Source organism: Chroicocephalus ridibundus, chromosome 2 (genome assembly GCF_963924245.1).
Source record: "Chroicocephalus ridibundus chromosome 2, bChrRid1.1, whole genome shotgun sequence".
Classification (NCBI taxonomy): domain Eukaryota; kingdom Metazoa; phylum Chordata; class Aves; order Charadriiformes; family Laridae; genus Chroicocephalus; species Chroicocephalus ridibundus.
Genome location: NC_086285.1, coordinates 97,720,928 through 97,793,016, shown reverse-complemented (window position 1 = coordinate 97,793,016; position 72,089 = coordinate 97,720,928).

Genomic DNA, 72,089 nt, shown 5'->3' with positions numbered 1-72,089 from the left:
AGTTTCAGAGACCTAGAGTTGTTTTTGAACTTTGCTCTCCCCAAGCTGGATCTGTTAGCACCGGGGTCCTCTGAGTGTAATAAAGGTTCAGAAAATGGGCAGTCATTCTTCCAGCTTTCAAGAGCTTAATCAGATCAAATAAATTTCAGTTAATGCCTGCTTACAGACAATCTTTCATAAGAAGCAGATTTGACCACATCCTTTCCAAAGCTGCAAGAGTGATGTGACAGTCCACCTACACATCTTTTGTATTACAGCCTAATTGGCTAGAACACATACTGAGAGAGTGTGTGACTGGGATAAATTCCTTTCTCAGCCTGATGGAGTTTTAACTTTTGTTACCCTCTTACCGCCGTTTTCCCAGCCTGAATCAGGCTGCCTTCCCTTAAAGAGGGCTAGTATACGACTGAGAACGTTAAGAGTCTGATCAAAAGAAAGAGAGCGCAAGAGAAGCGTTACTGTAGTGATTGGGGTATTCAGCTGGGAGAAAAATCCTAAGGTCTGTGCTTTGAACTGTGCTTGTGTTTTCTTCAGTGACTTTACAGGAGGAGGAAGCAGAACTCATGATCACCAGCAAGACTTAACGGGCTAACTATTGCATTCTCGTCTGCACTATGGCCCAGAGTGCCCTGAAAGTTTCCCCCATTTAGCCATGCTTAGCAGGTGGGTAAGGTATGTCTTGAGGAGGCAGAAAATAATATTTGAATCCCGTCAGGCTCAGTTAAGCATTGACCTCAGGTCTCCTATTTGCTAGCTTACTGTTTTAAGAAGGAGGTTATTAAAGGTAGCCCTCTGTGACACCTTTTTCTCTTGTTTCTCCAAAGAATACTCTAAGCCTTGCTTAGTGGTTTGTTTTTTTTTTCTCTACATGTAGCTAGATCTCATTTGCGGGAGAGGATTTGGGACTCTAGATTGAGGAGAGAGGTGCTTACTCACAGCTCTTAATCCTGTTGCCTTTTTTTTATTCTAATTAATACATTAAATGATATTAACTAATTACTTCAATTAATTACATTTAATTTTATTTTATTTCCATTTCCCAAGGGAGTCATTGTTTTACTCATTGCTATGTGTAAACTAGTTCTTTTTAGCTCTTTGCACCAACTGTAGGATTTAGGGAAGAGGGCTGGTAAATTTGCAAAGCATTTGGGTATAAGAAGGCAATTGATTGTTGATGTTGTGGTGGGTTAGTGTTGTCTGGCAGACAAATGGCCGCTCAGCTGCTCACTCACTGCTCTTCCTCAGCAGGTTGGAGGAGAAAATAGGACGAAAAAGCTAATGGGCTGAGATGAAGACAGGGACACTGCTTATCAGTTACAGTCACAGGCAAAACAGACTCAGCTTGGGGAAAATTACTTTAATTTATTCCAATTAAAGCATATTTGGGTAGTGAAAAACAAAACCTAAACATTAAAACAACACCTTCCCCCTGCCCTTTTTACAGGCTTAACTTCAATCATTCATTTCTGGCTCCTCTCCCCTCCACCTGGAGCAGTGCAGGGGTGATGAGGCATACAGGGGTTGTGCTCAATGCAAAACACTTTGTCTTTGCTGCACCCTCCTCCTCATGCTATTCCCCTGCTCCAGCACTGGTCTTTCCATGGTCCGCAGTCCTTCAGCAAAAATCTGCTTCAGCAGACTCCACTGGTGTCAGTTCCTTCAGGAAATATCCAACTGCTCCAACATGGGGTCCTCTGTGAGCTGCAGTGTGGACATCTGCTCTGGCAGGGTGTCCTCCACAGGCGACCGTGGTATCTGCTGCAGCATCATGGGGCGTCTCCTCCCCCTCCTTCTCTGATGTTGGTGTTCCCCCTGTTGTTTCTCACTTCTATTTTTTTCCTGTCCTGCCTGTCTGGTGTTTTCTGCCTTTCATTAAATATATTTTCCCAGCACCACACATATGTCTTACAGGCTCAGCTTTGGCCAGCAGTGAGCCCATAGCAGAGTTGAGCACAGGGCAGCTGCTAACCTCTTTCCATACAGGCCAACACCTGCAGCCCTCCCTACTAAAATGTTGCTCTCTAAACACAATACAGGTGTTCAGACTATGTTGCTGTAGAAGTCCTCGTCAGGGCCTTTAGGGCACCGCTAGGCATTAATTACCTTGACCAGCCTCACCTGGGAACTCCACCCAAGAGCTCTACTTAAGCTCAGGCCTGGGCTTCTGCTCCTGTCTTGAGCTATGTTTTAGGTGTACCTGGCTGCAGGCTGGTGCCTGCTTCATCTTTTGCTTCTGGCTGGACCCATAGATTGACTTTGCACCCGGTTTGGTCTCTCACCGTGTTTGGGATTGCCAATGGAACCCATTGTCAGTATCTGACTCTGCATGCTGTGTTCAGAGGCTGTTGTGACTACAGCCCTAGTAAGTCAGGACGATGGCTGTGCTGGTGTCACCCTTGGATTAAAGAGCAGTCAGTCTTTGCTGCTCCCTGACGCTTCTATTTTGGTAGGTTTTTGCTTCCTTCCTTCTATCAGTGTAGTTAGCAATACTGATGTGTGGGGATTAGCATTGTCTGCCTGGTTTGATTGGAAATCAAATGAGAAAGGGTGGTGGGAATGTGTTTTTATGTGGCTGTTGTCACAGGCTTACTAATTCTTTCATGAGACAGGGTAGGAATAGTGAATGCGTGACTGTGTAGAGGAGAAGCTCTGGAGCGGTAGTAGAGTGGGCACCCCATTTTGCAGGACTGTGATCTTAGATTGTTGTAAATCCATTGTCAAGCTGTCTCCTGCTCTCATTCCCACTTTGGGATCCAGGCACTAGAAGTTAGAGATTGCAACTTTTAGTCTATGCACACCCAAACCCTTTATTAGATCCAGCCCTCAGATTATTGATATGTATAGCTTTTCTGTCTTAGGTTCCAAAATGTTTTTCTCCTTGTCAATATCTTATGTCCTCAGCCAGCACTCTGATTGAGAATCTAATTATGGCCAGCTGAGGATAAATTTGGTCAGAGATGTTACTGTGCCTCCAAGTCTTCAAAGGCATGCCTTGCTGCTTGAGCACTGTAGATGCTGTGGTTTTCCTCAGGACCCCAGGAATCCCTCTGTGGTACAATGTTGTGTGTCTTTGTTAGGTCATGCAGCACTCTACAGACTCACAATTACTGTCTTGGTCTCATTTCTAGTCATCAGCAACTTGGTTTTGTAGAGATTTTCCAAGTTTCAGGAGAAGGTTCTCTGATTTATTTCCCTTGTTTGTGCAGCCTCACATTTATTCAGTTTAAGTTCTCTCTGGGGCTTTTCTTTCCTTTGCCACATCAGAAGATTCACATTAAAAAGAGTCCCTGCAGTTTGCTTTGGAAGACTCATAAAGGGTACATTGATTGAAACCTCCCTAGTACCCGGTTAATTCAGCTCCTACAGCAATTCCTCAGGCATATCTCATAAAAATCTGCCTACTCTAAAGAAAATGTAGACTGGCTTATGTATTGCCTTTGCTATACCCAACGTGGCAAAATCTTTGGCTTGTGCTTCTCCTGTCTCTAGATAAGTTGCTGCTTCATATTCAGGCCATGAGAGCATGCAAATGACTGAAGAACCTTTGTCTGCTCCAAAAGTGCTTTTGAAAATTTTACTGATAATTTCCAGTTGTAAATCCACCACTCTGTTCAACCCAGCTTGTTTTTATCTGACCTTGCTTAGTCATCGTTTGACTGCCAAGCCAAATTCAGTTTTATTTTACTTTTCATAGCCAGGGGGAATATTTCTGCTGCAAGCATTCATTATTTTCAGGTTAGTATGTCCCTCAATCTATTAAACATTTTATCTTTTACTTCCATCCCATAGAAAAAAAAAAAGAAAAGAGCCTATATCACAATTCATATCTGCAGACTTTTTTCCCAGCCTGTCTAGATAGGACTTTTGGTTCCTGGTATCAGAACCAAGTAGCACTTTGATCTTTCTTTGTTTCTTGGGCATTTTTTGCATTACAACAACCTTTGTTTTAAGAAACATGTTGTTGCTTGGATATATTTTTTTTTTCCTCTTTGTGAATACTTTCCGTTTGCTGTAAAAGGAGATGAGGGTGAACAGCTTAAACGTGCATATCTAACTTCTAATTGGTCACATGTTTAACTTCTGCTCAGTGTGGGCACCTAAAAAAGATGGGGACAGATAGATCCAACCCAAAAGTATTTGAAGTGTAACTGGGAAGCAGAACAAAGCGGAATACTATGAGAAAAGAGACGTACCACCCTATTGTCTGTTCATTTGCCAACCTAGGGAAAGTGGGTTTTCAAAGTTAAACATGTACATTTGAGCTGCTCTCTCACCTCTTTTGATAGCAAATGGAAATAAAAGGCAGTTTCCAGGGTGAAATTTATCTCAGTCAAAGGTATGTGCCTATTCCCACCCTCCTCCTTAGCAGTCATGAAGTTTTAACAGGTACGGGTAACATCCTGCTTATGTGGTTGCTCTGGAAGCCAATGGAGTTTCCTGTCTGGCTGCCGGTGAAATTTAGCTGTCGTCAATGGTGCCTGCTACAGGGAGTTGTTTCTCTCATAGGTACAAGGTAACGTTGCTGAAAAAAATAACCCTATTGGAAATAAATAAACAAAAAATAAACCGCTAATTTTCAGTCAGGTCAGCTTCTGTCTGCAAACCCTGAAAACTGCAGTGCTGGCACTGGACTGCTGGGGACACGTGCATCAATGTGGGGTAGGACAGGGTTTCTTCTTCTGGTCTTGGATCAGTTTTACAGTTTAGAATTTATGTAGGTTCAGTGAGGGTATTGATTGTTCAATTAGGCCTTTAAAGGTGCTTCATTCAATATGGATTGATTTAAAAGCCAAAATATTCATGGTATTTTAGAAGGAGCCATATTTTGAGTGTCTTTTTCTAGCAGCTTGATACCTCTGACACTCAAATATGCTGCATAATTTCTGGAAATCCTTTCTTGCTACGTGCAGTAGCATGGGGGACTTCGCCCTCAACAACCTTATTTGCCACCACTACTTGTGTTGAGGAAAAATTTTTAGGTGCGGAGAGCACTATCTCCAGTTCTGTCAGTTGCTGTTTCAGAAACAGTGGTTTGGTTAATTGTTTTTATTTGCCTTGTTCCATTGATCACTTCAGAAGCCATTTAAAAAAATAATGGTAGGAGATTGACTTTCATTTCCTAGTCTCTAAGCCCCTGGCTTTTTTCAGTTTACTAAAGGATAAAAATTATGTTGTGTATTGGGAACTAATGTTGGCTGGTTTCCGTAGCTGTTTTGACAGCGTAGGTCTCTGCAATCATTGTCAAAGTCATTACAACAAATAGCCATTTTAAACTTAAACCTTTAAAGTTCTAGGGCTTCTGGGCCAGTTAAGTATTCCAGGAACTTCACTACATCACAGTGAGATCGGCAGAATTTAGCAAGTTAGTTTTGAAAAAAACAATCTCTAAATATGTCTTATGGGACCTGAATATTTGAAAGGGTGTTTGAAACCTCGTGTTTTTATTATGCAATTGCTTTGGAATGCCAGGACCCAATGAAGTGCTCTCTTCTGCTGTTGGTGAGTATCAACCAGTAGCAATAAATCCTGCTTGAAGCACGAGGTTGATTCCTGCTCTTATACATAAACTGTTGTTTTGTGATGGCAAAAAGGGCTTTGTGCAGTAGGAATCTACATAAAATTGCACCATGCATGACTGGCATTTCTAAATATTTGCTCCTGCTTTGTAACACGTAGGCTGTGATCTCTCAGATGTATTGTATGGCCTGTCCTTTCACTTTTACTTAAAAAAAAAAAAAGGATTCTGAGATCAAATAAAGACATGAGGAAACATAATTTTCTCTGTTGCTGGAGCAGGGGGTCACTGGGGATTTTTGTGGCATCACAATTGCAAAATCCCGCTTAAGTACGCGTGTAACCAGTGGCAACTACAATTCCAGTGAGTTGCAGGATTTTCAAATTCTCACACTAAACGAGCTTGGCTGCTTACAGCTGTGAAGAACACCTCTCACTAATGCCAGCTTATACTGTTGAAAACACGGTCTCTTTAGACCTTTGTGCCACTTTCCAGATTTCCTGAGCCTTTGCTCTGCCTCTCAAAAGGTAGTGGCTATCAGAGGCATTTTATCTAGGCAGTGCTTGCTGGTGGAAGTAAAAGTGCTTGCAGTGGAAGTAAAAGGAAAATCTGGGAGTATGAAGTTCTGTTTTCACATTTCTATGTTTATCTGTTTTTAAATGGCGCTTTCCATTTCAAAGTGCTGTTGCATCGCTGTAGAAGTACATAGTTAACATTCAGTTGTTAAAGAATATCATCTGTGTGTTGGTTGGGGTTTTTTTAAGAAAAGTTCTTATTGAAGCCTGTGGAGAAAGAAAATGGGGGGAGAAATATGAGGAAAACCAGTCAGACATTTCCCATTGATTCTTATAAGTATGAAGCGTTTGCTATTAGTGTGAGAGTTTCACAACATTATGCCTAATTTGCTTTAGATTTTTCAAATGTTTTTGTCTTGCATGGATATAGCTGTAATAGTTGTGGTGTCTTGCTGTATGGTCTTTGAAGTAGCAATTATAAATTAACCTAGGTGCCTGTAAGCAAAACTGTTGTGTGTGCTCTTCATTGTGTTGTAAAACTACTTCTGTGTGTGGTATAGCAGCTGGAAAGGCAGTGTTATAAATTTTTAACGTGCCCTGCAGGTGATGGTGCAGGGGGAGAGCAGAAGTATAATCACTCTTTCAAGGTGTTCCTCTTAAAACGCACCCAATTTAGAGTCTAGTCTTTCTGTTGATCCTTTGACTGGGATTTCAAGCTCTCACTGCTAGTCAGGTTGAGTTCCCAGTCTTGGGGCAGCTTTCCTTTTAGAGTAGAACAGGAGAGACACTAGACAGAGCACTGGCTAGATGCCTGGGAGACTTCACAGAGAGTTGTGGTGTGACTTTAGACAGCTCACTTTATTTCTTTTCTGCAAGTCTATCAAAACCTCTAAGCAGTTTCTCCGAGATTCTGATTTTTTTTTTTAATATTAAGCATGTACAAGCTTTAAATTCACATTTTTCCTCTCCTCTGTAGCTGCGAAGTGACATGTAATTCTCATGTCATTGCCAGAGTACTAGGGAGGGTGGTTTAAAAATACCTAAAAACCATTGTAAGAGCTAGCAGTGCTATTTAATCTACCTTGTTACTTCAGTTCTTTAGCTGAAGAACGGGGATGGTACAGACAGAAGATAAGAACATTTTCTAGGTAGAGAAAATGTGGTAGATGTTGGTAGCAGGTTGGAGGTCTGCTTAATCCCATTAAAGCATTGTGGCAGAATTAGAAATAGTTTGATTTCAAGATTCTCTGTTTGCATCAGATACTCTGCTCTCTTTCTCTGAAATCAAAGTTGTTTACTTTCGGATTTTTTCTTTTTTTTACTTTCAGTTGGGTTGGAGTTGGCAGAGGAAGGACAGTCCACTGTTAAGCAGATCTACTAACACGTACTCTGTGTAACTGGTGAAGGTGCTGTGAAGGGATATTCCAGTATTTCAAAGGTATTATATACAGTACTGATGTAGCACATTCCTTACATCTGTTACTGGTTTTTACATATTTTAAAACTCTTTAAAGATATTGTGAACAAAGAGAAATCGTCTTCACAGCAAAGTGCAAGTTAAGGAAACTTATTTTTTTTTCTTACAGTTCTTCCCTTTGAGACTAAAGCATGCTTGGACTTTTGCTCTAGTGAATAAGGGTAAATAATCTAGTCAAAAGAGTTAAAGAGCAGTTTCCCCAACTGTTGAAGCTTCTGCTAAAAAGCACCAGTTATTGGTTGAATGTTTTGAGCTGAGCATTCTTATTTCTCCTCCTTCCCCTAGACTCTGAAGCACTTTAACTAAAAATATTTTGAAACAAACAGCCTTATGAAACTAACTTGCAGAAGGATAAAATAAGTAGAACTTGCTTTGAGCAACTGGCCACTGTCCTCATATTGGAGGCCTTGAAGCGGAGTTGGAAAAAACAGTTACGGAAATCTTTGAGATGCTGCGAAGTAGCAGCGCTTGCAGGAAGAAGCCTTCTGTTCAAGCTCTTTGTTTCTGGGTGGTGTCACCACCACCTGATCTTTCTTCCAAAGTAATGCGATTCAATGGTGGTTCTCAGAAGTTTTACGGTTTTCTTTCAGACACGTAGGGTGGTATTCATATCTTCTGACTTTAGGTAGCTGAAAATAACATGTCTGCATCTGAGTGACTAGCCTGTATTTTCTGTCATTGGAGAGAAACTGGCACCTCCCAAGAATTATTCCTCTGATTTGCTTTAGAAACCAGTTTGAGGATGAAATTACTTCTTCACGTGCCTTTTTGTCTCCTTTGACTGCAAAGGGTGGCTTGGAAAGAGCTCACACTTACATGTCTTGTAGCTGCCTTGGTTAGGTGGAATGAATCCCTCTTTCTGCTCAGGAGGAGCTGAATTACTTCCCAAATGCAGAGTTACTTTTTTTTTTTTTTTTCCTCTCTGATGGAGATCACCATTTCATCACAGTAAGGATGGGTTAAGAAAAGGCTTAAAGGAGTCAAGTGCTGTGCTTGTAAGACTTTCACAGACAAGAACAGAGATAATTTCTGATTTGGAACAGCCTGGCTTCTAGATCATAAATTGGACTGACTTATGTCACAGTGCTGTCTCTGAGTAACATCATTCTTCATTGCTTAATAAACATTAAAAGCCTGTTTCTAACCTTCGCAAAACAGAGGAATGAGAAATATGTTGCATTGGAATTCATCTGCTTTGGCAGCAGAGATCAAACCCAACTTGTTCCATCAATAAGACCCACGTATCAAAGCAGGGCATCTTAACAGCTAGGGGATAAAGTTGACTTCAGCTTGCCAGTACAAAGCAGTCCTTAAAGCACAGCGTTACTTCTCTTGGGCTGTGCTGAAATTAGCCCCACTACTAATGTTCAATCAGAGTTTTGCTTTCAAGAAAAAAGTAAGAGAGTGCTAGTCCATTGGATTATTCACTTGTCTTTGTGACTTTGGAGGGGCTTTGGGGCTACTTTCTAAACAGAAATTCCTTTCCGTGTTTTCCGTATATGGTGGTTACTTAAGAAATAAGTTCTGTTTCACACTGAAAATGCGCATCTGAGATGGCTAATAGTTCAGCAGTTAGCACCCAGAACAAGCTGTGTGCCTGAGTAGAGATGCCTGAGATCCTCTGAAGCATAAGGTGGTGCAATGAAGGTACAGAGTTGTTGCTTAAGCAAGTGAATGTCAGTTATGAACAATGCGAAAAGCTTAGGGATTATTACTAACATGTTTTTTGAGATGAATTTAACTACATGCCTGAATTTATTTGGTTGTTTTTGGTTTTGTGGTTTGTTTTGTTTTTTTTTTTAATATGAGGAATACTTCAACTTTATTGACAAATGACATTAGCACTAATAAAAGGAGCTGAACTGATTTGCTTGGAGATTGAAGTCTTTGACCAGCCAAATAGCAATCACGTAGTTGGAGCTCTGTTTCTAGATGGCAGCAAATCATCAGAACGGCTTGTGGGCTGCACAGGGAATCAGCACTGTATGTGTAGTGTTTGTGACTAAAAGGGGACCAATGTGGGTTTTGCTTCTGCTATTGCTTTCTTAACTAATTTCTCCATCCTTTTGTCTCTTTTGTTCCAAAACATTGTTCTGATCAAGGTGTGAAAGGCTTTACCTTCAGTTTCATTTTTTTTCTCTTTTCCATTGTGTGTGAATCCTTTCACACACAAAAGCAATAGTGATTGTATTGGAGCTGGATGTCTGCTCTCAGTCTTTACTCTGGATTTATTATTGCATTTTCATCAGCTTTTGCCTTGCTTTCCACTTCACTGGTTTTGATGATCGTTAGAGAAATCTATTAGTTTAAGGAGGTGGCTTTCTTAATGACTTATACTCCATCTGTTACTTTATTTTCAGTTTATTGTAGCTTTTATTTATAATTCAGTAAGTTCTGCAGATATCTGCTGCTTTAATTATAGTGGAATGTGTGTTGCCTTTACAATAAGGTCATCAAACTGGGGGTTATTTGGTACCCTAAACCATCTTGATTTGTGTCATGCAACGGTATGCGAGTAAGACTACAGGATGGTAACAGTCCCTTTCCAACTTCAAAATCTCTGAATCTGTCTGTTGTGTTCCACTTACCTTATAATGCTGTTGCTCGTGGATACTGTATTTTTGTTTATGGCACACTAATGTGTTAGTTTGAAACACTCCAATATGAAGTATTGTGAACTTAAAATTTTGCAGGTCCTGTTGAACCACCTGTCTCTTAGGATGTGTTAATTGTGCATAAAATACTAGATAGCCTACATGTGACTAGAAAGATATCTGATTAATGCTTTCTCAAATGTATTAAATGTGCCATAGTTTCTCTTGTACCACATACATGAAGTTGTAGGCTTTCATTTACTTTTTCCCTGGCTGTATTGCTATGACATACAGTAGAAATCATTTTTGCCAGGAACATTTCCTGTGAGATTTAGTTTTGAAGTAGCTGTCCATTTCCCTGATTTGTTTGAGGTTGAATACCAGAATCACAATGTGCATTCAAGAAGTGTCCATCCTGCCTCCTTTCAGTTGTGTAATGTTCCCAGTGACAGAGAGGGCACTGCCTATGCTAACATTAATTATTTAGCTGTTTACTCTGCTGACTTATGAAGGTATTATGCTTAGTGCATCATTTACAAAAACTTTTGGGCTCTAAGATAGAAGCTGTTGAGATGTGCAAGATATTTATGCAGTTTGGTTTGTTTTATTTTCCGGTGTCACTGACCTCTAGTCTTCTCGAATCATTCTAGTGAAGAAATGTGAACTTGTCTTTCTCAGTTCTCTGCTAGGTTCCTTTGAATGCATTAGTGCACAGCAGTTCAGCTCTTGAAGGGATAATTGCCTCAAGCAGCATATCCCACCTAAATTGAATTTGATCAATTTTTTCTGAATTGGGTTGCTATTTATTTTTTTCCCACAGGCACAAATCAAACCACTTCCGTTCCTCTCTGCCTGGGATACAATGAATGTTCGGAGATGTGAAAATCAACCAACCAACCAGACAGAAAGGCCCACCTCTTGCAACAGACAAGAACTGGATGCTCTTTCTGTCTGGAAATCAGTAAAAAAAAAATAAAAATGAGAACTTATGACCTTTAGAAGAAGGGGCAGGCAGCTCAGGAGGACTACAAGGATGTCATGAGGTCATGCAGGGAGAAAATTTGAAGGGCTCAGTACTGGGGCTGGTTCTGTTTAATATCTTTTTCAACGACCTGGATGAGGAGATTGAGTGCACCCTCAGTAAGTTTGCACATGACACCAAGCGTTGGTTTGCTTGAAGGTAGGAAGGCTCTACAGAGCGATGTGGACAGGCTGGATCGATGGGCTGAGGCCGATGGTATGAAGACCTGGGTCCTGCACTTGGGTCACAACAACCCCATGCAGCACTACAGGTTTGGAGAAGAGTGGATGGAGAGCTGCCTGGCAGAAAAGGACCTGAGAGTGTTGGTTGACAGTCTGGTGAATATGAGCCAGCAGTGTGCCCAGGTGGCCAAGAAAGCCAATAGCATCCTGGCTTGTACCAGAAACAGTGTGGCCATCAGGGCTAGGGAAGTCATTGTCCCCCTGTACTCAGCCCTGGTGAGGCCTCACCTCAAATACTGTGTCTGGTTTTGGGCCCCTTACTACAGGAAAGACATTGAGGTGCTGGACCGTGTCCAGAGAAGGGCAACAAAGCTGGTGAGGGGTCTGGAGCACGAGTCTTATGAGCAGTGTCTGAGGGAGCTGGGGTTGTTTAGAAAAGGAAGTACAGGGGAGACCTTATCGCTCTCTACAACTACCTGAAAGGAGGTTGTAGAGCAAGGTGGGGGTCAGTCTCTTCTCCCAAGTAACAAAAGATAGGACAAAAGGAAATGGCCTTAAGTTGTGCAAGGGCAGGTTTAGATCAGATATTAGGAAAAATTTCTCCACTGAAAGAGTTGTCAAGCATTGCAACAGACTGCCCGGGGAAGTGTTTGAGTCACCATCCCTGGAGGTATTTATAAGATGGGTAAGTGTGGTGCTTAGGGACATGGTTTAGTGGTGGACTTGGTAGGGTTAGGTTGATGGTTGGACTTGGTGATCTTAAAGGTCTTTTCCAACCTAAACAATTCTGTGATTCATTGCTAGCATTTTCTGTGGCCGATGAATCGTACGATCACACATGTGTTTGGTAAGCCAAGCCTGGACCACAGGTTGCACACAGATTTGTGTCTTAGGCTATGCATGCTGAGGCTGGTACCTTTCATAGGCTGTGCCCTTGTGCTAGAAAGGTGACAGCAGCAATCTTCTGGCTTTTATGCAAGTTCACTGTCATTTGCAGGCAAGTTGCCAGTGTAGGTCCTTCAGTTGCAGCAATTGCCAATAACGGCACCCTTGTTAGAATATGTGGTGAATAGGTTTATTCTAGTCAGTAATCTGCATGATTAGGGTGGAAATGAGAATAATAAATACACTGAAGTGTTTGGAAATAGCTTTCTTCCTGAAAATTTTTCAGAGGGTGAAAACTAGAATTAATTCTAGAGGAGGAGAACTGACCCCATTACTATTGTCCTTAAAGCCACCATTCTTTTCAGTTACTAAGAAACATTTGCCAAAATTTAATTGAGGAGATCACTGAAACCTGACTCACTTTATAACAATATTGATACTGGGTTTTGTTCATTATTTCTCTTAATTTATGTGTTAAAATCAGAACAAAGTCTGACACTTCTGTAATAGACAGTGGTGAAGTCCAAGACGCAAAATGTGTGTGAAAGATTTGTATTAGTATTTACCATCTCTTTTTTCCATTTTATGTTTCCTTATTTCACTTGTCTAAAAAACTCAGAATGGCATGTTGATTTAGAGGTACAAGGGACACACAATGAATCCCTTTTCTGTTACGTTAAAATTGTAGGAAGCCCTACTTATGCAGCTTAGTATTTTTAAGTGCTAAGTATCTTTACTACATTTTTTTTATCAGATCAAATACGATATCAGAATTAGCCTTTGAGTGACTCAAAATCTTGAAAGCTTGTTCACTGTACAGCAATTCAAATTAAATGTAATCTCCTCTTGATGTTTGTAATCTGTTTTGTTTTGGGGTTTTTTTTTTATTGTTTGGATCCCCACTAAACTGAGTACTATGTATCATTTACTACTTGCACAGGTACTGAAAACCTCTTCCCTTAAATGTTTCTCATGTAAAAAGTTTCCCTGCAGTAAGAAATTTATTAAACAGGATTCAAAATAAAACATAATTTAAAATCAGTATCCACTTTAGCTCCATTAAAGCTCAGTCTGAATGTTTATTTTAGTGCTTTTAGGTACCTACAGTGCAGGAAAATGATGTCTTAAACAATGTCAACTTGTCTCCTCCCATGGTAAAATAAAGGCTAGTGCATGCTGTTGCTATACAGGTGAACTAAGAACTGAACTAAGAGCTGAAAACTAGAAGATCCATTTTCAAACCCTATGTCCAAAAATCAGAACTCTACTGGGAGAGTGAGTAAGGTTTGTGTGTTGCCTGTTCTGGTTGAGCAAAATGTTTCCCTCACTGCAACATGTTTCTTTCATTGCCTGAAAAGACTTTCCCAATTTCACCTCCACCCCTCCCCAAAAGTATTTTCAAAGCCTACTTTGATTCTAGGTGTGTAACATTATAAGAAGCAGCAGCTGCAGACACAAGTAAGAGTTGTTTCTGTGCAGGTTCTTTAAGGTTGTTGACCGGAGGAAGCAATGGAGTGTGGGTTAGGCTTTCTGCCATCCCTGCTGAGTCTCCCAAGCTCCTTCCTTTAGGGATTTTGCTCTGCAGCCGTTTCACTGAAAAGAGACAGAAATAGAGTTTTGTTAAAGCTGATGTAGTGCCCTTTGCTTGGGATTTCATGTAGGAGTCATAGACTATTTGGTGTGACAAGAGTTTGCAAACATGTTTTAGTGGCTTTCTACCAGACATTGTTAACCCCTTGGTTACCAGTGTTAGTTATGGTCCAATATTCATTCTGTTAATAGCAGCATCAGCTCTGTGTTTCGAAGAGTTGATACTTCTTTCCTTGATAGATTTTTCTAGCTTTTTTCCATTTACATTTTTATTAAACAAAGATTGTGTATGTGTATCTTGCTATGTATACACACGCACACACATGCAAACATGCAAGTACCTATATATATATATGTGCACACATGCACTCCAAAATCCAGCACTGTTTAGTCACAGAAATTCATGTCTTGGTTAACAGATGCCTTATCTTTGGAGGAAATAATAATGTATAGTAGTATGTAAAGGCGTTTCATAGCTAGCAGCGATACTCGGTTGCTTTCAGAGTAAACCGTAACAGCTCTTTGACAGTGAATGACTACAGTTAAGGACAGGAAAAGAAAAAAGCAGCAAAAGACACTTGAAACTATTGAAGGGTGTGTGTGAAGAGGTTGCTAGTTGGTAATTATACTGCTGTCTGGACAGGTCAGCTAGTTGCACTCTCAAGTTTGGGGAAACGGCAGCAAACTCTTCTGTCCGCAATTTTTGAGGTTACAAAAAGCACTTCAAAAGTAATTTTTTCCTCCGAGTTGTTTATTAATTTTTTCATGTACTTTCAGTTTTGCTTAATGGATGTGTGGAAGTGCAGTGTTCCTAAACTTAGGTGTTTGCTATTTGTTTTGCTATTCTTCTAGAAGAACAGGAAAGGTGGTTTGGGGCTCACATATATGGGAATGAGCATAAGCGCTAAAGTAGAGGGCATTATATGGCAATACAAATCTGTTACAAGTCCTACTACAGGCTCTTCTAGAGTCTCAGTAGACATGCACAATCTTCTAATGTTTTTCTCTTTCTGATCTTTCTAGCTTAAAGTACAAGTCCTAATAAATGGTATTTTGAACAGAATTGGCCCTTAAACTTGGGGGGTGAAGGGTATTACATGGTTGGACTACCCCTGTTCTAAAACTAGAAATCCTTGTGTGGGCACAGTGGCTTCTAAAATGCCTTTTGCCAATGGATGACCAATTTCTAATGGTTTCTTGGTAAAATTTTTTGTTCCAAACCTTGAAAAGGATTTGCTGGAGGAGAGAGGTCAGTAATTCAGTGGCTGACAACCTTAACTCTAAAAGTGTCAGTGAAAGAGCTGACCAGACCCTTGTCTCTGGAACCACCAAGGGCTCAGCTGGAGGAAGAAAATGCTTGTTATAAGCAGCCCTGGGAAAAGAGGGAGAAGCCTGAGGAGTTCTTGGGGTGAGGGTAGGGGAATGAGGAAGGGCGCTTGGTATCCTAGCCCGCTTGGGACCGGGACAAGGGTTTGCTTTATGAAGACTAAAAGGGTAATTGAAAAGAAAGGCATGATGGAAGGAAGCCCTTCTGCTTGGCAGAGGGAGCGTGGAGGTGTTACAGTTCTGTAAATAAGCTGTTCAGTTGGACTTTCTTATTACTTGTAAGACCTAAATCTTAGTTGACATGATTTTAGACACTGCTGCCCTGGAGTGCTGTGGATCAGGAGGTACAGAATGGGCAAGACATTCAGCAAGCTCTTCATTTACTCTAGTAAATAATCTTCATGATCCATGCACCAGAAGTAATAAATGTTCTCCCTCTCCTGCAGTTCCCTCCCTTGTGACTTAAGGTGCCTTATATTCCACTTGTCACGTCACTGCTGCCAACAGTTATTGTGCAAGGTGGCACTATGGGAGAAGCTAAGAAACTGGCAGATTTTGACCGTGCTTGGGAAGATGTTGCCATAGTCTGGGACTTGATACTGAGCTTACACAACTGTTGTCTTTTGTCCATTTTTAGAAGGAGCAATAGAGGCATCAGAAATGTGCTCAGTTTGTGTAGTGAGGGACCAGACTGGAATGTCAGGTTAAGACACTCAGCATGCTGGCTCTATATCCAGCTGCCAAAGAACAAGAAGATATTAGTGGTACTAAGTTATTGCTGCTCAAATCAAAACAAAATGTTCCCTTCTTGTAAGTTTAAGCTCTGCTTCTTCAGTCTCTGAGCTTTGGTGGTATAACACGTAGCCTATCCTCTAACATGCTTTTGCTTCCCTCAGATTTCCCATAAGGGAAGCACAGCCTTTTTTTATTTTTTTTTCTTTGTATTAAAAAATAAGAGGTGTATGTTTTCATGTCTGCTGTTAAATCACGACGTTCATACTTGTGCAAGCAAAACATAGATAGGAGGGATGCATGTAATGCATGTAACCTTAACAGTTGGCATTGCTAAGTTTTCTGTGTAGGGTGATGCCCTATTTGGGACTCTGACCCTTAAGAAAAATGTGGAGAATCCAGAGCATAACCAGCAAGGGAGACACCTGAGAGATTTTGCTCTCAGGAGCAAACTTAGTCAGGAGAAGACTGGAACATGAAAGAGAAAAAGAACAGTCTGTTCTCTATGGCTATGGTGGGCAGGGCAAGAAATAATGGGACCACGTTCTATCATGAGAGATTTCTCTAGGCCTAGGTGAGAAAACTAGCCAGAAAGATAGCTCAGTGCTGCATTAGGTTGCCTAGGAAAGTGGTGAGTGCCTCATTGGAGGCTGATAAGAACAGGTGAGACAAATCTGTCATGAATGGTTTGTGCCTAGCTGTTCTTCCCTGAGGCAGGGGGATAGGCTTGGGCAAGCTCCCAGACCTTTTTTTTTTTTGTGATTCTCTGAATATTCAACAAGTCCTGTGTTGTTCTAATGTCTACTGGGACCAAAGCAGCTGACAAGCTGCCAGACCAGTAAAAGCAAAGTAGGTTAGAGGATTGATGCATTCATAGCCCGTGGGAGAGAAGGGAGCAGGGAGCTCTGATATTGCTGCTGCACAACACTGTCTGCACATCCTTTGTTTGTGTGATTCATGGACCCATGCTGGTATTACATCTGGGGCAGTCACTTGGCAGCCCTCAACACAGAGAGGGAGAAGGATAGGAAGGGCAATGAGAAGCAGCAAATAAGATATTGTTTATCCTCTGCCGCTTCCTCTGTACCCACAGGCAAATAGACACCACAAGTAATCAAATGTATGTAAAACTAATTGTTACAATATTTACCGACTTTGTGTAGCATGTCCCCAGTTGGTATGGCTCCCTCTCAGGAACAGATTGAAAGATTAAAAAAAACCCACCAAACAACACACTAGTTCTATTGCTTTTGCTAGTGAAAGCCTCTGTAATTTATATTATTCAGACGATTTTCTGTTAAGTTCCTCCATAAACTGGAATTTGGCAGACTTTGCAAAATTTTATAATGCATGTGCTTTTCCCACTGCTCTGTTGCTTGATATTGAGCCCATCTGAAAAAAACATCTCTGGAAAGTTCTAATCATTTGACGGGAGAAGAGGAGGAGTCACACAGAAATGGAAGAAAAGGTAATGATGGAGCAGAGATGCTGCTTATTTAAAGCTTCTTCATGTGCAGAAATGGATGTCAGAGTTGTTTAATGGATGAAGGTATGCTAGTGTTGAAGAAAGTCTGAGTGCACTAACAGACCTCCCATAACTCTCTTTACAAATCTGTGGTACCTGGTAAGGGGGAAAATACTCTGAATTCTGTCAAGTGATGCTGTTACAGATTGTACATAATGGCAGAGCAAAACAACATGTGAGTGGGATTGTAATGGCTCCCTAAATAAATGGAGGTGTGAAGGGATAATTAATCAATTTATTACCTAGTGTAAGTGGTCCTCAGTGCCCTAACATGATTGAAGATTTGGACTTTGCTGGGATTTGACTAATGCTGGGGAAGCAGTGTAATATGGATGCACCTGATATAGCTAACTTTAGTACTTCAATTGCTGAATCAGTTGTGCATAAAGCTCAGCACAGGTGTGTCATCCAAGTCCCTCCCTACCTTCTGAGATGGTCTTGTAGGTGGCCAAGAAGGCCAACAGCATCCTAGCCTGTATCAGGAATAGTGTGGTGAGCCGGACTAGGGAAGTGATCATCCCCCTGTACTCGGCACTGGTGAGGCCCCACCTCGAGTACTGCGTTCAGTTTTGGGCCCCTCGCTACAAGAGGGACATTGAGGTGTTGGAGCGTGTCCAGAGAAGGGCTACAAAGCTGGTGAGGGGTCTGGAGGACAAACCTTATGAGGAACGACTGAGGGAGCTGGGGTTGTTTAGCCTGGAGAAGAGGAGGCTGAGGGGAGACCTTATCACCCTCTACAACTACCTGAAAGGGGGTTGTAGAGAGATGGGGGCTGACCTCTTCTCCCTGGTGACAAGTGATAGGACGAGAGGAAACGGGTTCAAGTTACATCAGGGGAGGTTTAGATTGGATATTAGGAGACATTTTTTCACTGAAAGGGTTATTAAACATTGGAATAGGCTGCCCAGGGAGGTGGTGGATTCACCATCTCTGGAGGTGTTTAAAAAAAGGGTAGATGGGGCACTGAGGGACATGGTTTAGAAGTGGCTCTTGTCAGGGTAGGCTAAAGGTTGGACTCGATGATCTTAAAGGTCCCTTCCAACCTCAACAATTCTATGATTCTATGATTGTTTTGAGCTCTAGACCAATGGCTTGTCTGGTCGGTATAAGCTTTCTCAGATATGCCATGTGGTATTACTGGCACAATATGATTGTTAGTGTACCCGAAAACAGTTTATATGTCTGTGACACAAGCTGTCTTTTTTTGAGGTTGATATGGATTTTAGTATTCTGGAGAATATTACTGCTGTAGGGGAGATTTATTATTTTATTTTCCAGCCATTTCTGGGGATCTTTGAACATCAAAACATTATTGTGAGGTTTTGTCTTTGGAAACAATAAGGACTCAATGACAATTATACTGGAAGCTTTTGTTAACGTAGTGTTGGTGGCTGTAAGTATTTGAAAACCTTGGATTCAATAGACTGGGCCAGAAATCACAAGATTTTAGTAACATCAGGTTCATTTTATTTGGGTGGTTTGGGGTTTGTTTTTGTTTTTTTTTTTTTTTTTCTTTTTTCCTCTCTTTCAAATGTTGAGAACATATCTCGGTTACGTTTTTGAGCATTTATTTATCAGTATGAGGTTCAGCAATATTTATTTAATTACTTTAAGCAGGAGGAAAGAAAAGCTTCTTTTGTTACCGTGTGAATCTAGAAGTTGTAATTTTGAGCAAGCTAAACTTAATGTCATTGAGAAGTTGATGGTCGTTCATGTGTATTGCAAGGTGCTTGAGAGGACCTGAGTGCTGTTGCACACGCAGGTGATACGCTTCCAATTTAGAGTTCCTGCAATGGCCCAAGAGCAACATGGGTCTGGCGTTTTCACTTTCTGTGTGATGGCTAGACCTAATTAAGAGCAAGACTGCTATTATGTGTTTGTTGATTACAGAATGGCTTTAAAAACTCTTGTAGGTGAGGGCATAGGTGTTCCTGTCCTCCTCCTCCTTGTGTCCCTTCTCAAGTCTCTAGGGCAGCACTATGGCTTCTTTCAAACTCTCCTAGGTTTGTGTGAAGTGAGTGTGAGGTTCAGAAATTTGGGAAGAAATTGCTGTCCTGGGAATGTGGGTAGTGCCGGCACCATAGCAAGTTTAACTGAAGATGAGGGCCTTACTCCTTGGTGCCTGGAGCTGAACCGCAAGCATGCTGTGAAGTTCATCCTATACCAACAGAGGCTGGGTTTGGAGTTCTTCATTGTGGCAGCCTCAGTATTTATACCCCCATTATGCTGGCAGGGTATAGATACCAAGCCTCATTTTAGTAGCCAAGCATCTTGCTCTACCACTGACTCCTTCCCAGGCTGTGGGATGTTTCTTGAAGCCTAGAGGAGGATATACCATCCACAGCTGTTATGCTGTTTCCTGGAATAGCTGTCATATTTTGTACTTCTATTGATTTTCTTTTTAAAGTGAATGATTTGTGTTCAAGCCTTCTACTGTCAATGTCAGGAAGCTGTTTTACTCTCTCTATTAGTCTTAACAGATCTTATGTTCTGTCGGAAGTTAAAGGGCCTGTTGGCTTAGCTCTCAGGTTACATGAGCTCTTCCACTGTCTGGTTAGCTCTCAAAAGGATTAAAAGAAAAAGTTGATTTTTTTCTTTCTTTTTTTTTTTTTTTAAATAAATAAATCTTTCCCTTCACCCTCCAAAAGAAGATAACCTTTGTCTCTATATTTCTAGTTCCCTACTGAAACCAAGTCTCTCACTGTAGGATTTAGGTATGCTCTGAATATTGTCAGGAAAATTCACCCAGTTCTTAGTTCTATTGACTGTTCCAGTATAACCTATTCCTACTCTACCAAGTTTTAAAAAGCTTGCTATACTAAAGTGAATTGCAGGCTGTGCTTCTTCCTGCCTTATCCCTTGACAGATGTGCCATTAGCACGTGTACAGCATTGTTGTTTCGTAATCAATTATTAAGGTAATATTAGTATCGATTTTTATGCTAGTGTTTTAGAATTTGGAGCATCCTAACTGGAATGTGGGGCTCAGTAAATTGGTAATTCATATATCCAGTGCTAACAGTGAGGGTCAGTAAGAAAATAGCGGCACTCTTGCAAAATTTTCCTGGAATTTTTCAGAAAACTTTGAACTGGTTTTTATTCAGGAAAAATATCTTCAGACAATCTTGTCTCTTGAAGAGAAAGAAGTGAAAATGAAAGTAGTTAGGCCAAAAATAATTTTTGTGCTGGAAATGCTACCATGATGCCCCCTTATCAGCTGGGGTTGCTTATGCTTGCATTAGCCATTGACTAGGCCTCCTGGCAGGGGTAGGTATCCCACCACAGTCCTGCAGCTTGCTTTTTTGCTTTTCTTACTAACTTAACTCATGGTGTGAGTGGACATGGGAACATCTACCGCGTCTAGTCCTGAAATCTTTATGTAGTGCAACTTGCATTTAGAACAGCAAAAAACTTACTACAGTAAATTACTGTACCTACGTAGGTGTTCCCTATGTAGGAGAGGGATAGTTTGTTTGCATTGTATTACAGGTATGTAATAATATTGCATACAAGATTTCTGTGTATGCAAACTCTTGATATGAGTATGTTACATGCTCCTGTGTATGTTTCCTCCGCAGAAGTTATGCTGAGAGACTGCTTAGGAAATCTTTCGCTAGTTTGTCAACTAGGGTCGTGGCAATAGGAGGAAAACTTTGTAACAGGCAGGAGGATGGATGTTAAGCATCATCATCAGCAGCAGCGGTCCTCTGTGTGTGCATATGCACCCACATAGCTCTCTTGAGCACATTTGAAAAGTCCTAAAGTGCTCTTCAGAAACCAAGCAATGGCTTTCAGTTCAGCCAGTTGTTTCCAGCAGATGTGATTGCAAGGCCGAGTGTTGAAAACATGGTTGTTCCAGTCTGTGTGGCTGACAGATGTTGTGGAATGGGTTGTTAAGATTGTTCTTCAGGGAGCAACTGAAGAGCATGAGAGGCTGGATAAAATATTCAAGCAGATTCTTGTGACAGGAGGTAATAATGCAATATAAATGCAGGCAAAAACCTCTACAACAAACTGAAATTATGTCTGCTGTATCGCGAATTGTGGTAGTTGCATGCCTTGTTTCCAGATCTGATGCGTTTGAACTAGTACGGACATGTATCAAAAATTTTAGGAGATAAGATCTGGAGTGGTCAATAGCTGCATTTTTTTTTTTATTTTTTTTTTTTAATCTGAGAATAATTGGAGCAGTAGCAAAAAATGCTTTCAGGGCTCTTGCATGGAAGAAGTTTTCCTTTTTTTTATTTTCAGACTATGTAAGTTGTTTGACTTTAATCAAAGGGAAAATGATTCCTGCTTGAGGCTTTGGGTCAGGTGTGATGCTTTTCAGAATAGAAAGGTGACTGGCTTTCCTTCCTGCTTTACATATCATTTAAAGAAAGCTGCAGAATTACACTAAGTTGTGGTGTTTTTTTGTCCTTGGGTTTTACTTTCAAGGTCACATGTTCCACCTTCAGAAGCAGGAGGATGCCTGAGGTTCAGAAAAACATCAAAGAGCAGCCAAAGGTCAAGGAAAAGAAATAAGAAGAGTGGTGTGACAAGGTGGTCATATATATATCAGAGCAGTAATCAAGATTTATTTATTTAACACTCTGAGCCACTGAACATTTTTCCCATCTAAATCTGGGGCTATAAGAAGGTACTTAATACTGTACTTGAAAAACTGTTTTGTGAGCAACATATGTCATCAAATCATGTATGGCTTACTAAAGCTCAAGAAATGCTTGTAGCTCTCTTCTGCTGACCTCACAGGTAGTGCCACCTGGCACTCCTGCCTGTGGAGAATACAGAATGAGGATTCCAGGAAATGTTCTTTAATTATAATTCTTACTTAATAATAGCAAAAAGAAGTTAAAAGAAAAGAACAAGTTCTCTGTTATTTATTGTTCATTAGTAAGTATGTAAAATATATTTATTTGAAGTAGTAGGGGGAGTGAGAACTCTTTTGACTCCTTTTAGTCTTTTCTGTCTTTCTGTCCCTTAGTCTTTTCTGTGTTTCTGTCTCTTAAAAAGCTGTTCCTCCAGACCTGTTTTGAATCCCGATCCCTGCTGTTCTGGGCAAAGCCTCGTATGCAGTGCATTCATTCTATTTTATTTAGTAAGCTACAGTAAATCAATGAATGGCCTCATCATTCATACAGTCTATCATTCATAGTTACAAGAAATATATCAGGTCTGTTTAGGTCACCTCTGAGTGCCACTGGGCCAGAGGAGGAGAAGGTTATACACTTATGCATTTCTCTTAACTTTTAGAGCACAGAACAAAGCTGTGAGCTCCTCCAAAAATGTGCAAGCATTATCTGTAAATCTGGTTTAAATATTTATTTGTCTTAATCTGAGCATATGGGGGGGGGGTGTATATGCATCTAATGACTCTAAGGGAAAAGTTAGACTGAAAAAAGGAGATTATTCCTGTGGAGACTGTCTGCAGGTAGCTCCTTACCATTTCTTTAGTCTAAAGCCAACTCCATTCTTTTCCTTGTTGTCAGCTTCTTTGCACTCTTGGTGTGTGGTAACTTTGAAGGTAGTTAGGATAGTAAGGGTAAGCATTCCCTGAGGTCAGTCTAAGTCTTGTAGCATAGTGTAATACAGTGCTTTCTGAGTAGATTTATATATTCATGTGGCTCATCACAGTTCTCTGCGGAGATAGCACGTGAGGTTTTGGAAGCAATTTGATGTCGTAAGCACAGCATTACTCTGAGCTAATAAGCTTTGCCTCTTGGCAAAGCTAACTGCCTTAGATAAAGCAGTGAACTGATGAGACTTCATGGTCTCTGGTGCCTGAGCAAGCCTGGTCACTGTTAATGCTAGTATCTGTACTTCTAGTGTAGTGCAATTAATACAGGAACAACATCCATGCAGGACACTTAGTATCTAGCATTCCCTGGTCCTCAGCTGAATAAATGCACTTGAGTATTGAAATGAACAGCTTGTGACTCTCTTGTCAAGAGGGTGTTTTGTTTTGTACCCACCAGCGTTTCCTAAAGATGCCTGGTTTTCTTGGTCACTGTGGCTGGAATAGGCAGGAAGAAGGTCAAGGCGAGAAATGTCTGGCTGAACCTACTGAATTTATTGAGGAGCTCTACAGGCTAAAGAATATTTATCTATATCTATAGATCTGTTTAAATGTGCAGATACCCTTTGGAGGTCAAGATAATTCCAAGGTTACTGATTTGTTTAATAACTGAAGATAATGTACCTTTAGTCCTAGAGTTTGCTATACAAAAAGTTAATTCATTTGCACTGTTAGGAGCAAATATTTGGTGACGTACTGGTTCCTGTCGTCATGCAACAACAAGAAAATGGCAGTGTTTTGTTTTACTGGGCCTTTTTAGATGGGTGCACTAAGTGTATTTGCTGCTGTCTCATCTTGCACTGGCTCACTCGCTCTGACAGCTAGAGATATTTAGTGGTATATAGTTTGTAGTTATGCTTTTCCTTAAGAGAACTTCACTGACTCCAGTGCCCGCTGCAGTTTGGGAAAGATACTATGTTGTCAGCTCCTCCTGTATCTTGTGCTGTTCAATGATGACATATGATTCTAGTCAGTGTAGCCATCTGTACGAAATGTCTGACTTGCTTCCTTCGACGTTTGTAATTTCCATAGCTTCTTCGTAATATTTCCTTTTGTTGAGAATGACTGAAGAACCTTTTGATTTTGTTTGTCCCTTTGTCTTCTGTGGGATGAGTGAATAGAGTCCCCTTTTCCAACCCATTCATCAGTCATGCAAATGTGTTGTCAAGTAAATTTCACAATTCTTTGATTCAGCAAACAGGAAAGTCCCAATCTTTGTCATTGACTAGCATTTTAACCCATTCTGCTACCTGAAATGAGTATCATACCTCAGGTGCAACAGTCAGACTCTGATAGGGATAACAAAATTCACATTATGCTGTCTCCGATGCCCGTGAAGCCAGCTATTTTTATTTTTTGGCCAGCTGTAATGGCCAGGAATAAATGCAATTAATTTTGCATCACTGAATGTCACCTGATTCTCCTTTATTCACTATTTTATTGATGAACTTAAAGAGCTATTATGGACTGATGAGGCACGATTGACCTTGCTAGATGTTGGTCTTGGTTACATCCCATCTTACTGTAACCTAGGTACGCTAGTGTAAAAGTTGCAGAAAGCATTGGTATTGAGAGATCATGATGGCCTGATCTCTTTGAATGAGCTATTTATCTTCTAGGAAAGCTGGTCTGAGAGGACGATGTGAAGGCAGAACAACTTAAAGAGGTTGCTTTTTAAAAAAAAAATAAAAAAAAAATCTATTTTCAGGAATTATTTGTGTCACTTCCTTTTCTACTTTTAAGTACAAGTATTACATTCTGAAACTTGTGATACTTGTTAACTCAATATCTGCTCTCCTGGCTACTTGTTGAATGGGGTTTAAGTACAAGTTCTTACCAATCAGTCTTGTTTTCTCTAAAGGAGGAAAAAAAGAAGAATATGTTTCTCGATTTTTCAGAGCCAGTGTGTCCTTATGATCCATTAAAGAGGATCCAGAAAGACAGGGTTCTATCCACTATTTTCTGTGACATTCACATTATTTCAATTTAAATAATAGGGCAAAATTAATTTCCTTACTCTGACATCTGTAGTTTCACAAGAAAGAATTATTCATGAATCTTCATGAATGTTTTTTTCCTCTGTGCTTCATACAGTTTAGAAAACACAGCTTTTTTTTTTTAAAGCTGTTTGTATCTATTAGTGTTTATCTCTTTCTATTAAATGCACTACTTGTAGCAACCTCTGTTAGCAGTAAAGATTCTTTTTTAATTTTTTTTTTAAGCAAGGAGAGTATGAAGTCTTACTTTTCAGCTCATTATTACATTCATTTAAAACAATTCACTGTTAATTATATGCCAAATAAAAACCTATCAGTCAGCAACTCTAACATTGACTTTCAAATATTCCGAAACCGAATTGACAGGTTGCATATGGGTAGTATGCTTAAAAACCCCCATTTGATTTCAGTATGAGGAGTTCTGTTATATTGCTGTGTTCTAAGCACTTAAAGAATATCAAACCTGTTATTTCCTTATATACCTTTGTGTGGCATCTTTCAAAGGAAAGCATTTTAAGACCCTGGAATACTACTGAAATGAGCATTGTGAGGAGAGAGGAATCAACAGCCTCTGGAGCTGCGTGTGCAGAGCTGTGATCTTACTCTGTCTTGGACAGAACCTGAGCAGTCCCAGATAAGTTTCCATTTTTTTTCTTCCCCACCTTCTTGCTAGTCACTTCATGGATCAAATAGGATCTTTATCCTCCCCTCCACATTTTTTTCCTTGTTGCTTGTTTATCTTTGTGGGACTAGACTGAATATTTTCCTTTTCCCTCAAAGGTACTGCCAGGTACTTCTCTGTTTCTTCGCTCCTGTGGTGGTTTGCATTTGACCTTCTCCTGTCCTCTGTGTAAATGACAAATAGCTTGGTAGGTTGTGGTTTCACAGCCGTTTTAGTAGGCCTTCATATGTTTTTGTGGACGTTTGTAGAAACAGCTTGTATGCAAAGCAAACTAGCTACCCCCGAGCAGCTGGATGCTTATGACCCATTAACATTGTGCTGAGTTTTGAGACTTTCTCAAATGATGATACAGAGCTTGAGTACTGATCATGAGGGAGGTATTTGCTGCCGTGGTGTTTAGCATTTCAATGCAATGTTTTTATGCTTTGATGTTATATTTAGTGGTGTGTTTGGAAGTGCTTTGCGCTTCCAGAATGGGACTCTTTGCGGTGTGTCTTGTGCTCCTATTGTATATAGCATCCCTGACTGGAAACATTATTGTTCTTTGCATTAGCAGCTTCTCCGTCAAAGAAAACTCGAGACTATTTTTTGATGTTTCAGAAAGCTAGCCAATGATAGCTATGTAAGTTAGGGTAACTGTATGTAACCAGTGGCTTTGTCAGCTTGATGTTTTAGTCTGCACCGCTACGAAACAGAGAGGGAGGAAAAGTGGTACATCATCTGCAGATGAAGCAACTGAAGGGGTAGGGTCACTCACATGACTCTTCCTAAGGGTAGAAAGCTGATCAATGAAGAGATAATCTAATGCCAACATAGACATTACCTCTTATCTAAACCAGTAACATAAAAAAAAATATTTTCTTTGGGATCGATGCTTTTCTAAACTGTTTAGCTTTAATTGAAAATTATACTTTGTGTTATGAACTCAGCTGCAAAGCCACCGTGCTTATTTTGTGCTGACTTCTACAGTATAAATTTTTTCTTAAAACAAATACTTAAAAATACTGTTTGGGGTTGGAGGAAGTGGAAGAAATAAAAATGTATTAATCAAACATATTCCTAATTTTAAAAAAGTAGAATTGCCTTTGTTTTAAATGGTGGATATGCAGGATTCCACTTCTTTCTCTTACCTGTCAAATTTGGATTTAGCCAGGGTGTAACTTCTGGCAGAGCAAACAGACTAGTAGTAGTTGGGAGTTATTTAAATTTGGAGCTGAGAGAGGCAGACAGGTGTTGAGGAACATTTAGGTCAGACAGACACATTAATAAAACAGAGATGCTTTTCATCCTAGTAAGGTAGAGGACGGGGTACACAGCTGAATTGGAGGAGGAACAGATGGAGATCATGGAGTTAAAATGTCAGAGAGCACAATGGTAAAGTGAGAGTGTGTCAGACTAGAAGCTAAAAGAAAATGACTGCCATTGTCTGTAGACCTGTGTGAGAAGCCAGAAAGCAAGAAGAGATGAACTCCTTTGCCCATCGTTACTGAAGCATGGCAGAATGACAGAAGTTGATGGTCATCTGGGATTCCTGACTGCTGACCGCACGTAGGACAGATCAGGTCATAGATCTGAGTGGGGGCTGTTCTGTTCTCTATAGAACCAGGAAAGGAGATGTGTGATGGACATACAGTGGTTTTTAATACTCTCTCGTATGGTTATTCTACCTTATAATGTATGTGTTCAAAGAAGCAGGATTAAGTTTACAGATCTAGCCTTAGGTTTTGCGCTTCTGGAATATTGCAGTGCTGGCTTAATGTTCAGTTAATACAGGATTGCTGTTTTTCAGTGGGATTGTAATAAATGTATTATGCAGAATGCTATGTGGGAAAACCTGAGCAAGAGTGCAGGAATGCAAGATTTTCTGCTCTGGCGTGGGTAATCTGTTATGTAATCAGGTTGCTGACAGGTTTTTTTTAATCAGTATTTCATTTTTACAGAGAGCTACTCTGCCTCTGCTAGGGAGTTCAATAAAGATGTTTTTATTGCAACACTTTTGTCATCCTAGCAGGATAGTGTTTTCCTTTTACTGGATGAATTTGGAAAAAGTAGCTATGGTGAAAGATACCCTAGGGCAGGAGATGCTAATCGTGCAAGTAATGGGAGATGCTGTCTTATACAAACTATTTTTATTTTTTTTTTCAGAGACATTGCATACTCTGTAGTTCCATATTAGAGAATAATATGAAATGAGTTGATTTATCTCCCTGTTGCAGGGGCCATTCTGTAAGTGCTGTTTGTCTCTTTCATAGCAGGTTGAAAACCTTTGCCATAAGAAATGCAGTAAATAGGGAGAAGAATCTGATCCCTCCAGGTGCTTGAGAAAAGTATATTATGCTGTTTCCACCCCACCCCTGATTCATGAGGCTGGTGCTTTCTTAGTGCTAATGAACACTCATGTCTTCAGTCCTTACAAACAAATAAACAACAACAAAAAAGGTCCCAAAATAATACTTGGCTGGAACTATAGGTAAGACTGTCCATGGCTGTCTGAGACAGTCTGGTATCCTCTTAGACGTGAATAGTCTCCAAAACTGCAGCCTGCAGAAAGGCCCTGCTGTGTAATATCACTCTTTGTTTATCTCTCCAGTTGGAACCAAGCTGGTATAGTTCAAGTGTATTCTGTAGCTAACCTAGCAGCTGTATTTCTAGCATGTTTCTGGAAGAGTGGGGAGGGAGCCTGACATTAAATAAGTGAAGAGCTGTGGAACTGTGATAGTGCTTGTCAGATAGCTGTTGCCTGTTGCTGTTCTAAGACTGAGGGGAAAAATGGGAGTCGTGGGATCTAAGTCACTAAAGTAGCAGGGGATCACTGGAGCAATTACTTGTCTTATACTGCCACAACTTCCCCACAGTGTGTGACAAGAAAATACAAGAGTAATTCCTTTGGCAATCAGAAGAAGTGCAAATAAAGGTACAGTTTATTTGGAGGCTGCAGGAAATTAATTATGGCCCATTTAGTTGGGGGAAGAGGAGCTTGAACCTTCTCTCCCCACGGATCCCTCAGTGAAACAAATTGAAATACAGCAGTGGAGGCAGTGATGGGGAGGACGGAAAAGAAAGCAAGAAGTTATTGTCTGTCCCAGGATTATTCCACGCCATCTAAGAATAAGTATTCTTGGAATTAAAAGCCAATAGGAATTAGTATGTGATTGTGCCAGGCAGTTCTTGATGAGAACCAGCTGCACCTTCAAAGCTCTGTATGTAGTGACAGTGGCTCCTACAGAGAAGGTTCATGGGAGCTTGGCACAGCAAAGGTAGCATGCAGCTGTCTCTTCCTAAACGCTCAGTAATAAGCAGTAAGACACACAGGAAAATGTCGTCATTGATGCTTCTGTGGGATTTCAGATGATGCTGGTATCTTACTAGCATGAGTTCCAGACTCTACTGTAATGTGGTCTTTCCTCCATGGGTCCACATGAAAATGGGCAGCTACACAAGCAGTGTATAGCATGGTGCATTCTTTCTTACTCTCTGGAATTCAAATAGAGATGGAGTGTTGATGGCAAAAAAAAAAGAAAAAAAAAAAAGCAAACACAGGTAACCTTTTTTTCTTGCATTATTCATATACGCATTAAACTGTAATTTGCTGAACACATACCCTCAATTTCTGGGTAATGTGTGAGTAATGCGACAGCCACAGGCAACTAGGTTGAAGCCTCCAGCTAGCTATTCAAATATGAAATGTTACCTTGAAAGGTTTGGGTTTTTATAATTGTAATTGAAGCATCATTTTCTAAATAGCTTTTTGTTTGAACATCAGCAAGAATGTTTGAAATCAAGAGGGATCTTCTTAGATATTAAGTGGTCCTGATAGCAAAGTTAATACTAAATAACACTTAGCAAACTAATCTGTTTTAATTTGTCCATAAGAATATAAAAGCAGTAATAATTTCTGATTACTATTTTTACTTAGTGATGATGGTTATAAAACTCCTGTGGCTTTAAAGAAAACATGTTAGGTACTAATGCAGTTTTCCTACCTTCAAATCCTGTAGAAATCCATTGCGTTGGCAGTGCAAATGAGGGTGTTTTTCATGCATATCCTTGTGCATGACTCAAAATGAATTTAAAAAAAAGTAAAGTATAATGTTGTTGCAGTATACTGGGTAGTCAGCTCCTGAAATTGTAAAAGGAAATACAGGCAGGATCTCTGGAAAGAACTAGCCTTTCTTCTGAAATTGGCTGATTTTTCTGTACGGTAAGAGATACTCATACTTGGGCAGCTACTTGAAAAAAGCTTGTGTACAGTGAATGGCCATGCATGCCTTCAGGAAGGTGGATGTGATGGGTAGCTGTGTGTGAAAGGAAGGAAGAATGGTTTTGCATCACGTGTAGAGGGAAATTTCTGTTTTCCCTCAAGTGAGGGAAATAGTCCATGCTTATCCAAGAAGAAGAGTACAAGATGAAGGGCAGTATCTATATTATGGAAAAGATAGGAATAGCATGTCATAGGCAGAGTTTGTGTGTTGCTAGGCCCCTATCAGGATGGCACCCTCAGATCCTGAGGGTGTTAATTTATGAGTTGTTGCAGCAGGGTCCCACTCTGTTTAAGTCAGAGAGACATTAAAAGTCTGTTTCATGAAAATCAAGGCAAATATTAGGGGGTGGTTTTGGCGGTTTGTTCCCCCCCACCCTTCTACTAAGAGTCTGGGCATCAGTTGTGACATCAGTTGAGGTTTTCACTTGGGCATACAGCTTGAAGGAGAGGGAAGCAGAAGAGCAGGGCTAGATAGGGTGAAGTGAAAGTTTATGGTGACACCAGTTGAAGACTGACCCAGTTTGGTGGCTAATAACTAGAATGGGATCTCTTGCGTTTATTTTCATAGCTGTCAGAAAACCGCACCCTGGGGTGAGCAGTATGACTCATCAGGTCAGGGACTTTGAGAGTGATGAGAAAGTCTCAGCTAGTGAGGATGGGCGGTATCCCGAGGTAGGATGGGGCAATCTGTGTCTGGGCAGAGGTCAGGCATAGCTGTTGTATTCTTATGCAAGAAAATGAGGTGGTTGTGTGTCTTGGGCTGAGTAGATTGACTTTGAAATTATGTAAGTCTTTAGACTTTAAGAAAGTGTTACCTTTAGTAAAGCTCATCTGTCCTATCCCTCTTCTTTTTCCTCAGCATATTACAAACAGGAGCACTGACCCAGTCCTTGCAAGGGGACTGTGATGCTGCTGGCTATGCAAGGGCATTTGAGTTTCTCATTTGATATTGGTAGATTTTAAGCTTGCTGGACACAGTGATACCAGGTTTCTGTTCCTGAGAAGGAAAAAGCTTTTTCCCAAATTCTAGTCAGGCTAGGCCAAACTGGTGCTGGATTCTTTCAGGGCATGTAGATGAAAGACTGCATGCAGAACAAGACCAGAACACCAGAGTGAAGGGACCTTTTGAAGAACTTGGTAACTGACTGTGGTACAGATTGAATTTCCTATTGTTATGGTTTCCTTGAGTAAAGTGCTAGCATGAGGTGTGGATTTGACTTAGAGGTTCAATAAATCTCTCAAATCTATAGGTAATGTGTTTCTCTGTACACTAACTATTCATAGAATGAAAAGCATCAAATTATAAAAGTTGCTTTATCTTAGTTGGGGAGGAACTAGACCAGATAACTTTTTTTTTTTCTTTTTTTTGACTGAAGAAATGAGACTCCCTATATACTATTATTGTATCTAAAGTAAGCGCACTGGTAGCTTATTGTGGTAGTTCTATAGAAAAAAAAAAAAATTTTTCTCTAACTGATCTCATCATTCTTTTCCTGCCGATCTGCAGAGGATTCAAGATTTTTAAATATACTATCAGAAATATTTTTAGTTATTACAAGGACACAAACAAATTTTCAAGGATCCATGTGTCTTGCAAGAAATCTTGCAGGAAACTTCAAAGAAAAAAAGAAAAATCAGAGCTTTTTTCTTGCACTTGCCTTTAATGTTGTTTGTGCTTCATGCATATAAATGTGTGACATCAGATAATATAATTTAGTATCTGTTTTAGAGTATCTGTTAGTATTCAGAAGTGGCTTATTCACTTGAGGATGTTACGAAAGTTCCTGAGCAGGAGGTTTTCTAAGTAGGCCCTTAAGCAGATCAGTTTTGATTTACATACGTTTTTTGGTAGTCCCAGGCAACCCATGCTTGAAAGTAACGCTTTGTGGCAGGTAGCAAAAAAATTCTGCCGGTTGCAATGCCATTTCCCCTCTTAAGGCCAGTGCAGGTTAGAAAAAAAAACCCAGAATGGAAGTTCATTATCTTCCGGTTTCGGTGAACAGGAGATGTACAGCCACCTCTGGGTGTGCTCTGTCTGGACCAGCGTGGTGCCTAAAAGGTTGCAATTAGGCTGTGGTCCTTCTCCTGTTTTCTGTACTCTGCCATGGTGTGTGCTCCGCAACTTCTAATCTAATAGAAGAGAGGAGGAGGAGGAGGAAGGATGTGAGCAGCGCCGATAAGTGCCCGCAATGACTTTTGCGGGTTATAAATCCCGTCTGGAACTTGATTAATTTGCTCCTTCTAGTGTAGTGTGTAGTGGGGCTTGTTCATAGCATTATCTTTTCATGCTGTTTTTCATTAACCTGACTCCTAACAACCAGGATGTTTTAATGGCAGATTCTTGAACACACATGCAGAGAGTAGCTATTTCAAATAGAGTGTAGCGAGCATGAAATGAATTTTGAAAGTTTTTAGCAGGAAACTTTAAAAAAAAATTAAAAAAATGTGTCATACAGTGTTTGGAGGGAAGGCCTGCTGTTGGATTTGATGTTTTTGTTCTTTGTTTTCTTTTTTTTTTTTTTCCTTGGACAGACATATATTAGCAGCTTTTTTTGTGATATTTGAAGAGACAGGGAACACATTCATGGTATATAAAGCAGCTTCTAAAATAACTGTCACAACTAACAGGAATAACTTTTCCAAGCTAATTTTTTTTTACTCTTAGGTTAAGTATAGCTTAACCAAATAAGGAAACTGAAGATTCTTAATATTTTGATTGAGAAAAGCCTGGTAATAGATCCTGTGTTGTATAAAGTGGCTGACTGGGTCCCACAGGAGAGCATGGTATCAGGATTGGCATGATTGCCAAGAACTAGCAACTTAAGTTTTGGCTTGAATTGGTAATTAAAGGGGAAAGTCAAGATTGTACTTGGGTAGGGCTTGGAAGCGGAAAACGCTGGGAAGTCCACAGTGTTTGGAAATGTTGAAATGTGGTTTCAGTAAGTGCCTGAGACTTGAGAAATCTATTTTCCATTTGTTTGTTTGACTGTACGTATCTCTCTTTGATACCTGCCCATCAATAGCTTGTCCTCTGACCATTAGAAACGCATCACTACAAGTAGAATAAAACTTGATATTTTATTTTCCACTCAGATGAAATTCTCACTTCCGTGAAATTGTGTACCAGTGCCTAGAATGCAATACTTTCCATTTAAATAACCATGTCTTTGTGCTTGCTGATTTGTGTTGCCATAGTCATGGTCTTGGGGTTTTGTTGTGAGTTAGCTGTACTGTTAGGCTGCAGGTTTTTGTGGTGCGTTGCTTTTGGTGCATATTTTCTCTCCCATTGTACATACTCACTCTCTATATTTCCAGAAAGTGGAAAGAAACAACCTTGAGCCACAACAGAGCAGTTGCTGAGGGACACTGGCTGTTAACTAAGCTGGGGAGAGAAGACTCTGCTGGTGTGAGAGTGCTCAGTGCTCTACAGAGAGTATGACTTGAAATGGTTTCAGGGAAACAGGACATTAGTTTGGGGGTTTGGTTTAGTTTGTTTTTTTCTTTTTTTTACCGCTGCCTCCCCCGGGAGGAGGAAGCCCTGAAGCACGCTCACTGCTGCTGTACAATTTTCTCTCTCAGCTGCTCTGCTGTAAATTAACTGTACTCCTCCTGGACATGAGAAAGCACATTTAATCAACACAAAACACAAGTTCACTGTTTTCTGTAGTGAGAAGGGAAGAGGGAAGTCTTTGTCCAAAATACTTATTTAAAGACAAGTTTGGGAGCTGGTATCAGAGGCGCTCTGCTGTTGTTTTTCTTTATTTTGGTTTTTGGAATCTGTGCCTTTCTGTTGATATTGAATGTACTTTCTAAACTATTTTCTCTATTTTAGCAGCCCCCCAGCTCTTAATGTTTGACTGGTTGTTTAAACTGTTTTGTTTCAGGTTTATTCTAGGTGTTCCGTAAGTGTAATATAACGTATTCTTCCTGTATATTTGGAATGTGTGTTTCCTTGGTTGTGAATCTTTTTGCTTGTATTTACTTTATGAGCAATGGAGGCTTTTTGCAACCAGCTCTAGGAGCATGAGAGAATCACAGTGTGAAGGCTGGGCCCTGTATTGTTGGAGAGTTCACGTTCGGTTCTGTCTTCAGGCACAAGCCACTCAGACCTGCCATCCATCGCTGGCCTCTTGTGATATGTTACTGTGCAAGTTATTTGAGGCTGTTCAACACTTGGTTTTAATGAATATTGTTAAATATATAAGTAGTAGCTTTTTCTACAGAATGCAGTTGGCTCCTTTTGCCTGTCAGCCTCTTGGGTTTTTTCAATTGTGACTGAGGGCTTCATCACCCTTCATAGCTGTGTGGTTGTTCATGGGGAAAGTAATTTTGATGTTAGTGCAATTTGGAGGCGTGTGTGCGTGTGTATTTGAGCAGTGTTGCTAACAGGCTTTTACTACGTCCATCAGCAGAGGCTGAGTCACTTGAGTAACAAACTTCCAAGCTCTGGGAGATGTGTTACTTCCTCTGCTGTAGTAGCCCTGTTTGTGTACAGACTTTGTTTTTCAGAGGTACTCGCCTGAAATTTTCTGAGGGATGAACGAATGAATTACCATATTGCCCTTGGACTCTAGCTGATTGTCAGTTTATGCCCAGGTCCTTCAGGATTGATAATATGTCTAGAATTGCTAACCTGGTGAGTCTAAATGCAGTTTTTGTTTCGGTGGTTGATTATTAAAAGGACTTTTTCATTCTGTGTCTCCTATTTGATACCTTAGCTTTGTGGAGGATTTTCTTAGATTTTATTTTAATCAATAACCACATAGTCTATACAGCTGCTGCTTGTTAATTGTTTGCCATTCTGGTTGTGAGATACACCAGCAGATGATGCTGATTCCTGTACAGAGGAGCCAGCAAATCAGATTTCTGTTTGAATTTATAACAAAAATCTAAATCCATAAAACTATCATGCAGCTGCAATCCCGATGAGCTTACTCCACAAGTAGTAGCTGAAAATGGTTCCTTAGAGTCTCCAATGCCTTCTGAGCCTCCTTGCAAGCCCAGCTGCAGCAGTCCTGGGTCAGTGCCTGCCTCATAGCTTATGGATGCCTCAGATGAGTGTTTCTGCTGGCTGCATCACAGAGCTGCTTCTTGCTTCTCTGACTATTCTCGCTTTCTTTCTCTAGTTATTCTGTTTCTTTAAGGTCTGACAGAAGCAGCTTCCCCCTTCCAGGCTCTCAGTCTTTAATCAGTGCCTTAGCTCAGACTGGCCCAAAGCAGCTGGGAGCTGCACCTGTAGGGCAACATAGCTGCTTGGTCAGAAGGCACATATGGGATGTAGATGGTACTATTATGGTGCTTGTAACACCTAGCAAACTGTAGTACAAACAATTTTTCTCAAGTTGTCAACATGACCTAATCCAGGGTGATGTTTACTTAGGTGGGATCACAACCATCAATGTAGACCATCCTCACTGAATGTCAAGATAGCTTCTCAAAAACTAGAACTTCTAAAAGACCACATTCTTGGTTTTTTTTTCTTAACAGAAATAAAACATACTGTACCGTGTCCTGCTTGCAAAACAAGTGAACTGTTTTGACTGAAATTTTCCATTAAACAAAATAAAAATCAGTCTAAGGCAGAACTCCAGCATGGAAACCTTCAGCCTGAACAGTTTGACAAAGCTGCAAGTAACTGAAAACAGGACTTTCTCATGGAAATGCCTGGCAACTCTAATACTTGGCAGCACCGGCAGTCACACCTATTGTAACAGCAATATTGTCAAGCGCTTCCCGATTTATTATGTGCCACTGGGATGATGACCTGTTTAGCCAAACATTTTAATAAATCTCTCTTGGGCAACTGACACAGATGACCAGTACAGTGACATTTTTGAACACTACTGAACAACAGATTTATGGTGAAACAGGGCTGGTTATTATGTGGGTAATAGAATAGAAAAAGTACATATTGATGGATTGTGTTCAAACCACATTTCAGAGAGTGCCCTTGGGCTCAGCACTCCAACATATTTTGTTTGCTTTGACCTTTGCATAGGTCTTAGAAACGTTGACTAACCACTTCATGCTGACAATGTCGTTAGGTATTTTAGGGAGACTTTTGTGCAAATGCAGAGGTATTCTTACAGTATTTAAAATGTCTTAAATGCTGCAGGCTTTCATGGAATATCAACATGGTGACCTTTGCTTCGTGGCTCTGATAGCTAAGGAAATCTCATTATAGACACTGTGGTGTAACTTTTGGTTTGATGCAGTGTTGTGTTTGTTTCTAAAAAAAAAACATTAAAAAAAACCTGCTCAAAATGTAATTCAGCCTGCAAGGCTAAGGTATTTTATCCTATGGTTTTATGATAGTTTTCTTACTGCTGTGTGAAGTGTATTTCAGAGAATAGTAGAAAGCATTTGTAACAGCTTTCGGAAAGAGGACTAGAAATACTTGCAGTTCCTTAGGCATCCCCTGAGTGGTTGGTAATTGCTAACCTAACGTAGATGATGCACCAGAAAGCATTATTAGTCACCTTCACTGCCTGCAAAAACCTTCTTAGAAAAAAGGAATGGGATAGCTCATTCTGATGTTACGCTCTGGGTCACAGCTGTGCCAGCTGTTTAGGAGGGCTTCTGTAGCTGTGAAAGCACTGTTTGAATGAGACATTACATTGACTCCTATCCAAATACTTGACCAGCTCTGTAATTTTTCAAAATTATCATCAGCCACATAAAAATATCTAAGGATTTCAGACTTGTTTTATTTTGAAGTATAATCAAGGATGTTTGATTGTGGAGCTGAGATCTGGGCTCAGTCTTTTGAGCACCACCACAGTTTTGGAACCACTTACTTTTCAGCTGCTGAGAGACCTGTAGAGTCAAAACCTGGACTGAGTAGCTGGCCTGTGGGTTGTGTTGCTTGTCGCCCAGAAAGTGCGGTTGAGATTGTGGCCTCAGTTCCTAGCACTTTCATCACAGGCCACATCTGAAAAGGCACCCTGGGACACGACTTATACGAGTGTCTTCATTTTCCTTGGTTCTGTTTGACTTTGTGTGCTGCTGGGGGAGAAAACGGACACAAATGCAGGAGAACTGAAAGTATGGTCTGTCTTTTCCAGCTAACAAACCTTTTTTCTTTAAACCTGAACCACTACCTAAGTGGCGTACATTCTGTCCCATACCCATCACTGAATGGCCTCTTCTGTTACTGCCTTTTGAAACCAGCTGGGGTGGTTTAGATACTCTGAAATAACAAATACAGCTGTAGCACCAATAGACTGTTATTTTGATATGGCTTTATCACTTCCTAGTAATTGTTTTGTAGTTCACTGTGCCAGCCAAGAGATGACTTGTTTCTTGCCATAAACATTTGTGTTTAAACAATATGCAGCTCTGTCATGACTACACGAGAGATCTTTCTGTTATGCTGGGAAGGAAGGAAGGGACTAACCTGGGAGAGCTGTAAGGATTATTTGGGACATGGATTAAGAATTAAATGTTAAGAACTAAGTTAAGATTCGTTTGAATGTATTTGGCGCGTCTGACAAAAAGACTTGAACTCTCCAACGTTTTGAAAGGATATTTAGGCATTTGTTATTATTCCCATCTTTGTGTTAGATCACGTGTATTCCTTGAGAAAGGACAGCTTGGAAAGCAGTCGCACCGTGTAGATGTGTCTGGGAGCCAGGTGAAACTCTGTTGTCTCATAGATTGACCTGTTATCCTGCTCTCTGAGGGACTTCTGGTTTCCTCTTGTACCCTGGGGTTAAATTCCATTTTGAAATAAATGGATGCAATTTGAATAGGTTGTAAACTGCATTCTATTTTTCTTGCTTCTCTACAGCAGTCAAGCAGGAATGATAGTCTGCTTCCTGATAGCTGTTGTTGGGAGAGCTACAGGAATTTGCAGCTCTGCAAGGGAGTGTATTTGTCCTGCTGATGTCCCTTATAGCAGGGAGGAATTACCTCATGGCTCCCCTCAGAAGTCTGAGGCAGTCTGGAGAAGGAATATTTGGATTTTTGTAGATAATTTTTGCTTTTTTTGTGGGCAAAACAAACTGTATGAATACCAGAAATCCTAATTAGGTGTCTTCATGCCCTTAAGACCTGCTTAAATGAGGAATAAATGGAATCGCTTATTTTATTAGCTACCAGTGAGAGGAATATCTTTTGAAGATGTCTGAAAATGTATTGAGAAATTAGTTTATAAAATGGTTTCCCTTTAACATTTACATAATCACTAATTAACAGTTGCTGAGACCAAGCTGAAACTCATTTGTTTTGCCTTGTTTCTTCTCCCTCAGAAAAGACTCGGCAGAACAGGCAGATTTTTGGCCTTTGGATGAATTGGCTAGGAAAAAGAAGAAACAAACAAACAAATTGAGTGGAGGAGAGGGAGGTTGGTGCTGTGTTGCAGGAAGCAGCTGCGTTGATCACTGTTACCGGCTCAGATGGAATGGCCTGGCCAACTTAAAGTCATATCTCAGGAGTTTTTGCAAACTCAGTGTCTTGCAAGCTGCTGCTGTTGATTCTTTAACCTGCAGAGAAGATGGGGAGTGACAGGCTTTTGCTGTTAGGAATGGCAGTGCCTGGATATTTCATTCTCTTGTCTCAGAAGCCAAATGGCTGCCAACCTGTACTGTGTCACTGCTTAGCTGCTCCACACCTAAGGGCAATTGGAAGACTTTTATCATCATCATCTTCTTCTTCCTCCTTTTTCTCATCATAATCATTTTAGTGCCTCCAAGGAGTTACAGATTGATGACACTTTACCTCCCTCTTACCCTCACTGATTACAATTCTGTGCAGTCCTGACCTACAGAGGTCTTCTCAGAGACGAAAAATGGCCCCTTTTTTTTCTCTCCATATTCAGTTTTTGACCTCTGTGAGCAGAGAACCAAATGAAAATTGGTGTTACTTGCTGTAATAACACTGATCTTGAAGAGAGTTAACGAAGTATTTCTGCTGGACTGGCTTAAAGGTAAGTGACATTGTACCAGAGAACTAAATTGGAAACACACATTTCTGTAGCACCCAGTGAGGGCCCTAAATGACATTACTACTTATCCTGACTTTTGAGCCCGTAATTGAGTTTTAATGGAACTAACCTCTCTCTATGAAATAGCATTTTAAGGGTATTAAAAAAACTTAGCTCTGAGGATGGAGGTTGTAATTGTGTAGATGTGTTTTTTGGATCAAGATGAAAGAGGGGGGTGGTTGGGTACCATCACCTGTTACTGGCTGTTCATTCTCCACAGCATTGCTTGAATGAGTTCTTGTGCAAAGTAAGGGCTGTGCACGAGTACAGGCCGAGGCAAAGGAATGCTGTGAGAAGATATTGTGACACCCTGGGGGCTCTGGGTGGACACAACTTAGAATGTGGTTGACGTGTGTGAAGCTGTTAATCTTAAATACTTCTGTGTATACTGCTTGGACAGGAAGTTCATTTACACGTACACATCAAATTGGAGACAATGGGAAGCGCTGAACTCTTGCAATTATGCTTTGAGAAACAAAACAGTGTGTATAACTCGAGGAACTATGTTTTGTCCTCTGTTTTCAGTAGGAGGGATGTAGGAAATCCAAATTTCTCAGGGATTTCAAAAGAGTAGAAGTGATAAGGAAGGGAATAAAAAGAACCTTGGGAGAGAGAAAAGGTTGACCTTGCCTGGGAAGTCTGGGGCAGGTGAAGGCAATGGGAAGAGAGAAGGAAGTTGCTGGAGCAGTGTGGCTGCTTGGCTTTGCTGTGATACTCAGCAGGTCAGACAACATGAATGAGCTGAGAAGACTTCAGGAGAAAAATTGTAATCTGCCCAGAGAATCCTAGGCTACCATCAGGAGGGACTTGACACAAGCCCAGATTTAGCTCCAAATGGTAAAAAAAAAAAAAAAAATGAGGCGAATATGCAAGGAACGCATTTTCTTTCTTTCTTGGCCTGTGTGTCTCATGTTATCTAAAAAGCAGTCTTAGCTATGGAGCTACTGAGTAGAATCAGCTTGAATAAATAATTGATATGTAACTCTGTAGGGTGTAATTGCAGTATGGCATACCTGCATAATAGTCAGAATGTTTATATAAGCTGCTAGATGGAAGAGGTAGCACTTGTCTTGCAGGGTCAAGGCAGTTGGGCATCTCTCCACTCCCCACCTCCCCAGTATGAAGAAACCAGGTGCCACAGTCTGTCAAGACTTGGACTAGCTAAAGGGGTCCAAACATTGCAGTCTGGCTAGGGTGCTTTGACAATCAAAATATTTCAGCTTTTGTTTTCTCAGGTAAAATTTTTTTTGGAAAAAAAACTGAGTACAAAACAATTTAAATTTTATGCAAAGAAAATATTTATTTAAAATCCTTCAAGAAAATCTGCATTTCCATCAAAATAAAGGGAGTAAAACTAGTTTCTCCAAGCCAACTGTACATTTTCAAAATCTCAGTCAAGTATTCTGCATTTTCTGTGTTCAAGGTGTTTCTTTATCTGACAGGGCTGAACGTCTGAATTTCTTCAGATAAATGGTAATTTGATAAGTATTGTCATAAACTAGCAGAAGAGCATATTTGACAGTGGAGCTGTTTTATGCTGGAAGCAGATTTGTTTGGAAAATGCAAGTTCGTTTAAGCTTACTGTCAGCAGTAAGAAGTTTTTGTAAAGGAGCTTTGTCAGGAAAGTTTCTTCATTCTTGTCAAAAAAACGTTCTGTGAAAGAAAAAAGGCTTTTCAGAAGGAGAAAGTGTTCTGGTTATAATATTGAAACAGGAATCTGAAAGATGGGTTGTATTTCTAATTCTGCCACTGACTTTCTCTGTGGTCTTGGACAAATCACAAACGCCTTGTTTTTCAGAAGTATCCATAAAATCTGAGCATTTTGATTTTTTTGGGGGAAGTTGTTTAAGGACAATACACCTGTGCTGTTCTGTGCTTTAAAACTGGGTGATTGACCCTAGGTGTCATGTGTGAAGTAGTCAGGAGACAAATTCATGGACACTTAAAGGAAATACCTAGGCCCATTTTTTTGCCTGTTTTCCCACTATGAAATGTGAACAAATGCTGGTTTGGAGCTAGAATTAGCAATTTGCAAGAAATCTTGGGATCTGGAAAGAAAGGCTGAAGTTGGTAACTAAATGCAAACTTTAAGAAAATTGAGATTGTAGAACCTCTGAAATGTTTCATTTTTATCTCTTGCATTGTTAAATTATAGAAAACACTTAGGTAATAAGAAAGACTAAACATCCTGCCATTTTGTTCTTGCTGTAATGGCATTTCTTGGTGTCTTTTATTAAGTGATTATGTGTGGAGGCAAGTCCAAGAATTCACTCATCAAGAAGCTTCTCAGCTTCAAAAAAACCTGAGGGTTAGGAGAGCAGAACTGACTTGTAATTCCTCAATTTTTCTTGCTTGTGGGAAAATATTAGATGACTGCAACTCTTCCAAAGGGATAGCTATGACTGAAGTATCAAATGAACTTGATGTTATTAATGACCTCCACTGAAAAGCTTTGCTTAATTACCATCTGTTAGCTCATCACTGCCAAAATGGTGCAATACTGGTCTGCCTGAATGTAAGGAGGCAGGACATCTAGTATTTTGTTACAGCATGCAAAAGCTGATAGCACTGACATTGGGAGTGACCCAGCTTGGGTGTATTACTTTGCAGAGTTGAATAGCTTTAATGTTCTGCTATCAATAGTAATATTAGATTGGCCTAGATAAGACTAGTAAGATTTCCAGGAATCACCGTGATGTTTCAGTTCTAGGGTTGTTTACACCTTTGCTAATGCAACTGATGAAGTAAGTAGAAAAGTTAATCCAGAGAATTAAAAAAGCAAACATAGCTTAGTTTCTTCAGCACTGAAAATAAAGGTGCGGAAAATTTACAAGTTTCACAATGTTAGCGCTAACAAGAACTGTAAGTTTATTTAAATAAAATTCACTGTTCCATAGTCTAAATGTGATTGTCTTTCCTTTCCCCTATTGGCTGGAGACTTGCTTTCATATTTTTTTCTAGGAGTTTCTGTTAACTAAGCTCTTCGTTTTCTTTTGGAGAGTGATGCTTCAGGCCAGAAATTAGTTTTGGTAGCCTGTGCCTGCTTCTATGGAAGAAGCTTTTTGTGTGTGGCTAGGATGGGCTAGGATGGTTTGCTGTCACCTTGCGTTGTCATTGTTCCTTGGTTCACAGGTAATGTGTTAATTGATATTAGACTTAATAAGAAGTGTATTCTTAGATGGTGGTATAGTCTTTTGGCTGCCAGAGATGATAATAGCAGTTTTCTGTTCAGCTTGTTCATCATGCTCATGACACTGTAAATCTCAGAGATACCACTCCCCACTAGCCTTCTCCTCTCTCAGCCTCTAGTTGTCTCCATGTAAAGCACTTACTCCCTGGATCCTCTCATCAATCATTTAATTGGCAAGAGGCAATGGGCATAAATCGAAACATATGAGAATCCATCTGATGCAAGAAAATACTTTTTTGCTGTAAGGGTGGTAAAAATTGTAACAGGTTGCCCAGAGAGGTTGTAGGGTCTCCATTTGTGAGACGTTTAAAACTCAACCAGACATCGTCCTGGGCAACCTGCTCTAGCTGAGCCTGGTTGAGCCAGAGTAGTTGGACTAGGTCATCTCAATAGGGCCCTTCCAATGCCTCTGACTCAACTGCGTCATTCTTGAGATGAGAACTGCATGCAGTACATGAGATGTAGGCATGCAGAGATGTTACATAGTGGAAGAATAACACCTAACATCTTGTCCTTACTGCAATTTTCTCACCTGCCAGTTTTTTTGGTATGCTCGCTTGGCTCTGTGAGCTCCTTTTAAAGTTCCATGCCATCAGCATAGTATTTGACTGCTTGAAAGTGTTCGGTAACATCCACAAATTCAGAAGTTTAACTGGTCATTCCCCTCTCCAGGTCACTGATGAAGATACTGAGCAAAACCCGTCTCAACTCTGATTCCTGAAAGACTCTGCTCCTGACTCTTCATCCTGAAAAGTGATTGTTAGGTTTGAAGGCTTATTCTTTCCTTCTATTTCGACCACTTTTCATATATGAAAGAGCCATTATTATCCAGTCCTATGGCATTTTAATTTGCTGTGGGAACTTGCTTATGGCTTTTTGAAAATCTGAATACATGATATCTGCAAGATCTCATTTATCTGTGTGCGTACTGACACCCCTGTAGAAGTCCAGCCCGTTGAGGAAGCAGGGTTGCATTTTGCAGAATCGATGGTGACTCCTTGACACAGGAGTCACCTGTTTCCCTGTGTGCTTGCTGGTCTTATACGGTCTATAATAAACAATATGTCATAGTGCTGCTGGAAATCACTCTCCAGGTGTTCCGATGATGCCCTTTGGAGCCCTTCTTGTAAATGGGAGTCCACTGGCAGTCCTCTGGCACAGCAGTTCTTTGTGGTTATCAGCTACAAGACTCAGCCAGCAGTTCTGCTGTTCCACATCTGAGTTTATTCCGAGCTCTCAGGTGAATGCCATCCACTCCTGGTGATGTACAAACCTACAATTTGTCTATTTGGTCTAATACTTCCTCTGTATTTTTTTAAACTGATCTAGCTCCTCCAAGCTATCTGCTGTAATGTATGTGTAAGGTGTGGGATCTCTCCAATACCTACTGTAGTAACAGCTGACCAAAAGAGTGCATTGAGCTTCTTGGCTGTGGCCTCATCATTCTTGAGTCCCCCTTTTTTGGGTCACAACAACCCCATGCAGCGCTACAGGCTTGGGGAAGAGTCGCTAGAGAGTTGCCTGGCAAAAAAGGACATGGGATGTTGGTCGACTGCCAGCTGAATATGAGCCAGCAGTGTGCCCAGGTGGCCAAGAAGGCCAATAGCATCCTGGCTTGTATCAGGAACAGGGTGGTGAGTAGGACGAGGGAAGTGATCGTCTCCCTGTACTCAGTACTGGTGAGGCCCCCCCTTGAGTCCTGTGTCCAGTTTTGGGCCCCTCACTACAAGAAAGACATTGAGGTGCTGGAGTGGGTCCAGAGAAGGACAATAAAGCTGGTGAGGGGTCTAGAGCCACAAGCCTTATGAGGAGGGGTCTGAGGGAGCTGGGGTTGTTTAGCCTGGAGAAAAGGAGGCTGAGGGGAGACCTTATCGCTCTCTACAACTCCCTGAAAGGAGGCTGTAGTGGGATGGGGGTCGGTCTCTTCTCCCAAGTAACAGGCAATAGGATAAGAGGAAATGGCCTCAAGTTGCATCAGGGGAGGTTTAGATTGGATATTAGGGAAAAATTTTTACAGTGAAAGGGTTATTAAGCATTGGAATAGGCTTCCCAGGGAAGTGCTTGAGTCACCATCCCTGGAGGTATTTAAAAGATGGGTAGACGTAGTGCTTAGAGATATGGTTTAATGATGGCTTTTGTCAGAGTTAGGTTGATGGTTGGACTAGAAGGTCCCTTCCAACCTAGGAAATTCTATGATTATATGATTTTATAACATAGTCATCAAGTAGTCCTACTAGCTTTCTTGCTGGCCTCCTACTTCTAGTGTAGTTAAGAGACTTTTTACTGTTTAATCTTGAGACTTTACAAGGCACTGTTCACATTCTTTTTCAGCCACTTTATTTTCTATGATATTTCATGGGATTTTCTGTTCCCCTATTCTCTTTATATTTTTTTTTTGCATTGTATCTTAATTTGAAATTATGCACTACAAAAATCTCTTGTTTATTGTTACAGTCATGGACAATAAGGTTTGTTGCAATCCTGGACCGCTTGGAATCAGGCGAGACCCTTTTTGGCATCTCCCCAACACATACTTTGTTTTATTATTGCCTTTGATTTGGGTAGCTCAAGTGCCAGTGCTCAGTGTGCCACTTGGGTGCAGCATGACTGTGCTGGCTCTGGAATGAACAGCTGTTACTGTTGTGCTTGGTTACAAAATGAGCTTGTTATAATGAAATGGCTCAGTGCAGTTATGTTCACAGCATACAATAAAAGAGGAATCTCTGGGAGATGGGAAGCAGACAAAATCAGAAAGCAGGGAATTGAAAAGTATTTCAGATCAATTTTGTGTAAGGCCTGGACACCAAGTTTTGATATATCACACCTATCTTTTGCTATCTTTAGTTTCATGGGCCCAAGTGGGCTAAAAGCACCACCTGATAAAACTGAAGTCTTTTGCACTTCAACAGGTCAACAGTGATGGCTGCATAAGAGAACTTAGGGTCGGCATATATGAAGAATCATCATTAAGTGTCAAAATCCTGAGTCTTTGAGGGATTTTATCTGCAGTGATGAACCCTGACTTCCCCAGTGTAGCAGTTGAGAATGTATGAAGCAATGATGAAAACCCTGATATTCTATGGGATGAAGAAATCTAAATGGGTTCAGTTAGGATCTGTGAGGGAAGAGAGCTGTGATAGACACTAAATCTGTGTTTTAAGCAGAATAGCTGTTGACGAAGTAGAGGCATTAAGTTAGTCTTTAACTTTTTTTCTTTTAGTTTCCAGTTGAGTTTTTTGTCTGTGCTACATTACTTAAAAACTTACGTGTTTACTGACCACTTAGTGTTCTTTTATGTATATGCAGTATTTTAAACAGAAGTGTTGAGAGTAAAAAAATATACATTGACTTCAGAGGCAGATTAGATGAATCTTTCTGGAGAAAGTAATTCAGCTGGCACCGCTGAAGTAGGCTGACACCTCCCTCACCAGATATGCCAGGACCTAACCTTGCTAGGAAAAGTAAACGCTGCTGGATGCTTATCTTGAATGCTTAGCATCTTGAGGTGTTCTTGAGAAAATTAAGTGTCAAACGAAAGAGTAGTTTTGGATCTGACTCTGGTTCTGACTTTGTGTGGTGACTAATGAACTTGCCCCAGTTTTGTGGGCCACTGTTGCTATTTGGTGGCATTTTGTAATCCTCCTCAGTTTCAATGAATTTTTTTTTTTCAGTAAAACCTTGGCTGGATATCCATATATTCCGTCCAGATATTCTTCAGTGTTTGAAGTGTACATGTTTGCCAAATGTAACTTTGGAGTAGTGAGCACAGTGGCAGCAATCTTGGGCGCTGGTTGATCAAGCACTAGCCACCCGGGTCCATCTGAGGTAAGCTCCTTCCCACGTTATCTTCTTGAGGAGCTGAGGAATGGATGGATTCTTCTGTGACTTTGCCAGGAAAACCTGACACTCACAGCCACTCTTCCAGGTTTATGTAGCCTGTGAGAAATGAGGAGTGTGGTGGAGAAGCTTAAAAACCTTTTTAGATGCTGAAATCCAGCATGGGTGAGGGGGCAGGGGTTAGTTGGTTGTGGTGTTTTTTTAATCTGCCAGGTGTGCATAAATTGCAGAATAAAGCCTGCATTTTTCTTGGACAGGAAATCGAGGAAACAGCTTTTATCAGACCTTACATCTGTTGGTGCCCCAGGATATACAGACAGTAACTGATGCCAGGAAGCCCAGAATGTGACAAAATATTGGCAAACTGTGTTTTATCCGATTTGTTTGTTTGACACTGTGGTAGGAGTATCAATTAGCAGAATGACTGTATTCTTGCCAAATGAAGGAAAAATTATGGTAAGCCAATGTCTGCAACCCTCTTTGCTCCTTTGAATGTGTCTGCCCTGCAGTAAGGTGGTATGTCTGTTTAGCATGTAACAATTTAGATCCTTATGGCTGTTCCTTACAGCATGAGGCAGGCATCTGTTTCTCCAAAAACAGTGAATGGAAAAAATACTCAAGACTGTCAGTACATAACTGTCACACGTTGCGTAGGTCCTAGCTGTTTCTGAAGGGCTCAAAAACAGTGATGAAGTTGCTGTAAACTTAGGACTGTCATCTGCTTCACAAAAAAAGTGGAACCCTGTGTTGCAAATATGTCACCCCTCAAAAAGAGTCTCTTCCTGGAAATCTTCTGCTTCACTGCCATGCATAGGTGGTGTGTGGAGTGGTTAAAGGGCAGGAGACAGACCTTTAATCCGTGCATCTCCAATTGGAGTGTGCTTGTTTTTCCTGGAGGCAGACTTGAGGGGGGCTGGCTGCCCACACTCCAGCAATACTGTTAATGACTTAAGGACCCAGAATAGACTGGAGGATGGGGATGATGGTCTCCAGAACTTGTTCTCCACACATTGGTGTACGTGTATGAAGTAACAAGACTTTGATTTCTTTTTTTTATATCAAAATTTTGGAACTGGCTGTTCTAGAAACAAAAGCATTGTTAAGGATGTGGAAATACTACTAACAATGCAATTGAAACAGTACAGAGATGATCAGCTTGAGAGATGTGCATTGGGGCAGATAAAGCAGTGGGTACTAGACTTAAAACTTCTTATTCTGAAACAATGAAATATAACTCCTGAATCCCATTAGTTATTCTGTATTTATGGCAGCTGGGGAATGTATGGAACAAAATATTTAATCTTGTGGGGTTTTTTTCCATGATATAATAAAATGCATCAGAAATCTCTTCTATATTTGTTAGTCAAACACCATTTTTAATATTTTTTGCCTGACAGATACATCCCCTCTATCCCAAGATTCTCCTATCTTTGCTTTGCTCTCTGGAACAAACAGAAAACTCTTGTACTTGTTGAATGGTGTATTGGGGTTGACAGCCTCTAGAAAGAGCTTTGAAAAATGGGTGTCTTATTCAGAAAAATCTTTGTTATTTGGTACACTCCATATTACAGTCAAAACTCTTGATCTTGAAATGTGTTGTCATCTAAAGACAGAATAACTTAACCGATTAGCTGTTAAACTTAAAAAAAAAAAAAAAACAAACAAACAACCCACCCTTGTGGGTTCTAGTTGAGTGTTAACGCGTTTTGTCTTTTTATTTGTTTGGGAGTGGTTACTGGTTGGTCATTAGCATGAGAGAGTGCAGGAAAACATCAGTCCTTTTTCAGTAAACAGAAAAAATTTATTTTTTCCCTGACTGAGGGAGGGAAGGATTCTGCAAAGTTTACCTTGGTAGATAGATGAGAGTCTGCAAGAGTGAGGCAGAGGGCGCAACAGCTAGCTGTAAAAGTTTTGGGGCTTCACAGTTCACCCACGTTAGTGATGAAGGAACTGATCTACTTGGGCATTCTAGGAAAAGGAGATATGTATTTGATAGACTTTGTCTAAACTTTCTGCTTGATCGCTTTCTGTCACTTTGGCCATAATAATCTTCTGTAATTATATCTTCTCTGTAGAGACCTCAGGTAACCCGCCCCTTTTAAAAGACAGAGACCTGACCATATCCCCTAGGAAGGTAAAGGCTTGTCCTTTTTCTATCTAAATATTCCCATTCTGTGATAGACAAAATCATCTGCCTTCTCTCCCATCCTTGCTTAAGGGCTGTTGGAGATGAAGACAAGCCTACAACATTCTCTAGAGTTTTGAGCTGTGGGGTTTTTTCCACACCTTGTCCCATTCCCGGCCAGGAGAATGCACAAATCTAATCCTCACTACCACAAATCCTGCAGTCAGGTTTCTTGTATTTGGGGAAAGTAAGTATAAAAGTTGAACACAGGTACAGTATGTGTACCTGTTACCTGTGACAAGTCAGGGTTAGAAAAGCCTAATTATAGTGCTTAAACATAGCACTTTCCTTCCAACTAGGAAAGAGTCATAGCCATGCCCAAGTCTCTTAGCACTGCTGGTTTCCTCAGCCTTAAAATACAGAAGCATCCATATATGAAAAAAACCCAAAATAATAGTGGAGTGCAAGAAGAAAGCACTAACCAATAATTACATACCTGCAAAACAGGGGTGTCACTTGCCAAAGAATGGCCTCGCAGTAGTTAGGGTCAGCCTGTTGTTCCTGGGCTGTTTGTCCTTTGCCAGGACAATGCATGTGGTGTGTTCCTGGCTACCGATGTTTTCGGTGGTACAATTTTATCAAAGGTATGGCTTGTGGTTCATATGCTGCACTTCTGGAAAAAGTCTGACCTACTGCAGAGGTATAGACTAACTGTACTGTGTGCTTAGTGTGGCTTTTGTGATGGAAGGGACCTATGTGATCTGCCAAACTGGAAACTTTGGACACTGACCCTTGGAGCAGTTTAGCACTTTCATGGCAGGAGCAGCAGTTAAGTTCTGGCAAGCGTGTTTCCAGAAGGCGATGGAAGTTCACAGTGTTTTTATTTAGGAGTTGCAGGATGTGGTAGCTGTAGCATAGTAGAGGGACGTGGCTGAATACTTAAAAAACAGCAGTGCAAGCATGAAGGTTTAAGGTAGATCTCGTCACTTTTCCTGTTAAGTGATAATATATGAGAGAAAATCACCAACTTGCTAACGGTTTTTTAAGTAACATGTAAAGCTGGTAATATATACATTTTGAGCCTCTTCTCTGAATTCCTTAAGAATCTGAATGGCTTTAGGAGGAAATGGGCATTTGGAGGTTTCACAGCATATTTTAGGAATGATAATTTAAAACCAGATAAAAATAAATGACTTGTGTAGGAAGGCAAATAGAGCAAAGAAAGACCTTTAGAAAAAGTCAGCAGGAAAAAAGCAGTGCTAGTCATCTTTTTAAAATGTATCTGTATAACTGTGTTTTCTTTCTAGTGTTTGCAGGATCCCTTTTACTGTAATAAAACTTCTCCCATGTGAATGGAAAAATCTGGAATTAATGACCATTTAAACATAAAATTAAATTAAGGTCCTTGTTCTCAAAGAGACTAAATTGTCTGGCATCTGTCATTTCAGAAGGGAAAGCAAAGTATTACGTTACTGGAAGGGAGTAAATCTTGGTTACTTAGATGCTTTTACAAATCTTTTTTTATTGATTTATCCTTTCTTGATAGACATTTAATGGTAGTACTCCTTCTTATGTCGTTAACTGGTGGATATTTAGTTGAACGAATTCTCTAGATAGTTTATAGGCATGGTCATACATTAATCATACTCTTTTACTTAAAGGTATTTTAATTGTATGTTGTCAAAACATAGCTTAGATCAAAGCCCATAGAAAAAGCGTGGCCAGATACGAAGCTTTTGCCTAATGCCAGAAAAAAAGAGGAAAGGAATTGATGGAGAAGATTAAATTTGCTCGGAGCCAAAGCAATCACTCAGTGTACAAGTTTTGCTTCCCTAGTGGCTGGACTAATCTGCTTTTGCCAGAATCATATTTTCATGTTTTATCTTGAAGAGACTAGAGAAAATGAAAAAACCCATGGAAATACAGCTTAGATAGCTGTTCAGAGTTTGAAAAAGTTATTCAGTCTAGATCAATCTAGAGAGTGAAGAACTGTTGCTGACAGATTCAGCAGTAGCAGGAGTCTCATTCATGTTACAGACAGGGGTTTTCCGTGTTTCAGGACAGGTTATCCTGTAACTGATGTTAGTGAGAGGCATGACTTCTGCGTCTGGTGGGAGCAAGACCTCAGTAAAGGATAGAACCCCAGCATGATAACATAATGGTCCAGTTATGAGGTGCACAGGCCTGACCTGGGCTGAGGGTCTCCTCGGCTACTCCTCAGATGCTCACGAGGGTCTCTTTTGGGCCTCTCCCACAGTGACTGCAGGCCCCCTCCCTTCTGGACTCAGGTAGCAAATACCCGAGCCTGACTCTTTCAGGTTCCCATGACACCTAGCCATTGGATGTTGTCATCACTGGTGCTAATCTTCTGCTGCTCTGTAAGGCTTTCTGTCAGCTCTGGAAGTCAGATGGGCTCTGGAAGCACTGTCAGCAAGGGACAGGCTACTGCCTAGTTCTGGTAACAAAATCTATCTTGTCCTCACTGCCACAGGTTCAGTCTCCTTTCACGTTGGCTTGAAACTGGACTGTGAGTTTGTGGTTGATTGGGCTGAAGGGAGATGGGTGGGATAGGAATGACAACAGCCAGCCTGACTTGCCTGGTCTCAAGGAAAGCAAGAGTTCTGTTAAATGTCATTCTGACTATATTTTTTGTATTTTCAAATGTAAACGCGTTTGGACAATGGAATCCTTTATGGAAAGAGAATGAAAACTGAGTGAATTGAGAGACAGCTGCTCTTCAGGCACTGTATTTCCTCATGTTTAGTAAATAGCGGTGATGATGACGATGTCTGCTCTTTATGGACAAATCAATGCTCTAAACAAGAGGGAAAAGTCTTAAAAGACCTGCAGGCTGTCAAAATTTTTGATAGTAGCTTATAATTGTATGCTAGGGGACAATCTCAACCAGTGCTGGCCCATTGAAATTTATCTTCAGCTTCCTATTGGTGGTTCATTTATTACAATGATATAGTCCTCCCACTTCTAATAGGAATGCAGGAGGAATGGCAGAAAACAGAACTTCTCCAGGTTTTCTCATTGGCAAACCATGACATCATATCAGTTTCTGGCCCGAAAGCTCTATTTGGTCTACTCTTACACCAGCAGCTAATTAGCTGGAGGCTAGCTATGACTAAAAGTGGATAGGTTTCTCAGAGTACAAGTCCATCCTACTGTTCTGGCTGAGCTTCAAAATATCTGTGCCCAAAGCAGGTGTGCCCTGGCTGCTGCAGGGGAATTTTTACTGAAGATGGCAGCACTTTCTTGTATTTTCTATTGGCACTGTTATTTAAAAAAAAGTATAAAAACTAAAAGGCATTTCCTAAATGTGAACAAAACTGTAATTTTCTTTAAAGTGGTAGAGCACATGTGTAGGCAGCTGAGTGACTCTATTGTTTCCCTTGGAAGAAGAGGTATTGCCCAAGATCTTGTTTAAAGTACTATTCTGGGAAACTTACACCAGAAATAGTCTAGTGGCTCCTTTAGTTTTGCTTTCTTCTAAAATCCCACACTTGAGCTCACAAAGAAGAAAAGGAAATCTTGATTCTTTCTCTTCTATGTGGCTTTTTCTAAATACGTATTGAATGTAGGTAGGATTGAGGCCTTGCTTTGAAATTTACAAGTGCAATTTGTGATGGGAATTCTTTTGAAAGAGAGAATTTTCAGTAGTGTGATTTATTTTTTTAATTTTTTTTTAAACCTGAAGTAAAATTATTGCAACCCTAAGTTACTTTGCTCTTTTATCAGTTTAATAATTCTAGATTTCTGAAAGTGGTACTCAACATATCTAGTGTGCTTTTCAATCTATGGCTAACTCTCACAGTCATCATTTGGGACAGTCAGATAATCACTGTTATTTATTTTACAAATGGGGAAGAGAAAGGCGAACATTAAAGATTTGCTCAAAGTCTTGCCGATAGAGAACCCATGCCACGTCTTCTGGGTTGGTTTCGTTCGTTGGTTTGGAATTTTTTTTGGCTTTTTTTTTTTTTTTTTTAGGCCTCTGCTTGGCAAGCAGTCTGGGTAAGTTGCTGATGGTTTTCTGTGTTGCTGAAATCCAGGACAGCTTTGCTCCTTTTTGAGGCATAACAGAGGCAACTCCTTTTATGCCTGAGCTCTTCTCCTTTTTGAGGCAAACAGCCATTCGGCATCTGAGTGATTTCTCTGTTGTTGTAAGCTCAATATAAGGTACCCGTGACAAATCCTCTGTATCTTTGGCATGTGGAGTAAGGACTGAAGTTTACTCCATCTTGGTTCCTCTCATCTGTATTAGCCAGTATTTGATTACCACTGGCTTCAGGAGCCAGTGGGCAGATGGAATACACTTCATCCTTCCAATTGTAAAAGGAATAGAAAGTTAATCAGTAACCTGGGTAAGTTTTATATGCAACTGAAATTCAAATAAAAGCTCTAGCTTTTGATTTTTTTGCAGTTACAAGCATTTGTGATTGTTGTATTTTTTTAATTGAAGGTGCAGCCATATGTTTGGACTTTGTCTTAATGCTGGATGAGCAGGTCTAGAATCAGAGATCTCATCTTCTCTTCTGCTCCATCTGTCTTTCTCAGTGTTCTCACTGGACTATAAGGCCAAGCCAGATGAGTCTTGGCTGGTGAGTTGTTTGCTCAAATCTCTTTTGGCTTCTGAAACGCTGACATTTGGGCTAGCCTGTATTTGAGTTTTTCCAGTTACATCTCAATTTTCCTGCCAACGCTTTCTGTTCAGGCAGGTGTTGTGGGCAGTAGATATTTCTCTGAGACAGAGGAAGCCCGGCCAGAGCAGCTGCATGTTTGCATGGTGTTGTTGTAGACCTATCCTCTTTTGCTCTGTTGTAAAAACATATGGATTTCTCTCCAGAAAATCTGGAAATAGTCTCACAGGCTAAAGACAGATGATCTGTCTTGCGCTTTGCTATATTTGCTCTTTCAAAACTCCATGTTGTCCAATCTGAATTTGTAATTTAATCCTGTTACTTAAGTCATGGATATAACCAATTGGGTATGGGGATCAGGATTCCCTCACTCTTTGAAGCAGCCGTTGATGAACGTGAAAAGCATTACTATGTCATCTAGCAAAGAAAGTTGTCATCTGCTCCTGAGTAGTAAGAGATTGTCTCTGTCTTTTCATCCTCACTTCTTTTTCTTACAGATCTAAGGCATAAATATCTTAAGTCTCTTGCAATTGAAAAGCTAAAATAAAAAATTCTCAAGGAAGTTCTCTTTCATTGACAAAAGTGGGATCTACAGTATTAATTGTACGACATATCTTTAAGACGAACATATAGAAGAGTTCAGCATTAGCTGAATATTGCGTGGTTATATCACTAAATGGATATGGGAGGACCATGCATACAGAGAGACCATGAAGTAACAGCATTTTCAAATGTTTGAGGTGTCTTTTGGAGAAGCAAAGCAGCTGCCACAGCTGCTGGAATTAAAGTGGGTTTGTTTCCTTTTCTCTTGGAAGAGGAACAGTCTTCTCAACTGGAACTTTCTTTTTCTCTCAAGATGTGAAGTCAGTTGTCATTGACTTCACAGTAGTTCCGGTGTGAGGGACAGTATATCTTTCTTCTGAGACTGAACACTTCTCTGTGATAGCAGTAACAAAAGGTTGTATATTGAAAACTTGTAGAGGATCATGAAGTTCTCCTTCAGAGTTATATGGATAAGTACCTCTGCAGTTTCTCTCAGCTGATGGAGACAAGTGTATGTCAAGCCTGACTGTATGGACACATTATTTGTCTGTCTAAATAGGTTTGTGCATGCTTTGTGAATGCTGTGACACTGTCCATGTGTCCTGGTGGCCAGATATATGTCCAAAAATAGTAGGAAGCCAATTGCCCTTCTAAACCCAGTGCTGGCTTTCCATAATTAAGAGCTATTGGAAAGTGCTTTGCAGTGTTGTATGAGATGCAACTGATAAAGGTCTTGTTGCTGGTTTTTTGTGCTTCCTGTGTTGAAGCTTTACAAGGTAAAACTAAAACCAAGCATAGTGAAACGCTAAAACAAGCAAAATAAAGGACTCTCTCTCCTATACCTCAAGAGGTGTTTTTTGTTTCGTTTGCTATATCAGTATTATTCGTCAGTTTTCTATCACAGATATTACAGAAACAGCCTAAGGACGTATTTTCTGCTGTTATGTGTTCTGCAACCTCACTGACACCAGTGCAAATGTATATATATTTATCTGAGAATGAATCAGACACAGATAAGAAGTGAAATTCTCCTAATACATTATTTATTCAGATAATTCATTCTGTGTAGAAGAACCACATATTCGATTTATCTTTGACAGCCCTGAAAAGCCTGCCAAATATCTCTGTGTAAATCCTAACAATCTAATATATTTTCATGATATTTATTGAAAAAAATGAGAGAAGGTGTTTCATCTTGTAAATAGGGTATATGGATTAACTCCGGGGAGCAATGAATATCCAGAGGAAAAGATGTGACAAACGGTTTTCATCTATTTCCATACAGACTATCTTAATTGCATAGAGGTGCCTTTCTTTGGTGAGGATTAAGATAGTGTTGTGAGCCACAGTAAATTCCAGAATGAATCATGGAAACCTCATCACTAGTCACAGTTGGGTCAACTGGTAGAAAGTATTCAAGAGCAGATGGGGTTGAAAGCGCTGCAAGAACTTGAGTCAGAGAAATGTAGTTCCCCAAAAGTGTAACTTGTCAAGGAAACAATATAAAATGACTAGTTCATAAAGTACTTGTGGGCTTTTTAAGCTCAGATAAGCCAAATATCATTCATACCTCATAGTCAAGGATGGCGCTCTCAGCATCCAAACATGAATGAAGTTCAGGAGTGACTCATAGAAGACACCATTGCCTCCATGTGATCACCAGCTCACCACTTGGATTGCCTCGTTCTCTGTGAGGCCTCTGACCCAGACCCTGCCTAGCTCATGGCACTTGGCAAAATTTCAGAAGGGACTCTGGATGCATTTTTGAAAGGTGCAGATGCTCCTGTTGTTGCTAACCCCATTGCCTTTGTGTCCCAAGGAGCACTGGCTCTACTTCTGGATCAAGGGGTTTGCACATTACAGGGTGGTCTTGCCCCACTGAATTGTCTTCTGTTCAACAGGTTTTTCTAGCACTCAGGATCTTTATCCATGTACTTGCTCCTTTCTTGCAATTTGGTTTCTTTGCATTCTTTCTCCTTGCAAAGTTGCTCTATTTTCTCTTTTCTACCTCCTGCTGCTTCTCACCCTTACTTTTATCTCACCAGTGTTTTTACACTGCAGGTACGTTCCCAGCATCTGTCCCATGCTTCAAGATGTTTTCTGATTTCCCTTGTGTATCAGGTCTTCTTGCCCCCTTTAAGTTACTTCTCTAGCCATTCCCACCTGAACTACAAAATTGTGGCAAGAAAGGAAAGAATTTAAATGCTTGCTCTCTGTAGAAGCAGAAGATTGTTGATTTTTGTATTCATTTATATTTACTATGTTTTTAATGAGAAGGCAAAAAGAGACCTTTCCAGAGGAAGTGCAAGGCGATGAATAACAAGCACTAGCTCTTGCTGAACCGCACCAACAAAATCTTGGGCCCACGTGTATGTTCCCTGCAGTGAATTTGGTTGACAGGTTGTCGCTGGGCATTTATGACTCAGTAGCACAAACTGACCAGCAAAGTCAAGCACAAAAAAACTGGTATGGAGCTTTGTTGCCAAAAGATGCAGTTTCAAGTCAGCAAAACCACCTATGGATTTTGGTGAAACTTGGGAACAGTCTCACCTGCAGTCAAAATGTCAAGAACAATGAGGAAATGAAAACACTGTTTTATTTTTCTAAATCTTTTTTTTTTTTTTTTACAGAAAACTGTAGTAAACATAACTTTAAGAAATGGAAAAGCATTCCCAAAGGAAACAAAGTGTTATGTTCCAGCCCAGACCATAATATTTTCTGGTTTTTATGTCAGCTGAAAGTGAAAAACATTCATTTTTGGGTCATCCTGAAACTGATTTCCCTGCCCCATACCCTCCTGTTTCAGCTGCTGAACCAAGAAGTCAATTTGCTCTGTAGCTCTAGTTCTGAGTACCCTGAAATACACTTGCTTTGATTAATTCAAGGATTAAGCCTTTTAAAACATGCTTTTGAAAAATTATTGCACGTCATTTTAGTAAGTGTTTCTTTGTGAAAGAACTTTAGATTGCTATAATACTCTGGCTGGCTAAAATCTTTTCTTTTTCTGTGTCAAATAGAAAGTAAGCTGCTTTTGATTTTTGAATGAAACCAAGCTCAGTTTGTATATACAGATACTGTTGTAAGCTTGATTGGCTATACATATTTATGACTTGCTGCATGCTCTTGAGACTACTGAATTATGTTCTGGATGTTCAGCGTGTCAGTTCTGCAGTTGGCTTAGAGTGCTAAGACGGAGCTGCTGCCTCTACCTCTAAGACATTACAGACTTGGTAATATCTCTGCTAGAGCACAGCTCGCCCAACACAGGAAAATTACAAACTATAACGTTTGGGAGTCAAGAGTTCCGAGTGTTGTTTTTATCACTAATCTTAATTATGGGAACATCTTCCTGGATAAGAAACAAATCAATGCAGCTTCGTAGTCTTTAAGCGTATGTTTTTGTGAAACAAAGCACCTTGTCTTACTTCTGCTGTTGTAATTGATTCTGAAGAGATCATGACTCCTAAGAAGGTGATAAAAAATAAAATCTGTGAGTTAGCTTGTTAGGCTTTTGTTTAATAATGGGGAGGGGAGGCGGGAGAGACGGAGACATATATCTTTTTGCCTTCTTCAAACCATTTCCTTTTTTGTGTGTGTGTCAGGAATCAAGCTGACAAAACTCTCTGTGCACCACTGAAATCTAGAGCGACAGAATGAGGACATGGGGATATTACTTTCTTAGGAGTATGAGACTGAAGTCACACAGGTTGCCAAATTCAGAAGTGCCTTGTGTAGACTTGATCTGAATCTTGCTGATTTGGTACCTTGTTGTTACAAACTTGAGAGATAGCATGTTTTAAATTCTCACCTGTAGCTTTATCCTTAAATGCTACTAAAATGCTAGTGCTTTAGGCTGTAGCCCTTCATGCTTAAGCCGTTTGTTAAATAAAGGCTGTATTAACTTTTCTGTTAAGAGTTGCTCTGAAAGCGGTAATGAGCAAATGAATCTGTTGTTCCCAAGTCTTATGGCTCTGATGAGCCCCAGCAAGAATCTTGGCTGCAAATGATTTGTTTTGCTGACCTCGGGGGTTGAATTTGGGACTTACTTGACCCTGAAAACTCTTCAGCGGGTTGAGATGAGAAGTGGTGATATTTGTAATCTCTGCAGCAACTGCCACTTTCGCTGACCTGGTGTTTCCAGTTGGCGCTGGGCACCTTGCTGTGCAGTGCAGGCACCTCCTTGCCCTCATACAGGCCTGTATTGCCAGTGACTGTGTGCGCATATTTTTTGTATTTTTGTATCTGCTTGGAGTCCCTTGATCCTATGATTTTACAAGGTGCTGGGTTAGAACTGAGTGAAAACTGCTGTGTGAAGAATCTTTGCTAGGAGAAGTAATTTCATGGGGTTGTTTGGGGTTCTTTTTTTTTCTCCTCTCCATTTTTCACGGCAAAGGTCACAGCACAAAACAAAAACTGCCCTCTGTGAAAATAGCAAGCTCCAAATCACTACCTGTAGTACACAGATCAATGTTAACTTCCTTATGCTGGATAGCATTAATATTGATTATAAGAATGAAATATTAATAATTTAAAGCTATGTTTAAAGCTAATAATAAAACTGTGTAGTCATAAGTTTGCATCTAGCAAAGGGAAGGCAGGCAAGGTAAGAAGGGGAACGGTGTAAGCAAGAAGGAAGACCTGGGAAAGGAAATGGCAGAGAGCTGGGTAATGAGCTGCTGAAGCTTCAGCTGTTCCTAGACACAATCCCACACTTCTTCATATTCATGTTTTCAAGTTTGTGGTGGAACATGACCCTTCTCCAAGGAGCAACATCAGAGAAGCTTTGTGATTATGGCTGCCTTTGTGAACGTTATAAGGCCATTCACGGGTTTGATGCTCATTGCGTGTTTCTTGATGGACAATTGATTGCTAAAGACCCAGTCAACCTTATTCTAGTGCCAGCTGCTTTTCCTATATGTCTTCCTGAGGATATTCCTACTACATGTTCAGCGGTTTCTTTTATCTTTACTGTGGCACCAGCATATGTTTATGGAGGCTTTGCAATGTATAATACATATAAGGTAGAAAATTACTGAATTTACCATAGTTATCTAATAGAAGTATCTTGGGTGATGCATTGCACAAGTTACCTATTGTGCTGTAAAGCCTTCTAAAGCACTCTCCATTACAGTATCCTGCATCTTAGTAATGTCTTCAAGATGTAGTGAATCCTTTTTTGATTTAGAAGGAATGTGTGGTTAGTACTGGTGAGAAGAGCTGGTGGAACGTTTCTGCTGTATCCTGTGGTTCAGTGCATAAAATATTGTTACTGACACGTTCTGCTGTTTTGTTTTTTTTTTTTCTCCTTCTGCAATTAGGATCTCTACTTCTGTAACTGATGGCTTTTTATGCTTGTGTGCACTTGGCATTTGAACACTGATGGTGGACCGCACATATAATTAGACTCTTTCCAACTAGTCTATATATTATTCTTCTGAGCTCTAGTAATTATTTAGAAAATTGTGCAGAATTTATATAAAATTTTAGAGATTAAATGAATTTACTTTTCCTTGTTGGATATTGTACAATGTCAATTTTATGTTCTGGACTGATTCCAATGTGAAGAGTAAAAAGGTTAAAATTATGCTAGCAAGCTCCACAGGCTTCATTATGCTTCTGAGATCCCATGATGCATAGCACAGTGATCTCTCTTCTTCCTATAGCACAGAGTAATGCAGTGATATGGAGAAAAACAGGAAAAATGCTTCCCATGTGCCTGATTCTGGAGTTTGGTGAAGGAAGTTGGTGTAAATACCAGAGAAAGATGTTGAAAAACTGATATAAAGTGACTTTATGAACTTGGGACTGTCATGTTATAAGGCTTCCTGCATGCTCATGTGAGGGCGCCCTGGGCCTTTTAGTTCTCTGTGGTAATTATGAAAATGGATGCGGATTGCTGCATGCTATCCCCTGAATCGAGGAAAACCTGCTCAGACCAGGCAGGTCTGAGGGCACCTTTGCACTAAGAACGCTTCTTCTGCACTTACCATAATTTATTGTCTCAATGTATGAAGTCAAACTGGGAAAGAACTTCTATAGCACTAGGAGCAGTGATGGTCCATTGAGGGTTTTGAGTATTCAGCAGCTTTGATCTTCTAAGTAATGACACGGGGTTGGGGTCTGGAAATAGCTTCTGCTGTTGGACGAAGCCCCAGTCCAAACAAGCTTGAGAACTGCTGATCTAGAAGCATTTGCTTGATTTCCATATAAAGTGATTTTTATCTCTTTTTTGAAAGTGTTGTATCAAGTTCTGACTCTTCAGCAGTCTTGTTTCTCAAATTGTTCAATTTTCCAACTAGAAGTACTGCATCTTTTTTCTTTTTTCTTTTTTTTTTTCTTTTCCCCTGATGTCTGCAGTATTTTTTTTTCTCTTTCTTGATTTTAGGCTATCTCTGCTTGTTGTTACTTTTTACTGCATTTATACATTATCTCCTTCAATTTTCTTCTATCTCTTTGAAGCATGCTGAATTTTAATAAGTATGCAAATTCACATTAGCCTTTCCCATCTACTTGCTGGCCTGCTGCAGTTCTCTTCGTGCCCTCTCGACATTTTAAGCTTTACATCCAGATGGTGCTGGCTAGAAAAGAGAAATTCTCTCCCATGCAATTTTCATGGGGAGGAAAACATTCTCCCTTGCTGGTGGGGGGATGGGGTTGGAAGAAGGAATTATTTTGGTACAAAATTGGATCAAATACTTAAAAATAATATTTTTAATGTAGTTTAAATATTTGTGAGGAGAAACCCAGCAAAACAGTTCCACTGAAAGAAAAAATTTGTTTTGGTTTTAAGCCATTCCCTAGGCAGCTGCTTCCTAGGACATCAGCGTGTTCAGGGTTATGGGCACTGCGGGAACCTCATTTCCAGCTTTGTAGGCAGCTGGCATAATGCAGGTTTTTCCCCAAATTTTAAGTCAGCTTTATTTACAGTAAGTGCATAATAACGTTTTTGCCTGTTTAAAATAGTGGTGGCTTTAGGGCTTAGTGCTTTAAATTGCCCATAGATCAAGGTGAGGAATTACTGATGCAGAAAGTGTTCTGTCTAGAGACCTGTCCTATTTTTCTGGTAAAATGATGCCCGCCCTTAAATTTTCTACCTAACTTTTTTTTTGCACCAGACATACCTGGAGGGTGGCTTAGCTTAGCTCTGTTTTAGAACAGAAAACTTTGTCTTGGAACAGTGAGGAGACTACTATGACAATTACGAAGCATCAGTATGCCTTTTCTGTGAACAAACTTGCCAAAAAGTTGTAATATTATCGCTGTGATAGTTGATGATTTTATATTTACGAAAGGAAGATGTAGCAGGCCCATGAAGTCTCAAATCAAGCAGAGAATCTTTTGTTGGGAGGCTATAGATCCTGAGGGATACTGAGCATCCCTGCGTGCCACCAAAAAAGATCTTGCTCTTTTCTTTGGTGTTTAGCAAACATCAGTACTTTCAAAACTGCTTCATGCCCAGCAAAGCAGAAGGCTGGCTTTGAAGTGGTTCTTACCAGCGCTGCTAGCAGTGTACCTACAGCAGTACACTCCTCGGTTTGCAGAACACCTCAAGTCATTTGCACATATGTAGCAAATGCCGTTGGAGATAACTAAGGGCTGTACCCCACAATCTGTGTGTGTGCTAGTTGCAAGAGGCTACAATTGTGGTGAATTCCCCTTACAGGCTCAAGTAGATAGTACTTGAATGTTTGGGGTTTTTTTTTGTTGTGTTTCGTTGTTTTGGGGTTTTTTTTGTTTGTTTGTTTTTATTTTAAATAGCAGTCCAATGAATTAATGAAACGGACATCATGCAGAAAGGAAACTTTACCAGTTCTTCACCTGAACAGTTTGCCCATCTTCTATTTCCTCAGTTCACATATACAGTTATGCCTTTTTTTTATCCTTTTTTTTCCCCTTGACTTTCTTCTGTGTTTGCACCCCTTCTCCTCACTTTTCCCAGCATTATTTGGGAGTTGGAAACTGAAGGATATAGCTTAGACCAAACATCAAAACTTAAGATTCAGACAGCTGCCAGGTTTGGGCACGTGTGTATAAGATCATTATAAAATTGGCAAGCACTAACTTCATTGCCAGTATGAGTGCCTTGACTCTGTTGCAAGAATTGTACTGTAATTTCACTACAAACATTAAAGAAAATTATAAGAACCACTGTGGTAGGCTGTTAGATGACAGCCAGTTTCTGGTTATTTATACTTAAGGACAAATACTTCTGAAAATATTAAGTTATTTAACCAAGTAAGATTTTGTGCACTTTGAAATAAATACTTATTTTCTTCCTCCAAGGTATTTTTAAATGTGAATTTAAAAATACTTCTAGAAATTCTTTTATTTTCAGAGTTGAAAAAAGAAGGAAGTATGTAGCTACAAGCTGATTAAGACCACAAGTCCAAAGACAAATTTGGTGTCATTAGTTTTTACTAAATATAAATAACTTGGCCATTTCAAAATGTTAATTCCATGCTGTGAGTGGAATTGTTTTGTTTGCCTTTTTTTGAATGCCAGAGACTTGACTTAATTACTGTAATTATTACTGTAATAATTTAGTAATGTATTAGCAGGCTAACACAAGATATTAAAGTCAAATGCCAATGGAAATGCATTCTATACCTAAATGGTAAGTCCCTTTAGGAAATATTGAACATGGAAGGGTTTTTCTAAAACAAAAAAATTTTAGCTGGTACAACTAACTAACAAATCCTCCTAACAAATCCTCACTGTTTTTGTTACAGAATAAGCCCATTGATCCCTCATCAGTTAACGTGATTTTCTGACAAACCTACTGGAAATCTGAAAGAAACAAAATGTCTGCTTGGGAGAGGCGAGTTCCAAATGTCTAGTGAACCAAAAGGCTTCTTCCTCTCTAGCGATAACGTTTAACACAAACTCTGAGACAAGTTTATGAGGCTTTTGATGAGCACAAACCAATTAGTGCATCACTAAAAGCGCTGTTTCAGGATTTTGAGAGTACAAAGTACCCATAACTTCAGGTGAAATCCCAAGTTGGGATGTGTGGTAGGACTGTCCTCAGGATTCAACAGGGCATTTGGAGACCACAGCGTTGTTCCCAAGCAGGTTTCTGCCACATGCCAGCATGCTGGGGAGGGGTGACAGGGTTGCAGGGAGCACTAGAGACCTAGGAGAGCCTGGCTGATGAGTGCATTTTTGCAGCTGAAGTATCCATTTCTGCCTTGTGGGAAGTGAGACTGCGTATTTTCCGCAAGTAGGCATGTTCTGGGGTTTATAGACTAACCTTTTCATCAGAAAAAACGCACACGACGCTTCCCTTTTTTAACGAAACTGGTGTTTGGGGAAAGAATAATGAATATTTTTGAAGAGGATATTGACATGTATTAAAGTCTCTTGTCCCATTTTCTAGACACTAATGCAATAGTACGGGTTGCCAACAGTGGGTGCGTTAATGTGAATGAAAACAAGTCCAGAAAGAAGACTTGCGGCTACAATGCAGCAGACTTGTTTAAGGCTTCTTTGCTTTCAGAGCTGTGGAACAAACACAGAAACATAAGGGCTGCTGTGTGGCACCGCTCTTGAGGCTATGTCCCTGAAAACTACAGGGGTTAGTAGCTTGATGGATAACAAAGCAATTTTACCTCACAAGAACTAAGGCAAGAGAGGCGGGCATCCCTGCAAAGGCTTAAGAAATGCAGTTTGAATACACAAAGACGGTTCATACAGTATGAAGGATGGATGTGCGGGAGCAGACTGATGAAAATCAGCAGCTAGAAGATGTACTAGCTTCTCTGAACAGATATTTACTCCAAAAGATCTGTCACACCAGCGATGGGACTGAACAGCAAAGGGCAGTTAGTGTCAGTTGGTGTGGTTAGTCAGTTAGCACGTTCTTGCTGCCTCTTTTTGAATGGTTAAGTTTTTATTGTCAACGTAATCTTCCTCAGATTAATCAAGGTCAATGAAGGATGGATGGAAAAACAGGGCAATGATGCTGGTTAGTGGAGGACAATATTAGATGATTGGTGGTACACCTCTTAAAAGGCTCTAGTTAGAGGAAAATAAAGAAGCAACAGGTGTTGCTGCCTCTACAATGCTCGTGACTTGCCCAGAGACAAATACAAAGGACAACATCAACATTTAATCACCAACAGGGAAAGTCAGTGGAAACTTTTCACATTGTAAATTCCAAAAGATGAGGCTTCTAAAGAGTGGTGTTCACTAATGGTGGGGGCATCTGAAAAACACAGGACCAAATGACTGTATTGAATTCCATTGAAGACAAGCGTCTTCCACATGTCATAGAACCATAGAATGGTTTGGGTTGGAAGGAGCCTCAAAGATCATCTAGTTCCAATCCCTCTGCTATGGGTAGGGACTCCTTCCACTAGACTAGGTTGCTCAAAGCCCCAACATAGCCCACTGCTTTGCTGGGGAGGAGAATGATGCTTTCAAATCACTGTGGTCCTGGGCGCAGTGTATTTAGATGTAGAATAGGTGCACGTTAAACACAGATCATTCTTGTTTATCACAGCGCTGGCTGGAAGATGAAAAGGCATGGTATATTAGGGGTGGTTTTTTGTTTGTTTTTCCAGGAAGCTGTCTGTCCTTCTTGAACTCTCCTTAAGGTTCCTTGGCATAGCTCCAACTAGTTCTCTTGATCTCCCTTTTCATTTTCTTGCTATTCTAAAGTAGAGTCTGCCTTCAAAGCACTCACTAGCGGAGCATGACAAGCGCTTCCCAGTGGCTGAATTTATATGTTAGTCTCCAAATAATATCTCACTGCATCTTCAAGTTTTGTCAGTCTATCATAAAAACCCTTTGGAAAAGTGCAGACTCTGAAATTCTTACTTTTTTTTTTAAGAGTTCATATTATTTCCTTGTGTCTTTATAAATGATTATTTTGTAATTATTCTTTAAATTTTAGGTAGCTTTTGCTCCTGTTCAAGATGTAAGGGAACCGTAATGCAATTTTTATTGTGCTGCACCTGACTTCAACTTTGTTTACAAAAACAAGATGAGGCTGAGAGTGTTTTGTTGGGAAACTTTCACATGTTAGAAGTCTGGGGTTAACAGTGAGGATGAAGACATGCAAAAGTGAAGTTCCTAGAACAATCTCTTCTCCACCTGCTTGCATTTCCGTGTTATAAAGGTGTTCTTCATTTTGACACTTAAGCAAATGGGTGAGGGTGTCTTATATTACAACATTAGGTACAAAGGAGAGTTGCTCTGTTTGGCAAGTAGAGGTATATTTGCAGCACCTAATAATCTTTTTAACTTTGCGAAGAATATGACCGTATAAAAAAAGACCACTCTTTTGCAATGTTTGCTCTTAATAGCAGAGGTACATCACAGAGGCTGTTCTTTTCAATGACGGCTCATAAGGCCTGCCTGCAAAAAGTGTGCATGTGGCTGGCTCCATGCAGGTGGTTAATTCCACGAGGGAAATTACAGAGCTTTTCCTGCAGAACCAGAGTTTACCCTGTGCTTGCCAGCATTTCACCAAAGGTGTTGAAAGTACTGTATAAACTGAGGATGACTGTCAGCTTCCCTCTGACTGGTGAGCAGCCTGGAAAGCTGATCCCATCGGTTGGGTTGTGTTCTTCTCACGTTCCCTGTGGTGAAAAGGAGAACTGCAATTACTTAGGTGTTGCCTTTCACCATCATCTGGCTTCATTGGCTCTGCTGTACACCCCACCACATGCTTCTGTAGAGCCAGGCATAACCCTAGCAAGAGTACTTACGGTGCTTGCAAATCTGTTCATCCCCACATTCTCTACACCAGTGGTATTTCATGAGGGGGTTCATTATTGCAATAAATTACAAAACTCTTTAGGTAAACAGTTTGCGATACCAATAAGAGACCCTCAATTTGCACATTTTATGTATAAATAAGAGAGCGCGTGTGTGTGTGTTCAAGCTTTTGTTTAACTGGGTATGGAATACACAGGGGGGTTATGCAATTGTCATATGATTTAGGAAATAAAAAACTTTGAATATTCCTCTTATCATATAACAAGGTTCACTGATAGCACAGACTATTATCTTCAATGAATAAATGAAGGAGGTGGTAAGTATGTGAAACTGGTGCCCAATGGCAGTGGAGTACACAGTATGTGGATCATTTTGTCATGACTTTGAAGCATGTGCTGTGATTAGTAATCTCATTGGATAATGTACCAGGTAATGCAGCAAAAAAAAAAAGAACAAAAACAAAAAAAAAAACCCACAAAGGATGTTTCCTTCTTCATCTGCAGAAAAAGGCAGATGAGCTGTAAACAATGGCACCCTGAGTCTCAAAAGCTAAAGAAATGCAAACTACTGGCAGGTGTCCTGACATCAGCTCCAGGTGAACAACAAAGGAAAATGCTGTAACAATCGGCCCAGCTTGAGAAATGCAGGGTAAAAATGTCAGAGTTTGTAAAGACATCTGATTCCCACTGTCAAATGCAACTTTTGGTGAGTTTTAATATGCATAGCGCTTCTGAAATGACGAGTTTTATGACTTCGTCACTTTCTTAAATCCCCTCACTGCCTTTGTGAAGTAGCAGTCTCTCAATAATGAAGGCAGTAGTCAGCTTTTTTTTATGAACTGTTTTTCTTTTTTCTTCCCTTGATATATAGTGCTCAGAAATGGTTCTGTCAGCTTCAGCTGTAAATCTCAAGTCCATGACAAAGGAAGTAATTTTGGGAAACAAATGGTAGTGTGAAAGATATGACGTTGACCGTAAAGAAAAATAAATTGTGGCTAGAGTTCAGATGTCACAAATCTTAGTGGATGTAGAAACAGGGAGTAAACAAAGTCATATGATGTTATCCATATGTCTTCTAGTTTTGGTATTATTGGGTATCTGCAAAAATAGTTGTAGGTCTGTGGCAAATATGAGAAGCTGTTGTGTATTTTGGATACAAAGCTTGTTAATACTAAGAGACCTGGATGTCTGAAGGTTTTTTGCTGTTCTCTGTGATAGCTGGGCTTAATTGTATCCGTGGCTGGGTAGACATTGGAATCCCAAAATGGTTTATGCAGATGCTTTAGTCACAAGGAAGGCTGCTCTCTATAAACAGTAGGAGGGTTGTTATCATGGTCAAATGGCTAGAAATGGGAAGAAGGTGACTTTTCTAGTATGTTTATCCTCTCTGTCATCCTTATTTACCAATTAATATCTCATGGAGGTGTTCCTGTTCATCCTCTTTGCTGTCAGGTGTGAGCTCCTTTATTGAACTTACCCAGAAGAGCACCATACTTCTATTCCTATTTCCTAATGAGGATTTGAGAGAAAAGCGTACAGTTTATCTGTTGAATACAGCTTGCTTTGACTGTGTTAAGGAGCTCTGGACTAGGCAGAAGGAAAGAAATGGGAGAGGTTCCTGCCCCCTGTGGGAGGCTATGGTAAAGACTGTTGCAGTCCTGCATGCTACTGACTGTTCTAGGGAGCTGCAACACTTGAGGGGCTGTGAGGAGGCTGAATAACTTGAGCAGCATCTGAGTGGAAAGTGGCGTCAAGCTAATATACAAATGGCTCTTGAAATTTGAAATGTTTCTTCCCTGGAAGCAACAGGGGTGCATGTGGAGAGCCCCCCCTGTTCAGGCTCAGCGGTAAGATAATGTCCCCAGGAATCAGAAGATTCCCTAAAAACAGTTGCAAGGGCACACACCTTTCTAAAACTTTGGCCTTCTCCCAGTCTGAACGATACTGATTTGTAACTGGGGCACAGGGGTCACTTGCTGCTTACCTCTACAGCTCTGAGAGGTGGACTGAATTTGTGGCTGTTGACAAAAAACCTAGAGATCTTGACTTGCCTGCTGCAGTTGAAATATCAGTTTGGCTTTTCCCGTTTCCTGTTGTCGTCTTCCTTCTCAGCTTCTCATTGAAATTCTGCTTTGTTTACATTTATCCCTTTGATTCATTCTCTGCCAGTGACCAGAGGGATATTGCTGATAAGCCCTAACCCATACACGTATCTAGGTTTCCAGTTTTCTAGACCAGAGGAAGCTTGAGACAGTGTTTGTCAGTTGAAACCCCTAGAAAATAAACGCAGCTGTTCTACTTTATAAGCAATGACTGGCAGATGTATATAGGCAAAACTTCAGTTCATTACATCTTTGTGTATGATTTACAGCGTTTGATTAGGTTTTCTTGATCCTGTACCACTGTGCGTACTAAGATGCAGTAGAGGTATTTGTGTTGCTGCTGGAGAATGAATCACAGGACGTTACCGGTCATGTTTCTTTGCAGTCTGTGTTGGAAGATGGGTTAAGAAAAGTGGCAAAAATGAGCAGTTCTGTAGAATCCTATTACAGCATTTCTATACTTTCCAGAATGTCACTTTTTGTAAGGGCTTTCCTTAACATAAAATTTCCTTTTCAGCAGTCTACTTGGCTTTGTTTTAAAATAATAATGAAAACGTTGTTTTCTGTGATGCTAGTGATGTTTAGTTGCAGCTTAACTGTTACTTAATGGTTTAATTTTAGTCTGGATATAAATGAGAACAGGAAAATTTGTACTGGATTATTGAAGCTGTCTGGATATTTGCAGAGATGATAATATAAGCTTTCTCCTAATTATAACCAAAGGGAAAATCGATGGGTGACCATGGCATGTATTCCTTAGGTAGGGAAAATCAATGAAATACACAAATAAATATTTTGCTAACGTGACCTGTAACCAAGCGCACAAGAACGTGGGCCTAGAGGACACGCTGAGAAAGTGAAGGGCAAGTTTTTGGCCCATATATATTGACAGTTGTCTGTGTTGCAGCAGATGCAATACCAAGGGCGTCAGCAAAATAATAATAAAAATAATCAATGAACAGAAAAAAGGTAGAAGTGCAGGTATTGCAAAAGGTTAAACTGTAAATGTCACTATAGTTGAGCCAGTTTTCAAGCAGAAAGAATTGAGGCATTACATTAAAATTCTAGTTGTCAAGCAATGTACACATAGATACATACACGTGAAGTAATGTGGTAGCCAGAAAGAAAAGGTTCTTATCAGGAGACTTCTAGTCCTCTCTTAATACGAGGGAGTCTGTCTGTGCCTGTGAAATATCATGTAATGGTGGATTATGCATCACCAACATAAAAATTAGAGAGAGAAAAATGCAACAAAAACGTGGTGATACACTATTTGTGCGAAGAAGCCTGGAAAATTCTCGGGTCCCTAGAGGAGACTTAAAATCAGACTAGAAAGAGCTTTGTCCTTTTATGTGAGTCCCTCTGTGTGCCTTTGGCCTGGGGAATTGTCTGCGCTATTGAGGAAACATTGGTGAATTCTGCAAGCCTCTCAAATTCCCGTATACTAGAAATTGCGTAAAAGATTTGAGTTAATTACAGCATTCTCCTGGTAAGCTCCTATCGCTATACCTCTCTGGTACAAACATGCATGATTCCAAAATTCTACCCAGGTCTTTTATTGGAGTCAGACTTTTGCCTCTGGCTTACCTGTAACTGTAAACGTAATTAGTAGCACCATATTATGTACTGCTGTTTGGGATGTGCATATACTGGTATGTCTTTCCTTTCTCTAGTGCTCTTTATCAGGAATTTTCTAGGCAGTTCTGAAGGTTCCCATCATCTAACAAGAACTATGCCTAAATTGCCCCAGATTCTTTTTTGTTAGGTATGTAGCATTACCAGTCTCAAGGCTATGAATTTAAATATAGCTGTTCAGTGAGGAACGGTTTATTTGATGTGAGGTTGTGTGTGTGTGTGTTTTCCTCTGTGAGGTTCTTTCCTATCACTTGAGGGAAACGTGTCACACTTCTGTCTCCTGTTATAAGGCAAATCGGATTCTGCTCTCGTTTAGAAATGATAAGATTTTGTGAGTGCAGTTTATTCGTATGTGGATTAAGGATTTATTGCCAGATGGAATTTGATTTAGTTCCATATTTTATAAATGGGTTCACTTGCTACGCTACCTGTTGTTGGTGCCTCCGCAGTGGTCAGGAAGCACTGGAGGTGGGAATGTATCCTTACAAAGAAAGGAAAAAAGTCCTTCAAAGACTGTTCTTGTTTAGGCAATGCAGTAGACTTTTCTCCTTTGCAGGAGTTAGCCTAGCTCAAGCACAAATTTATCATGGGGCCAGCACATGGAAGGAAGATCTCTTAACTGCAGTTAATGTGCAGTGATGTAATGTTGGAAGCATACTGGTGAGCTGTGAAGAGCATGTGTCTTCCAGACTTTCTAGGACAGTAAAAAACCTCCTGAAGTGTTTTATGGGCTGTTGCTTATGTGCAGCTGCTTTTCTGCAGGACTAGCTCACTCCTACATCCGAGGTGGTGTATGTTCCAGGACACAGTGGCGCAGAGGTCAGTTTCTGAGGCAGCATAGCATTGCTGGCAACTGGAAATCAGATTTTCTGGGCATGTATTTCTTCTACCCATGGATCATCATAATGTTTTTTCACAGACAGGTCTTTGCTCATCAGACATCCCTTGCAAAGCAAGCAGAATCCCTGTCATCCATCGCAGGGAGAATCTGCTCAAGAATGTTTGTTTTATAAATGGTTTTGAAAATATGACTGGGTTTAAAATGAGCAGCACAAAAATCTGTGACATTTGTAATTTGTTTGAAAGCTGACCTTTTAAGGGAAGCTGGGATAAAGGTTGTATTTCTAATCTTTGTATCTGTGATTCCTATTCGCCATAGGATCTAACTACCCAAGAGCTGACTTAAAACTCCTTTGGTGAGGCAAAAATAAGTACAGTAGGTAAGTGGCAAAACAGGAAGGCAAACGATGGGAGCAGTTGTTTTTGAGGAAAAACTTTGCAGAAAGAGGTAAGGCTGGCAGGTACCAAGACTGAAAGAAGGGAGGGGAATTTTGGTCATAGGAAGAAAGTTTTTTGGAACCTCTGCTAATGAGGTGGTGCTGAGTTAGTGCAGAGACAGCTGCAAGAAGATAGTGTAGGAGGAAATGTGCAATATTTTTTTTTTACGTGTACATCGTAAGACTGTTCATAGCACACCTCAAATTCTGTACAAAAGATGACTGTCCTTGAGGCGTTAAATCGGGAAGTATAGTGTCCTTATTTGTGAAAGGATTTAAGTAGATTGTAAGCAGCAGTGCCCTGACCTGTTGAAATATGCAAATGGTTCCTCATATCTAAGGTGATTTGGCGTTAGTCTGAAGTGATGACTTCTAATTTTATTTTTTTTCTTTCATTATGACATCCAGTTGTTCTTGGAAGGGTGCTTCTGCAGGGGTTTGTGTTGCAGTTTCAGCTTCTCATGTAAGATATTCACACTGGTGAATTCACTAACCGTTTTCCTCCTTACTTGATTTTGCAGTGATGTGATGCTGTTCAGCCAACACAGGGCTTCAAGTAACAGTCTTGGGTGCAGCTGTGAGAGCACCAGGGGAATCACGACACGACATTTTTATTTTCCTCATTTGCTATTTCTTTTGGCATGGGTATCCTACCTTGTAACTGTTTCACATCTGAAACTTTAGTTTAATTATTCTTTTGGCAAAAATGTAGTACTAAGTAAGAGGTTTTTTTCCTCTAGAAGATGTGTTTGTGTTCAGAAAATAGCGTTGTGTCTGAGAAAAATTATCAAGAACTTGCAAAATGTCTTTTCATCTTGCCAGGCTTGTGAAATGAAAAAAGTATATGTTTTTCAGATTTCTGTAAAAGTAAGTGAGGCAGAGATAGAGGGAGAGGTTACCACACTGTAGATTTTCTCTAGACTGCAGAAAGAGCACAGCTGGAATAGGTGCCAGAACAGATTCTTTTTATATAGTTCTCTTGTGCAGTGCAAAGTGGAGAATGAGGATATTACGTTCTTATATGTAAAGCAAGCATTACCTTCACATCATGTAGAGATGCCTTTGTCCATTTAAACAAAAAAATAATAATAATTAAAAAAATCTGTATGTGGATACGTGGGTTCATGCAGAACAATCCAACTATGTGTTAGTACCCGTCTAAACCTCAGATTATTTTGGTGGTGGGACTGTGGAATGATTACAATGGAAGCAACAACAAGCTTTCCTGCATGGGAGATTTTCAGAGAACTGAAGAAACTTGTACATACTGTGAATACCAATGAAAGGTCTAAGTGCTCATCACTTCTTGATGGGTATGTCAAGACTGCCCTGGTTTTAACTCTAAGGGCTAGCAACATCAGAGTAACAATTCTGGTCTTTGGGTTTTGGCTGTTACTCTGGAATACCTTTTGGGAACTACCTAATTAAGATCCAAATCAAACCCCATCTGAAGGTGATGCTTAGTTTGACAAAAAATATAAAAGAGCAGCTAATAAATGAACACACATGTAAGTCTAGTAATCAGGTCTAACCAGAACAGACTGTGCTTGAGAATGGCAGATTTAAGCTGTTCCAATCGCATGTGGGCATATTGGGAAGTCCTTATTTCAGAGCTGAACAAGTTCTTTGAGTTGACACTGGTGTGTTGTGCCCATGGAGCAGAGGGCTCTTGCAGGACAGTGGGCATCCTCCATGGGGAGAGGGAGATGGGAGGGAGGCTTGTAACTGCAAGGTAGCTCTGCACATGAGGATGGGACACTTGAAGGCTGTGTCAGCACTGTCTGCCGGGAGGTAGCTCTGGAATGATGTGGTGGGTATCACTGGGCAGAAAAGCAGGATGGGAGAGGAAATCTAGGATATCCTCTCAAGTGTCTCATTTGAAAAGCTAACAACGTGTTTTACGTTGCAGTTAGAGTTAAGGCATGTTGTTACGGCAGTTCAGTTTTCTCAAAAGATGTATCTCAACAGACTACTTGGTATGACCCTCATTTATTGAGTGCTTGGGGCTATAGTCCCACAGTATGTTGTTTTGTGTGGCACACTGGTGTAAATGTTGCCATCCCTCGTGGCAGATAGTCTTACCCTTCTGCCTTCAAGTGTCCTTTCAGCTGTAGCGTGGCCATGTTGTGAACCTGCTCTGGAAACTGGTTACTTC